The sequence below is a fragment of the Manis pentadactyla genome, chromosome 4, assembly GCF_030020395.1.
Source record: "Manis pentadactyla isolate mManPen7 chromosome 4, mManPen7.hap1, whole genome shotgun sequence".
Classification (NCBI taxonomy): domain Eukaryota; kingdom Metazoa; phylum Chordata; class Mammalia; order Pholidota; family Manidae; genus Manis; species Manis pentadactyla.
In genome coordinates, this window is record NC_080022.1 from 169,608,457 (window position 1) to 169,669,531 (window position 61,075).

The window sequence follows — 61,075 nt, forward strand, 5'->3', positions numbered from 1 at the left end:
AGGCACCACCAGGGACTGCAGCAGCTGGAGACACAGAAGTTGGAACAACCACAGGAGGGGTGGCAGCAACTGGAGATGCAGCAGCTGGAACCATCGCAGTTAGAACAACAGCAGCTGAGGAGGCAGCCGCTGGACACACCGCAGCTGGGGCAGCAGGAGCTCCTAATATTCGTAATGACATGGACGGACCAAGAGGGTATTTGCTGAGTGAAATGAGCCAGGAAGAAAAAGGCAAATACCATACGATTTCACTTACATGTGGTATCAGAGAAAAACACAAAGTGAACAAAACTGCAGTATACTCACAGACACTAAGTGGCTGTTGGTCACCACGGGGGAGAGGTTGTGGTGTGGCGGTGAAATAGGTGAACTGGATAAAGAGGCACAAAACCTCAGTCATAACATAAGTAGCCAGGGGGATGGAAGTACAGCATAGAGAATACAGTTAATAATTGCTTTACAATTTTTTATGTTGATGGATAATAACTACACTAGTTGGGGGAAGCATTTAATAATGCAGATAACTGTTGAATCACTATGTTGTATACTTGAAATGAATATTATATGGTGCATCAACGGTACTTCCATAAATAATAAAGGAAATGAGCACAGAAAATAAAAAACAAAGGAACAAATATAGAAAATGTAGGTGCTTACCTTACATAAATTTTTTAAATAATGGAAGACTAGAGAAAGAGGAGACCAGAAAAGAAGAAAGAGGGATGTATACTAACAGCCACGATGAAATAACCGACTGGGTTTAACCTCCTCCCCAAAGAAATTAAGTGAAATACGCTTTTAGATATTTGGGGTCAGGCCGGGCACACTGCTGATGCCTTAGGGGGGAAATGAGGTGGTCCCTAGGATGGGCTCCGTGTAGTTCTAGAAGGGCATTTCTGTGGTGCAGCTCTGAGGAGGGGAGCCAGGTAGAGTCTGGTCATCGTCCTGCCCTGAGGACATGGAGCTGGACTGCAGTAGGACAACACAGCTGGAGTTCCCAGGACAGACTGTGACAGAGGAGAGAGCTGCACAGGGAACCCCAGAGAGGTGCAGAAGGTCCACCTGAGTCTCAGCTGGGTACTGATAAGTGTGTGTGCGTGACGAAACCACCCCTCCATGCCCATGAACGATAGAAAGAGCCATCCTTAGAGCTGACGCAGGGCCAGGAAGAGTCCATGCTGTTTCATAATGCTTTTACCCCAATTTTTCCTATGTGTAAGTCCCGTGCATTCAGCCAGAGGGAGAACCTTCTGATTCATGGGTCATTGGTGAAAGTACTGTGAAGAGTACCCTGAAAGGATCTAGAGCCCCTTGGAAATGAGGCTGACTAGAAGTCTGAGGGGGCAAATGTACATGAGTCTGGAATGGGTTCTTGTATCAGAAAGCAAGGAAATCCCCAAAGACTTCTAGATGCATGACAAAAGGCAGAGAAAGGAAGCCAACTGGAAGTTGCTTATTTGGGTATCAGTAGATTTGTGAACTGGAATGGATTGATTTTGATTTGATTGAGCTTGAATGCCATCTTACCCCTGCCCCCTTTTAAGGTGCACTGACAGCCAATGTTACCACGCGCTACACCCTTCCCTTGTTCTTCCTACTGAGAAATCAACTAATGAGTCACATCAAGTATACTGAAATACATTTGTTCATATTGATGCAACTTAAAACACTCTGTGGTCATCTTTGGAGGATGCAGACTGGTAAAGAAAGGGAAAGAATCAAGCATTTATATTCCTTTCCTGTCCATATAATATCCTCAGAAATAACCAAATGTGCATGAGGGGAAATTTCTCTTCATTGAATGATCCCAGCTAATGAAGTGCAGAAAATAGAATTGCAATATCACAGTTTTGCTACGATTAATGAAATAGTGGTTGCCGGCGATGATCATCAATAGCTGCTAACATCACAGAAGCAGAGAAAACCAGGCAATGTGTGTCTCCTGATTGCAAAGCATACCGCTACCTGTGAAGCAGTCTCTTGAGTCCAGATCTTTTGGGGGACAGATTCCCATGAGCAGGTTCAGCCATTGTCTAGGTGAGTTGTGCTGTAACTTAACTCTAGTTACTGGTGTGCGACAAATAGAGATGGGACAGGTGGTGAGGGAGCTTGTGTTGTCTTTCAGCACTGAAGTGTGTGCCTCATCTTCAAGACTAGAGGTAGTGCTCAATGTCCACAGAGAAATGGGATCATGTCTGCAAGCCCAGAGGATTCAGGGGAATTTGGGGACTCAAGATCTTCAAGTGCATCATGCAGATGTTCCTGTCTGTTACCTAGCTCAGGGTCCCATTCTCTCCCAGTTAGGGCTGTGACCTTGGCCTGCAGGACTGCCCAGGCTGAGAGAATGTCTGGAGCTCAGCTCCCCATGATTTAGTCCTAGGCTTGGTCCTCAGCTTCCCCTGAACTCCAGCTTCAGATGACGGTCGATTCTGTACTGCCAGTGAAACCTCTGGCTTTTACATGTGTCCTTTCAACTTTGACTTATCACCCTGAGCCTTCCATTATGTTTTTCCAAATTAACAATTTGCTCCCAGCTCTGAGCATCCAGTTCCATTTTCCTCATAATTACTAACTGCTTTCACAGATACAGAATATGGAAACGGTGTTCCATAGAGTATCCATTGTTCAGAAGTTTTCTAAAATGTTTTTCTCTGACTTTCGCCACAAATGCCTGAGAATTTCTGTTTTGTCTAAGAAGAAAAAGACTGTCAATGAAACCTGAGCAGTGACCAAGCCTCAACCTCAGTCGTAAAATTGAAAAAGCTGTGTTGTCAGTCCCACAAGTGTCAGTAAAATACAGTTTTCCCAACCGCATAGGAAGTCTTGAAGAAGAGTACCATCACACTGAATTTTCATACAGGAAAGTGGTGATTTATTTTGGCACAGACTTACACAATGGAAAAACTGGGGTAAAAGCATTATGAAAAAGAATCCATTGGACAATAAAGAAGGAGACTATAAAAATCTATAATGTAAAAATCACTGACAGCAAGCATGAGCTCCTTGAGCTTGATGACCTGATGCCCAATAGTTAAGGAGGAGAATTAGTGAACACAACCATAGATCTGTTAGGAGCAAATTCACACTTTGGTGAAGTAGAAGGAGAGATCTAGGTGTAGAATTTGGACTGAGGCCAGAATGTGCTCACAGAGTTAGTTGGCCTGTGGTGGGCTTGATAAAATCATGAGACCCAACTAATTTGAGCAACATGAGCCCCACACCATGTGTCCTATGTGTCAGCACAAAATGAGGGTCTAATCTGTGAGGACGAAGGTAGATGGAGAGGCAGTCAGAGGGCTGGGGACTCAGCAACAAGAGGAGGCACAGCACGTGGGGCGGGGGCAGGTGGAGATGACACAGGTTGGGCGGTAGCAAGTGGTGTGGCAGGAGACCCGGCCACAGACTGGTCGCAGGCCGCAGCCAGGGCAGCAACAGCTGGGTCCACAGCAGCTGGAACCGCCGCAGCTGGAGCCACAGCAGGAGGGGTGGCAGCAGCTGGAGATGCAGCAGCTGGGCCTGCAGCAGCTGGAGCCACAGCAGCTAGAGCCACTGCAGGAGGGGCGGCAGCAGCTGGAGATGCAGCAGCTGGGCCTGCAGCAGCTGGAGCCACAGCAGCTAGAGCCACTGCAGGAGGGGCGACAGCAGCTGGAGATGCCGCAGGAGGGGCGGCAGCAGCTGGAGATGCAGCAGCTGGGCCTGCAGCAGCTGGAGCCACAGCAGCTAGAGCCACTGCAGGAGGGGCGGCAGCAGGTCTCCTGGCAGAGGCCAATGCCACAGCCCTGGTCAAAGCACGTGGAACCACAACAGGAGCTGACCATGGTGTCAGAGAGTGGAGGATCGTAGTCTTCCAGAAGAGTGAGGTTCTTGAATGTGAAACTTCCTTGCCCTCTGTCGCTTTTATACCCTGCTCAGGGCTCCTATGACCATGTGCGGGACTCTTCTACTGGTTGTTTATCCTAAAGAAAATCAGTTATTTTTAGTAAATTATATAATTATGTTATCTGGCAAATATTCCTATCTGTACAAAAGGCAACGTTTCCTTTTCCTATTGCACTTAGAGCCACTTGAGTCAGCCTCCATATTTCTTCCTCTGTCTGGTGTATCTTGTAAAGTAGACACATTACACGGCATTGTTTCATTGGATTTCACAAGTGTCAATTCTTCATTTATGTATGAACTGCAGGGTAATATGTTGAGAATGGATTTTATGGTGACTAAATCTCCTTTGCTGTGGAAGAGCTTAAGAGCAAGGCATATGAAATGCTGCTAGGAAAATAGGATGAAAGACCCATCTTGAAAGCTGTGTGTGATAAGGAATACCATGATTGCTTTTGATTTCCTGGATGGCCAGTGAGGTGTAAAGATCCCAGTGAAGTTCCTGTCTGTCTTTTCTTATCAGATCTATATGATTTGAAACACTTCCAGTGCAATGCATTGGCAGAATGGGTTCTTTGTAAATTATTAGTTTATGATTGACATGTTCTTCAGAGATAGAGTATGATAAAGGTGTTTTTTGAATGTTCCTTGGTAGACCAGCATACCCAGTAGAATATGTATAATTAAATGTTTTCTTGTATTCTGAGCTACTTTCTCTCAACAAGGTATGTTTTTAGCTATTTTATTGATATAAATGAGATATAAGGGGTTAAACTTTAATCTCTGTCCCCCACGGGACTTGAATAAGACAAACAAGACATATAGGAGTTTGACAACTACTTAAAACATTGTGTGATCAGTAAACAAAATAACAGTTATGTATTTAAATCCATACACTTATGAAAAATGAGATACTACTACTAAGAGTAACTATTTGTGAGCATCTACTGTGTGTCAGGAATTTTCTGACTCTTCTATAATTGTTATCTTGTTTACACTTCACAAGGATTCTATGAGACAGACCTGAATTTTCTTCATTCTTTAGACATGAGGTAACTGAGGCTCAGACAGACTGAAGTCCCACAGTCTTCAGGGAATGTGGTTTTCTCTCCTAGAATGTTCAAAGGAGGCATGAGGAATAATGATCCCCTGTCACCTCTTATGCTTTCTCCCTTTTCACCTCAGGAAACTCTTGCTCATACTTAAATGGTCAGTGCAAATACTAACTCATCTCTAATATCCTTTTTGGTAGCTACCACATTTAAATCAAATCCTTCCTTCCCTTTTGCTCCAAGATAGGCCTGTGATCCAGGGTGTCACACTCTATCATAATTGGTTTATGTATCTTTTCCCAATCCTTCCATGCACCCCATGAGGTCAGAGGTCATAGACTGTTTTATTCATATTTATAAATATAGAGCCTAGCAATTGCACTGAATGGATGTGGAACTTTTTAAAGACATGGGGCACTTACTCACCGGTTAACTAACATACTGTGGATAGTCTAGATGGATGCAGATTAGAAGAAAGAACATTCAGATAATGGGGACATGATATAATGGGTGTATATTTTTGTCTCTTGATGGAGTAAATGACTTATCTGGATGATATGTGTAAAAGAATAGAGAAAACTAATACTGCACTGATAGTATGAGATAGAATATAAGGATGTTCTTGAACTTATGCAGAGAAAGCAGGTATCCTGTCATCACATAGGTGGGAGAGAGGTGTCAGCAAATACGTAGGCCTGTAATACCTGATTAAACCAGTGGTGTGCAGGAGACCTGGCCACCGACTGGATGCAGGCCGCAGCCGGGGCAGTAACAGCTGGTGTCCCAGCAGCTGGAACCACCACAAGAGGGGTGGCAGCAGCTGAACATGCAACATATGGGCCTGCAGCAGCTGGAACCAAAGCAGGAGGGGCGGGAGCAGCTGGATATGCAGCAGCTGGGCCTGCAACAGCTGGAGCCACTGTAGCTAAAGCCACAGCCGGAGGGGCGGCAGCAGCTGGAGATGTAGCAGGAGGGGCGGCAGCAGCTGGGCACACTGCAGCTGGGGAGTCGGCAGCAGCTGGGCACACTGCAGCTGGGGAGTCGGCAGTTGGACACACTGCACCTATGGCGGCAGCAGGTGGACCTGCATCAGGTAGTCTGGCAGCACCTGGGGCGGCAGCAGGGCCCCTGGCAGAGGCTGAGCCCACAGCTGTGGTCAGAGCAGATGGAGCCACAACAGGAGCTGACCATGGTTTCGGAGGATGGAGGCTCTGTTTTGATTTCTGCAAGAGTGAGTTTCTCAAGTTTGGCCTTCTCCTTGTCACATGTTCCCTTTTATATACAGTTGAGAGACTTCTGTTATGAAAAAACTACTTCCTTCTTTTTGTTTATCTGAGTATAAATGTATTTTTCCTGTAAAATAAAATAATTATTCCCATTTTCTCAATTTCTCCAGTGTTCCCACGTGCATTACCTCTTTTTTTTTTTTTTTTCCAGTATCACAAGGCTTCAGTCCCTGCGTGTATCATGCAACACAGGTGGGTGGTCACTGCCTCATGTCTGTTTTTCACCTTGATATGATTTGAGAAGGCATTCTGATGGGATGAGAAGCTCTAGTGGAAAATTCATGTTTCAGTCAGGTGGAATGGTGGTAGGAGAAAAGGAAGTAAGCTCCTCCTTTTGCATGTGAGAAAAGAGGAAACAGATTTATTATGTATATTCTGGTTGGTCATTGAGTAAATGAAATTCCTAGGACATTTCAAGCTGGGTTATTTCTCATCACCCTGATTCACTTTCAAACAGTTCGCTTTGACTCAGTGTTTTTAAGTAGCAAAGTGTCATTAGGGTTGATCAGTGTTAATCTTCAGAAATGTCCTCTGGACTGGGGTCATGTGATTGGACTGATAGTTTTGATCTGGTTCTTGAAATATCAAAATATGTGGCCTGGATATAGTTTATGGTCATGTTATTAAAATCTTTTTCAAATATTCTGAGTTAAATACTGAACAGTTTTTGTGGTATCACTTATGTTTAAGATTTTTTAAGAAGCATTAAGGGGAATATAAATGACATATTTATTATCTTACATGTACTTACCTAGAAATTGCATCCATAATGGGCTTACATTCAAAGTCACATATAATGTGCTTCTATGTAAGGTGTGGACTTTAGTGCCACAGGCATCAGGGAAGAAAATATTCAAGGAAAGAATAAATTACCTTCATGAAATTCCCTCTTCCTACAAAGTCTTTTGTGAGCTCAACATTCTCCCAGTTACCTTTTACCTGTAAATTCAAGTGCCATCTTCCTCCACTATATTCCTGGGTACCATGGTAAGTCAAGCCCTTTCTCCATTGCACTTTCACGTGCTTTGTATATACGGGGACTCTATCATATCATTCTCTAGCAGAAGTGCATGTATGTATACACTGTAGAATACACACTGCATTAGGGCAGGAACTATGCTTTACTAATGTTCTTATCCCCAGGGCCTGAAATAGTTTCAACTGTACAGCTATCTTGAATTGTTTCAATAGTTTTTGATGAAGGAGATGTCTGTTTAATGAGTGAAGATTTCATCAAGGCCATCAAAGACACACTATCCTGGAGAACACGTTACTCACATTGATGGACAGTTGAGATCAGGCATAACCCTGGCTTGTGATGAGGAAAGGGATATGTCTGGAAAGTATCTTTTAAGAAGTAGTGAGAGACTTACAGCACTAAACTATGTTTTCTACCTTTATCTTGCATCTACCTACCACTTCAGCATTTTATTAAACATAATAATAATAATAATAATAATAAGGGAGAAATGTGGGATTCACATATAAATCAAGTATAAAAATCAAACGAATATTCATATTTGACTTGATTGTTCATAGTTCATAATGCGTGATCAAAACCGAAAGTTTCTGTGATGACTGCCCTTGTACTGTTCACCATGTAAGAACTTATTCACTATGTAAGAACGTGTTCACCATGTAAGAACTTGTTCGTTATGCTTCAGAAGATTGGAGACTGACAAGAATTAGGCTTGGGGTTGATTAATGATTGTGCATTGAGTCCCCTATACAGAATTTTATTGTTGTTAACAACCATTTGATCAATAAATATGAGAGATGTCCTCTCAAAAAAAAAGAAGTAGTGAGAGATAAGGTAAGGTCATTAAAATGCAAGGGAGATTGTATAAAGAGATTGTGTATAACCTTAAATTTCAGAAGAAATGGTGGGGCTCTATTAAAGACCTTTAGGCAGGAATGTAATCTAATATATACATGCCATGTACAATTTATTTTAATTTTTGATCTGCCTCTAGAAATACCAAAATACACTTGGATTTCTGGGGAGAGACACTGTTTCAAGACTGAAGGAGGAGGGTTAAGAAGTGTGCACACAGGGTCAGGTAAGCTCATTGAGCATCACAGTTATTTCAAAGAAAGATCAACAGAGATTTCAACCAAACTGAAAATAGAAGTACATGGAGGGTTTTTCATAAAAGTTGTAGAACATATCTTAATCTGTTTTTTATATATTTTGTAACACAGCTTTGCATTGTAACTTTCTATGCATCTAACTTATGGCTCCATCTCTTAAAAGCCAATCATTTAAATTTTTAAAGGATTAATAAATCAGAAAGGATTCATGTGCTAAAAATGAAGAACCGAAGCCATTTAGAGATAAGAAAGATATTTGTATCAGAAGACTAGAATGGGACATTTTGCACAGTTATACACTAAATATATCTGTTCTCCTCAAGAGCCTAAGCAGAATGAAAACAATGGATTAGGGAGTCCTGTTCTTTCCTTCCTTCTCCAAGCTCTGAGTGTTGCATGCTGAACACTTGGCTGGATGCTGGAATAGCCATGCAATCAATGATAAGCCGTTATGCAGTTGTTCTAGTGCTTTACCCATGTTAGCTCATTTACTAATCCCACAACCCTGTATAGTAAATCCCTCTTTATAGGTATGGAAACTGAGGATAGGGAAGATTAAACCCTCCCCAGAATAGGGAAGCTGTGATTGATCCCAGCCAGCCCAGCCCTGGAGTCCACACTACACACACTGCCTGTCTGAAAAGCCATATATGAAAGAAATTATCTCCACTCTCATGTTCCAGGTTATCAGAGCACAGTGTATTATTAACATATAAATATGGTGCATGAACCTTACATGGAGTCATTCAAAACCCCACTGTCAGTAAGTGTCTATGGACATGTAATCTGGGGAACTTCACCCAAATTACCGTTCATGGGCCTAAGAACCCCTTGACATTCTCTATCCATATAGTATTTTCCTGTTTCTTTTTGGAATTAGTTGTGACCATTGTATATTTTCTTAAATAATACAAATTAAAATCTTTAATTGCTTAGAAATGATGTTATTTATATTGCAATAAAGGAAAAGCACATATAATGCTTAAACAATTCCCTTGAAATTTACCTCTATGCCCCAAACATGTTTGCTCGCTATTCAGTGTTTCTCTTAGAAACAGGGAAAGTACGCACCCAATAAGGCTGCCCGAATGAGGTAACTGAATTGTGATTTGATACCACCATAGCCCAATCTCTTTCCGAAGGGGCTGGAAACAATTTTCCCCAGTCCCAAGACTCCCCACTTTTTGAACCAGTCCTCTGGTCATGCCTACCGAGCTAGGCTGTGGGTTGCAGCCAATCCCTCCATGTCCACCCCTGTATTTATATAAACTTCAGCAAGACCAGCATTGCTGAGCAATGAAAAGAAAATAATCCCCTTTGGAAGGAATGCAGGTAAAGTCTGAATGTTGTTTAGCACTGTCTTCGAGAGGAAGTAGAGAGTAGAAATGAAACTAAATACATATTCTCTGGAGAAAAGTTTTGCCTCTTTCATACTTTGAATTTTAATTTAAATATTTTGAATATCACATATTTTTTTCTCCCCACATTCAAAAAGCAAAGGATGAAGTGAAAAGCACCCTCTCACCTTTTCTTCATACACACCCAGGTTCCCTCCTTGAAGGCAGCCAGAGTCTCCACGTTTTTGTGAATCCTTCGGAAGATATTTAACACAGAAGCAGCAAATAGGAATATTTATCCATTTCTTTCCTTTACACAAAGGTGGTATCCCAGCCATGCCCCTCCTGCTTTGCTGTTTTCACTTGAAACATTCAGGTAGCATAGACACAGCTTTGCCATTCTTTTTCTTTTGCAGAGCATAGTATTCCATTTATGAATGCCTCGTAATTGTTTTATGAAGGTTTCACATGAGCAACAGTGTGATTATTACTTTCACCCATTTTATCAAGTTCACCCCACACCCCATTGCAGCCACTGTCCATCAGCATAGTAAGATGCTATAAAGCCACTACTTGTCTTCTCTGTGCTATACTGCCTTCCCCGTGAGCCACCTACATTATGTACGCTAATCATAATGCCCCTTAATTCCCTTCTCCCTCCCTCCCCACCTACCCTCCCCAACCCCTTCCCTTTGGTAAGCACTAGTTCCTTCTTGGAGTCTCTGAGTCTGCTGTTGTTTTGTTTCTTCAGTTTTGCTTCGTTGTATTACTCCACAAATGAGGGAAATTATTTGGTACTTGTCTTTCTCCGCCTGGCTTATTTCACTGAGCATAATACCCTCTAGCTCCATCCATGTTGTTGCAAATGGTAGGATCTGTTTTCTTCTTATGGCTGAATAATATCCCATTGTGTATATGGACCACATCTTCTTTATCCATTCATCTACTGATGGACACTTAGGTTGCTTCCATATCTTGGGTATTGTAAATAGTGCAGTGATAAACATAGAGGGAATACACTGTAATTTATTGAACCAGTCTCCCATTGCTGGACATTTGGTTTGTTTCCAGTCTTTTGATATTATATACAATGCAGCAGTAAGTTTGTTCATACCTAATTTCACACGTATTTTCTGAAAGGCAAATTCCTATAGAAATAGAATTTTTGGATCAAAGAGTATATACATTTATTCACAATATTTGTTAAATAATGCCAACTTCACCTTCCATGGGGAGTATATCAATTTACCAGCAATGTGTGAGTGCTTGTATTTCTCATTTTTATAAACACGATACACATGATACATAGTTACATGCCTAGTGACATATATTTATATATATATATAGACATCTGTCTATTTTGGCTAATATGATAGGTCAAAAAGTTTTTCCATGTGATTTTAATTTGCATTTATCTTACTCTTACTGTGAGATTGAGCAGCTCTTCCGAGGCTTAAGATCCATTGATGTTTCCTTTACTATAAGGAAAATTATAGAAAATTTTCCACATTATCAGTACATATTTACGTTTTTCTACTGAGTTTAGTTTTTATGCATCTATTTTTGCAGGAACTCTTTATATGTTATAAAAATTATCTTTTTCATGTAATGTGAATTTTAAATATTTCTCCTAGTTTGTCTTTCTTCTTTGACTTTGCTTATATAGGTTTTGTCACACGGTTGTCTACTTTTTGATAGTCAAATTTATTGATCTCTTATGGCTTCTGGGGGTGGGGTCTTACTTTGAAAGGCCTTTCCAGTTGTAAATTTGCATAAACATAGTCTCATAGTTTCTTCTGTTAAGCTCAGTTTCATGTTTTTATTTTCAAATATTTAGTACGTTAAGAATTTGTAGTTATAAAATATGAAGTTTAAATATTTTTAAATCAGATATGACCATAACCCAATGCCATTGATTAATACATGTTCCCCTACTGATTTCAAATGTCCCCTTTTCATGTACTAAATTTCCTTATGTGTTTGGGTCTATTTCTGGATCACTTTTTTCAAGCATATTAACGATTTTCATGCACTCATATTACAGTCATCAATGTATAGTATTAACTTGCTTTTTTTTGTTGTTGCTTTTGTTTGTTTTATTTTTAAATAAAGTTAGTTGGCAGTATTAACTTGCTTTTAATGGTTATCAGGTCCAAGCCAACCTGACTAGATTATGGCAATATGCTAGTGAACTCAACTATCTGTGTGGCAGAACAGTAAATGCATACTGGGTTCCCTGCTATAAGGATGTAAACTGTATCTGGCAGAACCCTGAAACTGGCATGGTAAAGAACACATTAGTCAAGTCTTTACGAGCGTACCAGTCTTGCTAGGCCCGTTTTGCTTCCTATAAAGTTCTTGTATATTAGTTAAAACTGGAGCAATCAGAGGAGTCACCTTGTTTAATTGTGGAGAGGCCGCTGTTAAACTCCAGGAACTGTCTTCCCAAATACCGACCTGACAGGACTGTTAAAAGGGAGTTTGTGGGAATCAAAACTCTTAATTCAGCTGTTTCCATGATCAGAACAGTCATCTCTCATTGTCCTTCTGGAATTCTATGTTGTTTAGAATCTACTGCCTCAAAGGGCTTGAGCAGTTCCACAGGTACATACTTAACATGGCCAAATAAAACTAGGTGAAGGGCAGACAGTTAATGAGACATTCACTTAAAATCATCCCAACTGTCTATTCAGGTAAAGTTGATGGTACCACACAAGAATCACACTTACCCATCATAATGGTTTCTACCCTGTTTTTCTCCAACACAGTATCTCCAATATCACTTTCAGGCCTTTTAGAGCATCACAAGACTCTTGGATGAAATTACTGTACATTGAGCACCTGCATGTAATGATCCTAAGAGGTTTTGCATGTCCCCCTTTGGCTATTTCACCTCGTTATTACGAGCCCTGGATGCTGAGCTGTTGCTGGTTGCTTTCCCCAAGCTCTGTCTACACTTTTGTAAATAGTATTTTTATTACCCACATTCAGTATGCCATCTCATTCCCACAGTGACACTGTTCTTGCTCTAAAAACAAGAAATTATAAGCTTCATATACTTGAATACTGAAAAAGACAGTATAAAATCTATATTCTTTGATTTAGCTCTAGCTAATAGAGCATAATGTTAAAACCAGAGCCTGCATTCTGTAAGTAGTAGTTTCCAAAGAAGAACGAACAGATGGGAGGATAAAAGATTTGTTAATTCTAGTGTATGAAAAGACAGGGCTGCACTCTGTAGCACATTTTAGAATAAGTTGAAAGGTAAAGCTGAAAATGCCTCTGAGACATTTCTATGATATACTAAGAATATAGCACACGGTCTATGTTAGATAAAGCCCATATGGCAATTTCTATCCTGTTTGTCTCTTGACACCTTAACACTTTCTTTCTTAATTTTAGAAATAACAATCATCTCTTAGTTACACTTGTTATTTGGAAAGATAACAACTAGTAGATAAAACTCTGATGGATGCAAAATTTGAATTTAAAATGTTTTGGTATACTTCAGATTATGACCCAGAGTTTATAAGCCTTTATATTTACAGAAATGTGATGCAGTTGTATATATGGCGAGACATTTTCACGGCTAATGGCTATCATTCTAACTCGAGTTTTGGTGAAAAGAAAACTGAGTCTCAAAGAAATATCCTGTGCGAGTTCTCTTAAGGAAGACCAAAATGGGAGAGTAGAGCCATCAAGAATATGATAAATTTTAATAACATGAGAGGCAAAAATTATGAAGGAATTTCAGCCTGGAAATACTAAACTTTTGAGCATCTATTAATAAAAAGTTTTTAAAATTTTTATGGAAAAGTTTGCATGGACTCCAAAACTTTCCAGAAATCTGGACTTAGAAGGTACACTTAGTATTCTGAAAGAGAATTTTATGTTTAGAAAGGAAAGAAGGAGAAAGGAAGGAAGGAGGGAAGGGGGGAAGGAGGGAAGGAAGAAAGAGGGAGAGATGAAGTCGTTGAGGTAGGTGGAACACTCCAAATTCATACAACCGATAACAGAACACACTGGAAGTAGAAATATAGTCAGGCGAAATGTAGATGACTTCACGATGTTCAATTACTGGAGTTTTTAAGGGACATTTGAGACATATACCAAACCTTAGTTTTGCATTACAGAAGACAGTGAAACAATTACACAGACTTTCTTTGCTGTTTGTCAAAGAGACCACTATGCTAAGGTAATATTCCAGCCCAGAATAGTGTTTCAAAAACAATAAAATATTTACTGAGAGCCCCACCTGATGGTAAGTGTATTACATGGATTATGTCTTTGAACCTTTGAAGAATATAATGTATTATCCCCATTTCACAGAGAAAGAAAAGCTGAGACTTGAAGAGGTAAAATAATTTTGCCCATGTCCTACAATGAATGTCTGGTGGAGTCTCTATGCCAACATAAGTAATTGCCATTATATGTGCTTGCTGGCATTTGAAGCAGGATGGTGTTTGGTATGAAATGATAGGTAAAAACACATACACATGCACAGGCCAAGTTATTAGCAAATCAGGAGAGTCAATATCAGGGAAAATAGCTATTTATTAAGAACATATGGAAACAACGTCATATGAGATCATTACAATCAATGGGTACTTAGGATGAAGAGATTGCTGTTCTACAAATAGATGCATCTGGGCCTTAGTTAAAATCATTTGACAAATGTGTTTCATCTGTCATTTCCTTGAACTGGATGCCAAATCAGAAGAAGAGCTGGCAGCTAAGGGTCCATCTCCAGTCACTGGCTGGGTCCAACACATTTTAGATGACTTGTGAGAACATCCATAGTGGGACAGAGATTATAGGGAGAGACTCAGCAACAGGAAGAAGCACAGCACGTGGGGTGCGGGCAGGTGGAGATGACACAGGTTGGGCGGTAGCAAGTGGTGTGGCAGGAGACCCGGCCACAGACTGGACGTAGGCCACAGCCAGGGCAGCAACAGCTGGAGCCACAGCAGGAGGGGTGGCAGCAGCTGGAGATGCAGCAGCTGGGCCTGCAGCAGCTGGAGGCACCGCAGCTAGAGCCACAGTAGGAGGGGCGGCAGGAGCTGGAGATGCAGCAGCTGGGCCTGCAGCAGCTGGAGCCGCAGCAGCTGGAGCCCCAGCAGGAGGGGCGGCGGCAGCTGGAGATGCAGCAGCTGGGGCGGCAGCAGGTCCCCTGGCAGAGGCCGAGGCCACAGCCCTGGTCAGAGCAGATGGGGCCACAACAGGAGCTGACCATGGTGTCGGAGGGTGGAGGCTCTGGTTGGGTTTCTGGGAGAGTGAGGTTCTTGAGTTTGGGAGTCTCCTTATGCAGAGGCCTCTTATATACTGCCTGAACAAAATGGGCTATCAACAGGTTTTCCTTGTTTTTGTTTACCTAATATTTAAATACTAATCAGATTACCCAATTACCAGATTACACAGATTAGTGATTTAAACTTGTTGAAAACAAAATTTTCCTTTCTAGATGTGATCAAGTCTATGCCTTCTGCTTTTCCTCCTGATTCATACCAGCTGGCTTCCTCTAGACTACACTCTCCTCATCTTCCACAGAGGGCTGCCCTGTGATGTTAGCATTTGGAACTACATTTCTGACTCTCCCCTCCTACGTCCCCTCCAGGGATTAAGGCAGTCATATTTCTGACTATGCACTTCTTTAATGACCAATAGGAAGAAACGCCATCTGCATAGTATGACATCTGACCTGGGACAGGAGGAAAGGCCCTGTTTTATGGGTCATTTTTGATCAATGAGTAAGGGGAGAGTTTATGTGTGTGTGACACTGATGACCTCTAGTCATTGTAACGGGTTTCTCTGCATGTTTGTTTGGATCATGTTCTATATCCTTAAACCCCAGCAGGCAACTTATCCACATGTTTCCTGTTGCACAACATCCCATAGTTTAAGTTGGTGCTTTGCTCTCGTGTGTTTGTGTCATATCTCTCCAGCTGGTCTCCTAGACTCTGGAAGACAGAGCATTTCTTTTTATTCCTGATCTCATTCTTAATTAAAGACATTTCTCCAATGGAGTGAAAATGTTGAATAATCAGAAGGTGGCTTTCCTCAGAACTTAGCTCCGGAGCTGGGAAATGTATAGCACAACTTTTTTGGATCAATTTGAAATGTGAATGGTTTTAGTCAATTCAACCTTATTTAATTACAATTTCTACTTATTCTTTACTGATATTCCAACTTGAGCATAAGTCATCTGCAAGTCTTGTTAAAAATAGTTAGGATACTCCCAGTTTCTGAAGCTTGAGGTTTTGCATTTCTAACAAGTACCCAGGCAGATGTTGATGTTGAAGGCCCAAGGCTCACACTTAGAGATCTACTACTTTATTCCAAACGCTCATTCAAGCTTTGAAGAATTGCCTGTATCAAGTTCCTGCCTTGTTCACAAGCAGATTTGCTGAGTGGATGATCTGAGATGCATTTGCGGGTCATTAAATGTGATTTAGAGTCTCCTCCCAGGGAATTTACAGTTTTCTGAGAAGACCACACACACCTGTAATATAATGTAGAAACACATCAGAGGAATTCATAGTAGTGAAATTTAACTAAAAAGAATTGTGCTTAAGGCAAATTAACCAATATGACAATTTGATACATACATTTATTTGTAAGTAAATATTTCCAGTCACTGTTTTTAATTTACTTTTTATAATTTATTTTACACTTGAGGTAAAATTTACATACACTAAAATACACAAATCCAAAGTATACCATTTTGTGACTTTTGACAAATGTATACATATCCATATAACCCCACACCTATCAAGACAGAGAACTATTGTACCAGAAAGTTCTCACATCTCACTTCAGTAAACTCCCCACCACCACAGAGGAAAACACTATTTAATAATTTGTTTGTTTGTTTGTTTGCCATAGATTCATTTTGACCCAGAACCCAAAACTTCAAAAAATGATACATGGTATAATTTCTTTCCTGTCTGGCATGTGTTTTTGGAAACCACTGATGTTGGTGCTTCTGTCACTGGTTCATTCAGAGCTGTACTAAGAAGTACCAAGGCATGCTTTTAACTATTACCAATCAATTTCATGGACAAATCATCCCTATTTGTCCAAGACTGAGGGGGTTCCAGCTCAAGACTTTGAGTATTAAAATCAGGAAAGTCCCAGAGAGAAATTATTAGGTTACCCTCTGATGACATCTTTAAATACCTTAATTAGGATCATTTGGAGACCAAACCCTTTGTACTATTTTTATCACAATAACTTGCTTAGTAAACACTTGATTTACATTTTTTTTTAATCTCATAGGCTTGTGTTTGCAGAGCTAGAGATGATGAGGCAATTGTGAGTTAACATGGTATTCTGAGGGGAGAGATTTCACTTGATTTACTCTATATGAGATGCTGAGGAAAAAAACATAAAAAAGATTTTGATTACTAGGGGAGAGTTTTCTATATAAATTCAGGGAGATTAAGAAAAACCCTTTGTAACAGCAGCAAAGGCAGCATACATTCTCATTATAGAGAAGTGTACAGAGAACACAGCCCCTAGACGGGTGCCTCACAAAGTGGGCTGCATATTGGAACCACCTGGGGAGAGATTAAAACTACTGATGCCTGGCTCCTGCCCCCAAAATTCTGAGTTTAATTGATTTGGTGTGTAGCCTGGGCATCTCAATTATTTATAGCCCCTCAGGTAATCTTAATGCACAGCCAAGTTTGAGGCCTCTTTAAACTGTCTATATTACATGTATTAGTATAATATTAAGTTGGGAACAGAAGTAGCTAAAATATTAAAATAGAATTGGTAACTGTGGATAAAGTGAAGGTTCCTGTGGCTGGGATTCTCACCTGGCCCCAGTCAGCTAGCTCACTACACATGTGTGGGCAATACGTTGCTATTGACTCTATATAAAGAGCTCCACCCAGTACTCGAGGCTACATGGTGTCATGGCTGCACGGCTGCAGGAGAGCAGAGACTGGTGTGGTGGCAGCGTCAAGGACAGACTGAGACGGCAGGGAGGGCAGAGAGGCCTAGAGGCAGAGACCGGCTTGCTGCATGTAGACTCGCTCTGAGTGGACAGGATTCTAGTGATTGACCTGCCACCGTGGGAATAAAGTTGGGTTATAAAACCCTTTCACCCCAAGAACATTCCATTGTCATTTTTCGGTCTCATTGAATCCATAGTGAACTTGCAAGTGAACTGAAACCCACTGGCAAGACAATTGGCAATGGTCAGCAGGATTCATTGTTGACAGAGGAATGGAACAGGCTGCCCTCCTGGGAGGAGTGTTTCCACGGGCTGCTCTATGCATGGGGAGACATTCGAGTGTCTGCAGTGGACATGTGGTCTGATGTGGCTTGCCTCCTAGAGGGCTGGGCCCCACCACAAGACTGGGAAGGGGTGGACATGACACCTGAGGCAGTAGGGGTGGCCCTTGGTATAATAAATAAGTCCTTTGAGAAACAGAAAGCCCGTGAGGCAGTGGGAATATTGGGAAGTTTTTTCCTCACAATATTGAGAAAGGCTCTAAGAGAGAAAGACGCCCTCCCGCGGGAAGCACAAGAAGAGGCAGCACAAGAACATGAGTTGCGAGGTGCTGTTGAGGAGGTAAAAAGTTTGTTGGTGACTGAAAATGCCATCACTACAAGGTGCTGTAGAAATGGTAAAAGATGTGGTAGCTGGAGAAGAAGCAGCACGAGAGCGCAGGCTGCCAGGTGACCTGGGGCAGGTGAAGGGTGTATTGGAGCCGTCAGACCCAGAAAGGAAGGGGCGGAGGCCCTGCAGGTGCTGGAGGCATCAGCCTCTCCTCGGTTGAAACCCCACCCGGTTGAAAGCTGGTGGAGAGCCAGAAAGAAAGACTCAGCAACCACGGGTTCCTCCGGGAGAGGTGCAGCCCCCTCCCCAGGTCATGGAGCACTCTGGCTCTGCTTCCATCCTCAGGCTCAAGCAATGAAAGCACAAAAGGAAATACGGTCTGCTACTCAAAGGACCCAGATGATTTGATAAACGCAGGAGCAGACAGGCAGAAATTGGGTGGAAAGTCAAATAATAGACTCTTACTGGAGCTGTGGCAACAATTGAAACCAGAGCAGCGGTTCGGCTGCTGAAGACAAAGCAAAAGCCGGAGACAAAGAAACAAGACCAGCCTGTGTGTCTGCAAGACTTCCTGCTGGGGAGGCTGGAGAAGGTGGGTATTGTAAGGCCCACCCATGGTTCTTCTGATAAACTCATGTGAGCAGAACTGGTTCAAATACAGCCAGGATGACTACTTGGTGGCAGTGGATATCCTCAGGCTTGAGGGTTATTATAATTTGTCATAATTTGTTATTTGTATATTGTATTATGTTATTGTGGAATTTGGTTACAATGTTCCAGCTTCCTCGCACAGGGACCATTGCAGAGGATTGAGGGCGCATAGATTGAGAGGCAAGAATCCTGGAGGGGTGGAGTGTGGATCAAGTGAAGGTTCCTATGGCCAGGATTCTCACCTGGCCCTGGTCGGCTAGCTCACTATACACATGTGGGCAATACGTTGTTATTGACTCTATAAAGAGCTCCGCCCAGTGCTCTGGGCAACACGGTGGCATGGCCACATGGCTGCAGGAGAGCAGAGACTGGAGTGGTGGCAGTGTCAAGGACAGAGCCTGAGACAGCTGTGGGGGCAGAGAGGCCCAGAGGCAGGGACTGGCTTGCTGCCTGCAGACTCGCTCTGAGTGGATGGGATTCTAGTGACTGACCTGCCACCATGGGAATAAAGTTGGGTAAAAACCCTTTCACCCCAAGAATGTTCCATTGTCATTTTTTCGGTCTCACTGAATCCATAGCTAACTTGCCCAGGGATGAAACCCATTGACAAGACAGTAACATCTAAATAAAATAATCCTGAATTAGAAACACTACTTTGAGCAACTTCAGACTGAACCATAGATAATTCTTTTTACTCTTTTAGATCACTTAAATACCAAAACCAAAAGTCCTACGTGGATGAAAATGAAACAATGGGGCCTGGAGCACAATGGGAAATTACTATAGAAAGCACATGAGTTTTTTTCTTTTTTAATGAAAATCAAAACCAGAATAGCTATCAGTCTGTATACTCCTTGCTAAAATTTTTACCCATAGTCTAATAGAATTTATAAATAATATTGAGATCATAAACACAAATTATCTATGATCTACCTTAACTGTATGTCTTTTGTTACATAGAGTAGAGGGAGTATAATTTTTCACTTTGGTGTACTTTTTATTTTTAAACTACATGTTTTGTTGTTGTTTTAGAATTCTGTAATAAAAAGACCTTAATTAGGTAAACATCAAGGAAATTTGGACGACCCAATTGATATTCGCCATCACCGTCACAGAACCTGTGCTGTGTCTCCGAGGGAAACTTGGCACATCATGTTGATGTATCCTTTAAAGAACGGCATGCAAAAAAGGCTTTTCTTATCAGGTATGACATATGTTACTTTAATGCTCATCATTATTTTTATAAATGCCTGGAATGTATTTTATCTGTAGCTAAAACGCACTACCACTAGATAAATTATAGTGATTTACTGTGTAATATCTAAAGAGAGATATCAATAATAGGCATGGATAAGTGATAAGGAAATTAACACATTTTCGTTCAATTAAGGTCCTCCATACTAAAAATTGAATTCTATTAAAATATTTATGAGAACATATTAATATTACCAGTTGATATTAAGTAGTATGTGTAATACAGCAATATTTAAAACAATATAAATGCCCATATACTATTAATTGATTTTCTCTTTGTTCTTTAACTATCTTTAATCACTGCTTAATCTGATCTTTCTTTTTAAATTTTAAATGAAGTAAGCATTTCAGTTCACCATGAATTTATAAAAACATTATGAAAAACACAATTATACTTCAAAGTGTATAAAACATATAGATACAAAATAATAAATTAGGATGCAAACATCTCTATGCCCAAAGCCCACATCAAGAAATAGAACATTGCTATTACCAAGAGGGTCTGTGATAGTCTTTCCTTGACCACATCTCCCTTCTTCAACCCTACAGATAGTTGCTGTCCTAATTTACCACTAGGTGTGCATCCATAAACAATATAGTTCAGTGTTATATGTTTCTGAATTTTATGTAAATGGAATCTTACTATATGTGTTTTGATTCTTTTACTCAATATTACATAAAAGTTAGGGTAGGCGGCCCCTCAGATGGCCCAGTGATTTCTGCCTATTGGTATTCATGGACTTACATAATTCCCTTGCGTCATGTAACTTGCTTCTAACCAACAGCATATGGCAACATCAAGTCGGTAAGTTATAAAAACAGGGGTTTAAGAGCAACCAGTTTATTTGAGAAGTGATCCTAAGAAGCACAGTTAGGGCACCTGGGAAGTGATCCAGGGACAGGATGGGAGCCAAAATATAATGATTTCAACAGCAGATTACTCCCATAGGCAGCTGGGGCTCAATTCCACTAAAGATGTATGGGGGCTGGTACAACATGCCCTGACTTGAGGGGAAAGAAGCCAGGGCATTTATCCACTGGCTCCTGACCATTGGTTGAACACTACCCCCTAGAGACTTTAACTCCTTCCTCTGGCCTGCCCAGAGCTTGCTCCTTCATCCAGAGAAAGTCTTCAGGCAGAGAGTTCCAGATGCTTGCTATAAGAAATCATCTTCCTGTATTAGAATGAGGAGTGCTGAGGGGATAGAGGTGGGAATCCTGAAATCGCCTACTGCAGCCTGCTTTTTCTGCAGAGAAAGCTAACTATTGACAGCTAACAATGACAATTCAAGAAGGAAAAATAATGAGACATGGCACTCTTATATTTGTGTGCATGGAAAATTGAGATTTATTTAAGATATAGGAACATCTCCATATGAGAAAAATCTGGCAGGAAGCAAATATATCAAGTGAGATGACATATTGCTTGACAGATTTCAGAGAAAGTTCAAACTTTGTGTTCATTTGGGAGAGAGTAACATGGTGGGGATGGGCAGGATATTTGGAGGTTAAACTCAGTTTAAGAATCAGTTGGAACTGAGGTTTTACAATTGGCCTGTCATGATTCAGCTCACAGTTGGACTACATCAAGATTGGTTGATGGAAGACGGGTAGGTGCAAGCCAGGGCTTTGAGCTGCAAGAACCACTAGAGCAGACTGCATGGCAGCAGGTGTTCTGGCAATAGCTGGACACACTGCAGCAGCTGGATACCCTGCACTGGGGTGGCAACACTAGGTTCTGCAGCAGGTGGTCTGACAGCAGCTGAGGCAGCAGCAACTAGAAATGCAGCAAAAGGGGCAGCAGCAGGTGGACACCCATCATGTTACAGAGATTATAGGCAGAGATTCAGCAGCAAGAGGAGGCACAGCACGTGGGGCGCGGACAGGTGGAGATGACACAGGTTGGGCGGTAACAAGTGTTGTGGCAGGAGACCCAGTCACAGACTGGACACAAGCTTCAGCAGGGGCAGCAACAGCTGGAGCCACAGCAGCTAGGGCATCAGCAGGATGGGCGGCAGCAGCTGGAGATGCAGCAGCTGGGCCTGCAGCAACTGGAGCCACAGCAGGAGGGGCGGCAGCAGCTGGAGATGCAGCAGGAGGGGCGGCAGCAGCTGGACACACCACAGCTGGGCCTGCAGCAGCTGGAGCCCCAGTAGGAGGGGCGGCAGCAGCTGGAGATGCAGCAGCTGGGCCTGCAGCAACTGGAGCCACAGCAGGAGGGGCGGCAGCAGCTGGAGATGCAGCAGCTGGGCCTGCAGCAGCTAGAGCCACAGCAGGAGGGGCGGCAGCAGCTGGAGCCACAGTAGGAGGGGCGGCAGCAGCTGGAGCCACAGTAGGAGGGGCGGCAGCAGCTGGAGATGCCGCAGCTGGGCCTGCAGCAGCTGGAGCCCCAGCAGGAGGGGCGGCAGCAGCTGGAGATGCCGCAGGAGGGGCGGCAGCAGCTGGACACACCACAGCTGGGACGGCAGCAGGTGGTCCTGCAGCAGGTGGTCTGGCAGCAGCTGGGGTGGCAGCAGGTCTCCTGGCAGAGGCCGAGGCCACAGCCCTGGTCAGAGCAGGTGGAGCCACAAGAGTTGACCATGGTGTTGGTGGGTGGAGGTTCTGGGTGTGTCTTCAGGAAGGTGGGTTTGGAAGGTCTGGAAATCTCCTTTCTCAGTTCCCTTTTTATACCCTGCTAAGGAGCTGTTGTCATCAAATACAGCATTCTTTCCTTGTCATTGTTTGTCCTAATAAATAGGCAATTATCAAATAAGCCAAGTTTGTTTTCCTGGTTAAGCTTTTCAAAACAGATGGAAAACATTGTTTCCTGTCCCGATATGTTAGGGTGCATCCCATCAGCTCTTCCTGAATCGCTTCTCAGGTGCCTCTCTTGCTTTAGCTTCCTCAAAGAAAGCTGCCATAATGATACAAAGATGGTATATGTGTTAGTCTCATTCTGCATGGCATATCATGGCTGCCCGTGCGTGAGAATGATTCTTATATGTTCACATTCCTTTTGGTGATCTGGGAAGATAAAGCTGCATTTTAATGGCTCGTTCATTGTGTGTCAAGTGGGCAGAAAAGTTTTGAATGTGAAATAGGATCACTAGAATGAGAATAAAAAGATTTTGAGGGCACATCCCTCAAATCATAACCCCTTTTCTAGACTTTACAATGGGAAACAAATAACTGTTCTGAGGAAGAAAAGTAAGTCATGAAATTTTGATGTTTCCTTTTTTTCTCTTGGCTTTATTGAGGGATGCATAATATACAAAAAGTTGCACATGGTCAACATTTATAGTTAATGAGTTTGGACATAATACACACAGCTGTAATATCATCACTACAATTAAGGTATTAGGTATATCTATCACCTTCCAAAGTTTTCTGTGTCTCCTTGTGTGTGTGTGTGTGTGTGTGTGTGTGAAGATGTGCATGTTAAGAGGATAGATCTTGTGCTAGGTGTTCTTAAGGTTTAAAGTGCATCATAATGTATTGTTAACTATGGGCACAATGTTGTACAGCAGATCTCTAAAATGTATTCATTTTGTGTAACTATAACTTTATACCTATTGACAGCAACTACTCCTTTCCTCTCCCCATGGGAACCACCATTCATTCTCTGCCTCTATGAGTTTGACGATGTTAGATATCTCATATAGTCAAACTCATAGAGGCCAAGAATAAAAAGTGGAATCATGTAGTATTTATTTGTCCTTCTGTGACTCACTTATTTCCCTTAGCCTAATGTCTTCCTGGTCCACCCATACTGTTGCAAATGGGAAGAGTTCCTTCTTTTTAAAGGCTGAGTAATATTCTATTATGTGTATATACTGCATTTTTTAAATCCACTTGTCTGTCAATAGACCTTTGGGTTATTTCCATATCTTGGGTATTGTGAATAATGCCACAGTAAACATGGGAGTGCAGATATCTCTTCAAGATCCTGATTTCAGTTGTTTTGGATGTATGCCCAAAAGTAGGATTGATGGATTATATGGTAGTTCTATTTTTAATTTTTGAGGAACCTCCATACTGTTTCCCGTAGTGGCTACACTATTTTATATTCCCACTAGCAGTGTACAAGGATTCTAATTTCCTCATGTGCTCACCAACACTTGCTATCCTTTGTTTTTTGATAAGAGCCATCCTAACAAACGTGAGGTGACATTTCCTTTTTCTCCGGAACTCAGCTTTCGGACTTCTTAGGGGAAGGTGGCTGCAGAACGAGCTAGAATTTCTCTATCCGGCTGTATTGTAAGGTTCGGGTCCCTCGTTTCTGTGCGGGGCTGACCTTCCTTCTGACCCTGACTTCTTGTCTTCCTGGCTTTCCCAGGGTATGTTGGTTCTCCCCTCTGTTTCTAAGGTTCACCAACCCACGTCACGTTGCCTCGTGTCCCTGCCTGTGGCTCTAATCCACACCCTACCATCCTGCTCTCTCTGTTGAATCGCTGTGCTCTGAAGATGCTCTATACTCTTCTTCTTTGATCAGATTTTACTGTCTAGGTCTTTATTTTGTAGAAAGGAGACAGAAAATGAATATCCAGATCAAACAACGTCAGCCTATGTATGTTTTCATAGTGGGGATGAAGTAAAAGCTTATAGGGTGCAAAAATGCCGAAGCAAATGACTAGCTAACTAGTTTTCAAATAATGAGTACTGCCAGCTCACTGGGTAGCTTTCAGCACATTTGTACACTTGGGGATTGAGGAAAACCAGGGAGGGAGGAGAATATGTACTGGAAAATCCTGTCTTTGTATTTTGTTCTTCCAAATATGTGTCACTTTCAACTTTAGGATGGTTTTTGGGTAGCCGTTCCTGCCCTGGACTGGTCTTTCTGAGGCCAGAGCCATGGACATCTGAACTTCACTGAGAGTCTTGGTGGTAACAAAATTGGCAATGAAAAAGACACAGGCGTTTCACATGATAGTGATCTCAGTACAAGTCCCCACTCACTGCCATTAACACCAAATTAAACCCTGAATGCAAACACTGATACATTAGTGGAGTGTGGCATTTGAAAAGGAAGAGCAGCTCCTCTCTCAGCATTCAGAACACATCCGGAAAATGCATTTTGTTCCGGGCCACATAAGAAGAATAAATTGAGGTATATTAAAAGTAAAATTGCTACGATGGTGACATCATGCCCAGTGAAAAATAGATGAAAAAAGTTTGGAAATATAGCCTAAAGAAACCTGGGGGGTGGAAAGAAAAAGGAGATGTGTGAGAGACTAGACTTGCCCCAAATGACTCAATGGGCTGATACACATTAAATGGGAGACTCGTGGAGAGAAACAGATTTTGGCTCACCAAGGGGAAGATGCTGTACCAAATGGCCTCCTCTACGCATAGTAGAGGCATCTAAGTGTAAGCTGTGTTGCAGAGGAAAACTCAAGAACCAGATGGAGGCGATTGGATGAAATGACTTTGAGGATCCCTTTCTACCTTAAGGGACTTACAAGCCCTAATTAACCAAACTCCTCATGATGCTTTTTTTTGTTCCTAGCCGGTTTCTCCTCCTGCCCTGGCGCTAATTTCTAGGTTGACACAACCAGGATGACAACAGTGTAGGCTCCCCACTGGACCTCAGCTTGGAGGTTGGAGTGGTGTTCTGAGCCTGAACTGTGTGTAACTGATGAACCCAAATAGAGCATCTTCTTGGAAAGGTCCTCAGCCACTTCTTCTGTCACAGGAAGATGAGGGAACAAGAGCAGTTTCCAAGTTGTTTTGGGAGCAGAGGTCCTAGAGAGCTCCACTATGGCGTAGGAGAAGAACTCTGAGGTTTCCTGAAGACCTGGGATTGGGGAGGAAAGAATGTCCCTGAGGGGCCCTGATGACTCAGGCCTACTGATGACTCTAAAGATATTTTTTATTTATAATAATGGGCTATTTTTTTCCTTTATGGTGTGTGTGTGGGGGTATTAGGATAAGCTGTAGATTCTGTTTGGAAATCCCTCATGATTTCTTCTAGTACTTTAAGTTGCATTCTTTTTTTTCTTTGAGAGCAAGAAGTAAACTTTTATTGTTACGTGAAACCACTGACACTGTGGGATTGATTTGTTACTGCAGGAGAATAAGCTCCTGAACACACAGTGTTGTGTGCACCGAATCCTCAGGGCCCCTGGGTGGGGGCGTCTTCTTCCAGGAGGGCCTCCTGGCCTCTAGGAGCTGCTTGTTCCTCCTTTACAGCAGGCAGAGCTCCAGCCAGGATGACGGGCTGGGAGGGTGTCTGTGTCTCTAAAGTGGACCCTGGCTCCACTGTGGGGGGCCCTGGATGTGGGACCCTGTTCTTCAGAAACCCAGACGGGAACAAGGTCCTGGTGTTCCATAATTTGGCTTGACTTTGATAATGGGCTTCAGGGTACACCAAGAATCAGGATGCAGTCACTCCTTTCCATAGACGGATTGAAGAGAGCTCTGATTCCAGCAAATGCCGCCCAACAGCAGGGGTTTTTTCTCCTTGGAATGGGGATACTTTCCGTTGAATAGTCAAGACCCGCCACGCTCCCTCCCTGTTCACCAGCCCCAGCACCTCTCCTAGGACAAAGCCCCAGAGGAACCAGTGGGGCAGCAGCCAGGGCTTCCCAGACCGTGGCCACCTGCAGGGCTACTTGATGTTCTGACAAACACAGGACCGTGCAATATGCTGGACCAGTGTTTGCTTAGAGAATGTATTTCTACCCAAAGAAAATGCCTGCTTTTCTATCTGATCCAGAGTGTGTGAGGACTTGTGGTTTAAAAGACATTTAAACCATATGGAATCTATAGCTCAGCTTCCTTGCCCATTAAAAGGGCTTGCTAGAACCTAGCCTGGGCATGCCAAAGGGTAGTTAAGAGATAAGGTGAAAGGGTCTTTCTCAGGCATTTTCTCCCTGCAGGTAACAGAAAGCCCTGCTAGAGTTCCTTCAAGTAGAGGGGTTTGTTTCCCCCATTACCAGAAAATGTGAGGTTGATTGTCTCAGGCTCAATGATATTGTAAACAGGGTCAAAGTATCTTTCCCTCTTTCATCTCAGCCATCTTTAAGCATGCTGACATTTGTCTTCATGCTTATTGCCTTATGTTCCCAAGATGGCTGCTGCACCTCACACCTCACATCTGTGTCCAATGCAAGAAAAAGGGATCAGGACAGAGGCTTTCTCTTAGTGGGGCATTGTTTTTTTATTTGGCATGGACAGTCCTCCCTATAGATTATTCCTTGTATCTCATTGGCCAAAACTGAATGAAATGCACCCATGCCCTCACCAATTTATCACTGTCCAAAAGAAGCAAAATTGCTATGACTGGTTTAGACCAATAATAATCAATCCCCGTGGTCTGGGGGAGGAACTTATCCTTCTTAAAAACAGGGGATCTCCACCTACCATCTAAAGAAAGTGGGGATGGGGTAAGAGAGAGAGAGGGAATGGGGGTGCCAACTATAGGGAGGCAGTGGAAAGTGTCTGCTATAGAACCACAGAGTGGGAGTCAAGTTGTAGCCCTTGTTTTCTGCATTGGAGCAGCTTCATTCTTATATAGAGTTTTTCATCCAAATGAAATTTGTTTTTATTTAGTGAATGAAATAGTATCTCTCCTTCCTTTCCTTTCCTTTCCCTCCCCTCTTTCTTTCTCCAAAAGTTGACAAGTTGTCCTGGACTTTAAAAATAATCCTTTCTTCCTTAATGATTTTAAATTGCTGCTTGTATTAATTCCTATAGGCTTTTAGGTCTATTTCTGGACTCTATGCAGTGTCACACCTTACTGTTTGAAAGTCTCTCTAACGTGACTTTCAGTTCTTTGAGTCTGTACATTTATGACTATTTTTTCAAATCTCTTTCACTTGACTATTCATTGTTCTGCATGCTTCCTCCTACCTATGTTCATGTTTTTATTTTAGAATTCATAATAGTTCTCTGATTTAGTCATATGAAATCACTTTTCTGAGTAGTCACTTTTATAGGATATAGTAAATGACCTTTGTGCTCATCCAAAGGATAGAACTCAAATAACCAGGCATACATGCCCAAAAGATAACCTGCCTGAGATAAATTATGAGTTAGGAAAGTGATACAGAACTCTTGGAAGATTATTTTTCCCTACAGCTATATTCCCAGGTTAGTGATAAATCCCACCTATACCCACTATATGTTGAATATAACTAAGTAGGCAACAGAAATAAATACAACCTATATTTCTATACTTCTAGCAACCTATTTTGCCTGCTTCATGCCTGCGTGTCTTTCAAAATCTGAGACATTAACTGATGGTAATCCCAGAAAGTGATATTTAGATTCCCAGAAGAAAAGAGTGATTCTCTTGCAAAAAAAGAAGAGTAAAATATCAGAACGGTTTAATCCAAGAAGAACATAGATTTATGATGAAACTTTTAAAAGCCATAGGAATAAGAAATACAGAAAATAAAGGCAAATTTACCAAATCCAAGAGTATTAGCATTAGACCAGTATGTCTTACAACTTAAAAGTAGCCAGTTGCCCCTCTCCTGGTGAATAAACCAGATGTCCCTCCACAGGTGAATGGCTGAACTACCCAAACTGGGATACATCTATACCTTAAAATACTCCTCAGTAATAAAAAGAAACAAACTATTGATAAACTGAACAACTTGCATGACCTCAAGGGAATGATGCTGAGTATAAAAAGCCAATCACCAAAGGTTACATACTATAAGATTCGATTTGTAGAACATGCTTGAAATAAAAGTGTAGAGATGGAGAACAGAGTAGTGGTTGCCAGGGGTTATGGATCATGAGTGGGAGAGAGTGGGTATGGCTATAAAAGAGTAAGATCGAGGGAGCCTTATGGAGGCAGAACAGTTCTGTATCTTGATTGCAATGGCAGTTACACAAATCTACACACATGACAAAATTGCATACAACCGCACACACAAACATGAATGCATGCAAAACTGGTAAAATCTGGCCAAGTTCTATAGATTGTACTAATGTCAATTTCTGAGTTTTGGTATGTACTATAATTATACAAGAAGTGGCCACTGGGGGAAATTGGGTGGAGGGTACCCAGGATGCTACTATACCCTTTCCAACTCCCTGTGAACCTGTATTAATTTTAAAATGAACTATAAAATGAGACTAATGTGAGGTAAAAGGGAGCATGCCTTTGTCTACTGTGAACTTTTATCCCATTGAATATTTATCTTAAGTTTTCCCCTTCAATTGATCAAATTATTTAAGAAATGAAGAGATTCTTGTAGATATGAGATAAAATGTTGAAAACTCTAGTTTGCTGTCTTAACATCAGACACATACAATTTTCTTTACAGTTTGAAAAAGTTATCTTTACTTTGTTAGGTGTGAGACACATATGATATGCCCTCGAAATATACAAACTGTATTGTTAGTAAGCCCTATGCTATATAGTCGATCTTCAGAATTTATTTATCTTGCGAAACTGATCAATTGTACCCTCTGATTTTAGATCCCACATGTAAGCGAGATTATATAGTATTTGTCTTTCTGTGTCTGGGTTATTTCACTTAGCATGATGTCCTCCAGGCTCATCCATGCTGCTGCAAATGGCACAATTTCCCTCTTTTTTAAGGCTGAATAATATTCCATTGTACATATACACTACATTTTCTTTATCCATTCATCTGTTGATGGACATTTAGGTTGCTCCATATCTTGGCTATTATGAATAATGTTGCCATAGACATGAGAGTGCAGGTATCCCAGATCTGATTTCATTTCCTTTGGATAAATACCCAGAAATGGTATTCTGTTTTTAACTGTTGAGGAACCTCCATGTTGTTTTCCATTATAGCTGTACCAATTTACATGCTCACCGACAGTGTACCAGGGATCCCTTTGCTCCACATCCTCACCAGCACTTGCTGTCTGTTTTTTTAGTAATATAGGCATCCTAATAGGTGTGAGGTGAAGTGTCATTGTGTTTTGATTTGCATTTCCCTGTTGACTAATGATGTATGACAACCTTGATAAGTGGGTATTGTGAACTTTTCTTTAGAGAAAAGCAATCCTAGGTTGAGAGAGTTTTAAGTAACATGTCCAGGAGCACAGCTGGTCTGCAGTACCATCAGAATTCAGATCTAACCCTAATTCCCAATTCCATGGACTATCCTCTATACTGCGCTGCCTCTATTTAAATTGGTTTAAATCAATTCATGGATTACAGTTTACTAAGGACTCTTTTTGGTTTTTTGGTAGCAATTATAATGCATAACTCTCATGTTACACATAGTAGGTTCAAAGATGTTTCCTTTTAAACATTTTCTTATTTCTGCTGTGAGACTGAATTATGGTCTAGATAAAAATCTCATTGGTGAGTGCCAATTTAATACTTCTATTACAGGGTCCCCTGAGAACATGTATTCCTGTCTTGAGCAGAAAAAGAGATAGCAATATGTATTGAACATTTCATTAATAAGAAATAGTGCCTTTCAATGCTTAAAAGTTTTATTGTGGAACCTCAAGCAATTCCACATGAAAATAAATTCCATAGAAAAACATTAGAAAGAAAAAATCTAGAAGGGGAACATTTGAAGATGCCTGTATTTTGCATCAGAATTAGGGAATCTAAAACAACTTAATGCAGAATCTGTAAGTTCTGATTCACTGGTGATGAGATGTTCCTACAAAAGAGAATAAATAATAATATAGAGGCCAAAGGTTTCCGTATCAGTCCATGGGCCTGTTTGAAGGTCAGGCCATCAGGGAGTACCACGTGTTTTGTTGGGTTAGGTGCTCTCTGCCCGGACTGCAGGATGAGGGTAAGGCCGTTCAAGTCCACAGCAGGGCAGGAGCCACTGCAGCAGCAAGAAGCACCAAAGTAGCTGGGATGGCAGCGGGTTGTTCTACGGGAGGTGGTCTGGCAGCAGGATGGGCAACCACAGCTGGGCACACAACAGCTGGGCACACAGCAGGTGGGGCGGCAGCAGGTGGCCCTGCAACAGCTAGGCTGGCAACAGCTGGAGGAGCAGCAGGTTTCCTGGATGAGGCTGTGACCACAGCCCTGATCAGAGCAGATGAAAACGAACCTACACGTGCCACAAATGGGATGTGTCCAAATTAATGAGATTTTGTTGTGTGAATATCATAGCAAAAGATTCGAAGGGTGTAGGAGACATTCAGAATATTGCCCTAATCTTTTTTTGATGATTCAGGTAATATGTTAGCAAACTCATGGGTTAAATAATACCTCACACTCCCAGGAGTGTAATATGCCCTTAGAATAGAATGACTCTCTTGAGCTCAACAGTGAGTCACAGACCTCACAGTATTCAACACTCAGAATGTGTACAGGATTGTATAAGGATTGGGTTGAAGCCCGAAAAGCCACAGGTCTTTTCAGCAAACAGTGGTTGAGAGCTCCCCTATTCTATTCCAGGCACTACGTATGAACCCCCATAATACTTATTCTCCTAGACACAGGTGTCATCAGCTCCTCCAACAGACCCTTCTTCCCACCCAAAGACCCCCTCCATTAGGTAAGCCTTCTCTCATATCCCGGGGGCACTGTCCTATCAGCACTTTTCTTGATCTTTCTAAGAAACCATACTAATGAGTCTTTTTTGTAACCCCCCAGGCCTAGCTCACAGCATGGCCAAACCCAACTCTATATACATGTTTGTTAAATAAATCATATAGTCCCCACCTTTGAGAAGCTCAGTATGAATAGGGAAAGAGGTGAATAATCAAACAGTTACAACAAAAAGAAAATTTCTGTATAGAAAACTGAATGCTATGAATCCCTCATGGTTAGACAGATTAACCAATTATTTAGAACTGCAGAAAAGGGATTTTAGACATGGGCCTGAATGAACAAGAAGGGACAGGTGGACAATGAGCTTGAGCCAGAAATGCTGAGATGTACAAGAGCACAGAGACACAGGAGAACACAGCGTGTTCACGGGGCAGCAAGTGATTCTGAAGAGTTAGAATTTGCATGTTCTCTATCATTTGTGTACAGAAAACAGAGTAAAGAATATTAACAGTCATTTCACTGAAAAGACATATAAATGCCTTTTAAGCTTTTGAAAGAGTTCAGTCTCAGGATTTTTTATTTGAACAAGTTATCCATGCATCCAACTATCTGTCGGACACCTACTGTACGCCAGGTCCTGTGCTATGTTCTGGGGATAAAATAGTGAATAGTATGGAAGGACACATTAAAATATTTAGTTTTTAAAACTTTAATAAATTGGTGAGGTTATAAGGACACAGACATTCCCATACACAGATAGCAGAGGGGTCTAAATGGGGCCAACTTCTTTAAATGGCGATTTAACAGTACCCATAAGATTTTTAAATATGCATGCCCTTTGAGAAATTTCACTTATAGAAACTTATTCAACAGAGACACAATTACATGTGCTTCAAGACATAAATTTAAGGGTGTGTTTTTCAGCATGGTTTATAAAAAACAAAAGATCAGATTTCATTGTGGTTATATAGGAGAATGACCTTGATGTAGGAAGCACACCAGTATATAGGCACGATGGAGTGTCATTTCATCACAAAGAACACTCTGAACTATTCTTGCAATTTTCTATAACTTTAAAGTCATTTCAATAAAAAAAAGAAATGAAGCACACTTTTCAGGCAAACAGGTCATCCCTATTCCATACAGACAGCACATTGCCTTTTAGACTGAATTTTTCAGCAAGGAAGGAAAAAAGTACAAGAACATGTTTGGTTGTGTTGTTTTCTAGTTATTGATGTTTCATTTCATTGCATTTTGCTAAGAGAAAAAGACCTGCACTATTTCTGTTATTAAGATTTTTTTTGTAACCTTTGTATTTTGTGAATGCTCTGGGTGTATAGGAAAATTATGGAAACAATTTTTTAGGCACCAAATTGCATATAAATATCCAATTACACCTAAGTTGATAATGGTTCTACTGAAATTCTCTATATTCTTGTTTATTTTTCTTTTCCAAATGACAAATTTTGAAATAATATCATTGAAGTCTGTGCTCTGATTGTGGTTTTACCATTTTCCTATGTATTTATAACAGGCTTTTTTGCATTTAGTTTGAATGTAAACCAAAGTGCTTATGGCAACAGGGAAGCTAATATTGTGGAGACATGAATAATATATCAGTGAGAAATCATTATCAAAGTGAAGACAAGATTTCATAGGCTTAGGATTCTGATCCAATTGAGCCACAGTGGTGTGGTCATTTGCTTGTTGAGAGATGGTTGGTTCTCTGTCTGAAGGCAGAAAAACAGCTTCGAGACCCCCATCCTCCTCAAAATGACTATAGTGTTTTCTTGATATATTTTTTAATGTAATGATTTCCTTTATAAGAATATAAATACTCTGCTTTCATCTGATTCTCTCCTTCACTTTATCTTGCCTTATGTGTTTGTGACTTGTACACCTTCCCTTGAATTTTCAAACTTGGCACATGTTATTTCTAGGAATCCATCCTTACATACTCTTCTCTGAACAGATTCCTCTTTCTCACCAATATTATTGATGTACTCTTGCCGACAAATATCTTCCTATTCAATTCAAGATTTCATTGTGAGTTACCTAAGGGATGGAAACTGGCTCTCATTCAACTTTGAGCTTCCCAGAGCCCAATAGTGCAAGGATCTTGCTAGTTGGTCAATAATTCAATTATAGTAAAAAGGACATTCTTGTTTTCTCTCAATAAACTTAATGCCAGGTAAGGTGGACAATCTGATTTGTGGAAAAAATTAATTCTTTGGTATTTTCTTTGGTACAGGCATTGATTAATGTGCAAAATCAGTTTCTTTGTTCACATGACAGAAATCTAATCTTATCTCCAGTTCATAATGAACACTAAAAAATAATTCAGGGCAACAAAGTTTTCTGATAGGAAGAGAATAAGTACTTTTTAGATACATGCTCTCCATCACACATAACTCATTGTGAAGGCGAAGCCACAAACAACTCTTGTAGAACTGGGAGCCTGTCCCCATGAAGTGGTATAGACACGTGGTCATCTGACCCAATGCCAAGGTTATAGGCCCAGAACTTGGAGGTTCTGAATGGTATTTAGTCTGAATTGCTGCTTTTTAAACAGTTGCTTGGTGGTATGACTGAAGGGATGAACAAACATAGTGACAGCCCAGGGCAAGGCCCAAGGTGCGGTGGACAAAGGGAATGAGAACAAGGCAGACACACGGGCACGATGCTGGTTGACTCAGGGCTGGTGGAGAGGAGTGAAGTTCAACAAGGGGATCTGCAGCAGGTGGTCTGGCAGCAGCTGGGGCAGCAGCAGGTCTCCTGGCAGAGGCCGTGACCACAGCCCTGGTCAGAGCAGACAGGCCACAACAGAAGCTGACCATGGTGTCAGAGGGTGGAGGTTCTGAGTGGGTTTTCAGAAGAGTGCAGTTCTCAAGTAGAAGTCTCCCAAATCCTGCTGGAGAGCCGTCATCATCTTGTCCAGTATTATTTTCTTGCTAATGTATATCATGTTTACAGAGAAATGATCAGACATTCTGATTGTAGCATTTTGATGCAGTTAGCTTTGGTACTTAAAATGGATATTTATGTAATTTTCATTGCTTCATCTCTAAAAGCATCACTTGCCTTTCTTTTTTGTTTCAGCATCATCTCCTCTTCTCCCTTTTATACTTGCCCAAGTGTCATTAATACTCTGAGCATAGTTCAAGCCAACTCTTTGACCCTCCATTTATCTTCTTGTGTCTGAAAGAGACATGGAGCCACAGTTTCTTCTATTTGGACAGTACTTTAAATAGACACAAACATGGCTATACTAATGCATGAAATATCAGACCTCAGTCCACTATAGCAAAGTGGCTTGGTGCCAGCACAACACATTTGTAACTTATGAAGAAGCGAAGAAGTGAAACTGGTTTAAGACATGTGGCTTCAAATTTACCTTGTCCAAAATAGAATTAGTTATTCTGTTATTTTTCCAAAGCCACACCCCAATTATCCAGTCCTATTACAAATTACTATTGGTCCAAGTTTTCAAGCTAGTAAACTTAAGAGTTCTTTATTCATGTATTGATTCCCACTCTTCAGCCAGAGCCATTCTCAGGACAGAGACACAGAAGTAAATAATAACTTCCCCACCCCATTTCTGCTGTGACTCCATTCTGACTCAATGAGTAGCCACAGATTATTTGACAGGATGATTCAGTAACACTGTTTCCTTATGCTGGATCTGCAAAAGGGGTTTATCCACCTTTGCAGCCAAGATCAGGATGCCTCAGCAGTAGAGTCACCAGCAATCTATGCTCACAGTTAGGTCAGAACAAATGAAGCTGTTATCAGGAGCCACATTGTTGCCATGCAAGAAAGAGGCTTTTTCTTTCAAAAGGTTACAAATGTGGAAATTGCTAAGCATCTAAAATGTTATGCATGTAAAATATAGAGCATCTAAAATCTTACTTTGCTTTGCTCTGCCGATATACAGGATGGAGTCATTGTCCGTTTTGTTCCTGCATTTAATATACTTACTGGTATTTGTATTTTTAAACTGCAATTCAGAGCAAAATATTTAGTTGTCAGTTTAACTGCTTTGAAACCTTTCCTTCTTCACCACTAAATGTAAATATAGTGTCCCCAGGGCAGATTTGTTATCGGGTCTGTCCACAAATTTGGAGCTCAGCCTAGAAAAAGTTATGTCATTACAGTAGATTTCAGTCCCCTAAAGAAGGACACAAGATACCCAAGTGGAGTTGCTTGCAACTAGTAGATGTATCTGTTCTTGAATTTTGTGTAGCCCAAATGAAAACCTTGTTAAAATACATTTTTAATTCAAAATGTGTTAAAAAATGGTTTGAATTCCTCATTTATGTTTCATCTATCTGCAGAGGAATATCTCAATATAAAAGTAGAGGCAAGGGAAAAAAGGTAGGTGATAACAAAAGCTCTGATCTCTTCTCCAAATTACCTTGAACTGTCAGATGACCAGAGGATGTACTCTGTCTTGGAAAATGATTCATAGTTAAATGATGCTATTGATGTTTGACTCTCCCATCACTGGAAATAAATTCTTATGGTTTATCTCTTAACTAGTAGGACAATCCTATCCTTTATTTTCAGAAGATTCATAATATTTAGGGAACTCTTCCTCCTTGGGCAATTCTCCATGGGTCATGAAAAAATGTCATATAATAATAACCAAGGGGAAAGACGGGAAGATGGCGGCGTGAGTAGTTCAGAGGAAATCTCCTCCCAAAAACATATATATTTATGAAAATACAATAAATACAGCTATTCCTAAAAGAGACACCAGTGGATGCAGTACAACAGCCAAGATACATCTACATCTGCGAGAACTCAACATCACACAAAAGGGGTAAGATACAAGCTGAGGCCAGGAGGGACCCGAACGCTCCCCCACCCCAGAACCCAGTGGGAAGAAAGGAGTCGGAACGGGGAGAGAGTGAAAGCCCAGGACTGCTAAACAACCAGCTCTAGAAATCTGTACCCGGAACACAGACACAAGGTGCATGGGGTGCTGGATATTAGAGAAACGGAAAAGCAAAACCTGTGGGCAGGTCCCCGCAACCAGCGCCCCTGAGACTAAAGAGAAGCAAGTGCTTTCTGCAAGTCTTAAAGAGACAGGGACCCCATAGCTGGACGAAGTTGTCCCGGCAAACTTAGCCAGCAGCTGGGAATCCTGGGGAAACTTAGGCACCATAAACCCTGGGGAGGCAGTGCAGCTCTGAAGCCCATCATGGCACTAAGCAGCCTGCCAGTTGTTCCTCCACCTGGCACAGACCCTGACACACCGGCCCAGTAGCGGGAGAGTGGCAATGTGTGCTGGGGACGGTGGCGCCGGAAGGGACCAGGAGCAGATCACATGCGCCAATGGTGCAGGAGGGGACCAGGAGAGGCGTGTGCGAGCCTGCAGTGGTGTGACCGAACAGCCTGGGTACGGCTCGGGCGCACCGGCGGCAGTGGAGCCAGAGGAGCCCGGTAGAGGCCAGCACAGCAGAGCCCCGCGCACACCTGCAGCAGAGCCAGAGAGAGCAGGTGTGCTCCCAGCAGCCAACCGGAATCCCAGCCCAATGCACAGCCGCCTGTGCCCAACCCAAAGGCCGCTTCTGGCACACAGCTGCCTGGCAGGGGCGCCACTATCATGGAGGAGCACACCTGGCATGCCTGCCATACCCCACAGGGCTCCGTGCTGTTCTGACGGAGACCCCACCCACAGCAGCTTAGGGGACTAACCCAGAGGCTGCTCCAGGAGCGCGAGTAAACGACATAGGCAGCGGAGAAGGGCAAGGCATCCAGCAAGCAGGAAAGGACTTTCTTCTCCCAGCTGACACACCTGCAACCTGCCTACAGCCACTGCTATCACCATGAAAAGGCAAAAAAATTTAGTCCAGTCCAAGATAGTTCAGACAACACCTGAGAGAGGATCTGCAGAGGCAGACCTAACCAGTCTCCCTGAAAAAGAATTCAAAATTAAAATAATAAACATGCTGACAGAGCTGCAGAGAAATATGCAAGAGCTAAGGGATGAAGTCCGCAGGGAGATTACAGACATCCAGAGGGAGATTACAGAAGTGAAACAAACTCTGGAAGGATTTATAAGCAGAATGGATAGGATGCAAGAGGCCACTGATGGAATAGAAACCAGAGAACAGGAACGCATAGAAGCTGATGCAGAGAGAGATAAAAGGATCTCCAGGAATGAAACAATGTTAAGAGAACTGTGTGACCAATCCAAAAGGAACAACATCCGCATTATAGGGGTACCAGAAGAAGAAGAGAGAGGAAAAGGGATGGAAAGTGTCTTTGAAGAAGAAGTTGCTGAGAACATCCCCAAACTGGGGGAGGAAATAGTTGCTCAGACTACGGAGGCACACAGAACTCCCGAGAGATGGGACCCAAAGAGGACAACACCAAGACACATAATAATTAAAATGGCAAAGATCAAGGACAAGAACAGAGTATTAAAGGCAGCCAGAGAGAGAAAAAAGGTCACCTACAAAGGAAAACCCATCAGGCTATCGTCAGACTTCTCAACAGAAACCCTACAGGCCAGAAGAGAATGGCATGATATACTTAATGCAATGAAACAGAAGGGCCTTGAACCAAGGATACTGTATCTAGCATGATTATCATTTAAATATGAAGGAGGGATTAAACAATTCCCAGACAAGCAAAAGTTGAGGGAATTTGTCTCCCACAAACCACCTCTACAGGGTACCTTAGAGGGACTGCTCTAGATGGGAGCACTCCTAAAAAGAGCACTGAACAAAACACCCAACATATGAAGAATCGAGGAGGAGGAATAAGAAGGGAGAGAAATAATCATCAGACTGTGTTTATAACAGCTCAATAAGCGAGTTAAGTCAGACAGTAAGGCAGTAAAGAAGCTAACCTTGAACCTTTGGTAACCATGAATCTAAAGCCTGCAATGGCAATAAGTACATATCTTTCAATAATCACCCTAAATGTAAATGGAATGAATGCACCAATCAAAAGGCACAGAATAATAGAATGGATAAAAAAGCAAGACCCATCTCTATGCTGCTTACAAGAGACTCACCTCAAACCCAAAGACATGCACAGACTAAAAGTCAAGGGATGGGAAAAGATATTTCATGCAAACAACTGAGAGGAAAAAGCATGTGTTGCAATACTAGTATCAGACAAAATAGACTTCAAAATAAAGAAAGTAACAAGAGATAAAGAAGGACATTACATAATGACAAAGGGCTCAGTCCAACAAGAGGATATAACCATTATAAACATATATGCACCCAATACAGGAGCACCAATATATGTGAAACAAATACTAACAGAATTAAAGGAGGAAATAGAATGCGATGCATTCATTTTGGGAGACTTCAACACACCACTCACTCCAAAGGACAGATCCACCAGACAGAAAATAAGTAAGGACACAGAGGCACTGAACAACACACTAGAACATATGGACCTTATAGACATCTATAGAACTCTACATCCAAAAGCAACAGGATACACATTCTTCTCAAGTGCACATGGAACATTCTCCAGAATAGACCACATACTAGGCCACAAAAAGAGCCTCAGTAAATTCCAAAAGATTGAAATCCTACCAACCAACTTTTCAGATCACAAAGGTATAAAACTAGAAATTGTACAAAGAAAGCAAAAAGGCTCACAAATACATGGAGGCTTAACAATATGCTCCTAAATAATCAATGGATCAATGACCAAATTAAAATGGAGATCCAGCAATATATGGAAACAAATGACAACAACAACACAAAGCCCCAACCTCTGTGGGACACAGCAAAAGCAGTCTTAAGAGGAAAGCATATAGCAATCCAGGCATATTTAAAGAAGGAAGAACAATCCCAAATGAATAGTCTAATGTCACAATTATCGAAATTGGAAAAAGAAGAACAAATGAGGCCTAAGGTCAGCAGACGGAAGGAAGGACATAATAAAGATCAGAGAAGAAATAAATAAAATTGAGAAGAAGAAAGCAATAGAAAAAATCAATGAAACCAAGAGCTGGTTCTTCGAGAAAATAAACAAAATAGATAAGCCTCTAGCCAGACTTATTAAGAGAAAAAGAGAGTCAACACACATCAACAGAATCAGAAATGAGAAAGGAAAAATCACGACGGACCCCACAGAAATACAAAGAATTATTGGAGAATACTATGAAACCTATATGCTAACAAGCTGGAAAACCTAGGAGAAATGGACAACTTCCTAGAAAAATACAACCTTCCAAGACTGACCCAGAAAGAAACAAAATCTAAACAGACCAATTACCAGCAACGAAACTGAATCAGTAATCAAAAAACTACCAAAGAACAAAACCCCCGGGCCAGATGGATTTACCTTGGAATTTTATCAGATATACAGAGAAGACATAATACCCATTCTCCTTAAAGTTTTCCAAAAAATAGAAGAGGAGGGAATACTCCCAAACTCATTCTATGAAGCCAACATCACCCTAATACCAAAATCAGGCAAAGACCCCACCATAAAAGAAAACTACAGACCAATATCCCTGATGAACATAGATGCAAAAATACTCAACAAAATATTAGCAAACCAAATTCAAAAATACATCAAGAGGATCATACACCATGACCAAGTGGGATTCATCCCAGGGATGCAAGGATGATACAATGTTTGAAAATCCATCAACATCATGCACCACATAAACAAAAAGAAGGACAAAAACCACATGATCATCTCCATACATGCTGAAAAAGCATTTGACAAAATTCAACATCCATTCATGATAAAAACTCTCAACAAAATGGGTATAGAGGGCAAGTACCTCAACATAATAAAGGCCATATATGATAAACCCACAGCTAACATCATACTGAACAGCAAGAGGCTGAGAGCTTTTCCTCTAGGATCGGGAACAAGACAGGGATGCCCACTCTCCCCACTGTTATTAAACGTAGTACTGGAGGTCCCAGCCACAGCAATCAGACAAAACAAAGAAATACAAGGAATCCAGGTTGGTAAATAAGAAGTCAAACTGTCACTATTTGCAGATGACATGATATTGTACATAAAAAAACCCTAAAGACTCCACTGCAAAACTACTAGAACTAATATCGGAATTCAGCAAAGTTGCAGGATACAAAATTAACACAGAGAAATCTGTAGCTTTCCAATACACTAACAATGAACTAATAGAAAGAAATCAGGAAAACAATTCCATTCACAATAGCATCAAAAAGAATAAAATACCTAGGAATAAACCTAACCAAGGAAGTGAAAGACCTATACCCTGAAAACTACAAGACACTCTTAAGAGAAATTAAAGAGGACACTAATAAATGGAAACTCATCCCATGCTCCTGGCTAGGAAGAATTAATATTGTCAAAATGGCCATCCTGCCCAAAGTAATATACAGATTTGATGCAATCCCTATCAAATTACCAACAGCATTCTTCAATGAACTGGAACAAATGGTTCAAAAATTCATATGGAACCACCAAAGACCCCGAATAGCCAAAGCAATTCTGAGAAGGAGGAATAAAGTGGGGGATCCCACTCCCCAATTTCAAGCTCTACTACAAAGCCACAGTAATCAAGACAATTTGGTACTGGCACAAGAACAGAGCCACAGACCAGTGGAACAGAATAAAGACTCCAGATATTAACCCAAACATATATGGCCAATTAATATACGATAAAGGAGCCATGGACATACAATGGGGAAATAAGAGTCTCTTCAACAGCTGGTGCTGGCAAAACTGGACAGCTACATGTAAGAGAATGAAACTGGATCACTGTCTAACCCCATACACAGAAGTAAACTCCAAATGGATCAAAGACCTGAATGTAAGTCATGAAACCATAAAACTCTTACAAAAAAACATAGGCAAAAATCTCATGGACATAAACATGAGTGACCTCTTCATGAACATATCTCCCCGGGCAAGGGAAACAAAGGCAAAAATGAACAAGTGGGACTATATCAAGCTAAAAAGCTTCTGTACAGCAAAGGACACCATCAATAGAACAAAAAGGTATCCTACAGTATGGGAGAATATATTCGTAAATGACAGATCCGATAAAGGATTGACATCCAAAATACATAAAGAGCTCACGCACCTCAACAAACAAAAAGCAAATAATCCAATTAAAAAATGGGCAGAGGAGCTGAATAGACAGTTCTCTAAAGAATAAATCCAGATGGCCAACAGGCACATGAAAAGATGCTCCACAACGTTAATCATCAGAGAAATGCAAATTAAAACCATAACGAAGTATCACCCCACACCAGTTAGGATTGCCAACATCCAAAAGAAAAACAACAAATTTTGGCGAGGTTGTGGAGAAAGCGGAACCCTCCTACACTGCTGGTGGGAATGTAAATTAGTTCAACCATTGTGGAAAGCAGTATGGAGGTTCCTCAAAATAGAAATTCCATTTGACCCAGGAATTCCAGTTGCTGCTGCCAGGCTTGCTGCCGCCCAACTTGCTGTCAGATCACCTGCTGCAGAACCACCTGCTGCCAGCTGACTTGAGTGACCCCCTGCTGCCAACCCACCTGCTGTGGGTCCAGCTGCTGCCAGCCAGTGTGCTCTGGACCCGTGTACTGCCACAGAACCTGCTACCACCCCACCTGCTGCCTGCCTGGCTGCCTGCCACAGAGTTTTGTGCCCAGCTGCTGCCAGCCTTCCTGCTGCTGATCCACTTGCCACCGACTCACCACCCACCCAAGACATATTTCCTAGACCATTTTGCTAAAGTTACTGTTCCTGCAGGAAACCTGCTCCCTAAGCTTTGCCAAGAAAGAACATGCTGACATTGAGTTTTGTTGTCATCTTTTTCTACCATGCTTGTGAGTCTACTGAAGGGATGCAGTTCACATCACCCTACATTTATTTTTCTTCATTTCTTCTTGATCGTTGTACCAGATGCTTCTCAGCTCCATGTAACTTGACCATGGATTTACCATCTCAGCCTTGAAAAAATAATCATCACCTTTTGCCTCTCTGGCACTTAAATTCTTATGACTACACAGTTAGCTCTCCACAGTGATCAATACTAAAATATCTTTTTAGATATTTGCATTATATTTAGCAACTTCTGCCAGGTCACTTTGAATTGTCTTCCTACCTGTTCTTTCCTAATAAAATCTGTGCTATCTTGCATCCAATGGCATGGGTTTGTTTGTTTGTTTACTGCACTTCTTTTGTGAAGCCTTACTTTTGAGTTTCATTTTATATTTATTATTTCATTCCAGGCTCACAGTGGCCCTACAAGTTAGACAGAGCAAAGATTATCATTCCATTATCATTCTCATTTTAGTGATCAGATAATGATTCACCATATAGCTAGTAATTGACAGAAGCAGGTCCTATGCACAGGTGCTTTGATTCCAGATCAAGGGTACTTTTATTTACATATTTCTGCAAGTAAAAATAACACTGGTGATGGCAGAGGGAAGGTGTACATTTTGAGTTGTTTCTCTAACAGTGGAAATAATTTTTATCTTTCATACACTTCTGTCTACAGAGCTCTTCCCAAATATTCTTCCCATCTTTATGATTCAGTGAAGGGAGGCCTTACATATTCTCTGTGTTCTAATCCACCATTGATGCAAACTTTCACCAACAAATAATGTGAGTGTCATTGGTTTTCCTGGCCCTACCCTTGTCTAGAAGAACCTGTTCTTTGATGTCATGGAATTGGCATTCTGGTATTATTTCATTCATCTCAACAGAGATTGGGATAAAGAATCACACTTGCAAAGCACACAAGCTCAGATGGTATTTCCTGGACTCTCAAGCTTTAAGGCAATTTGGTCCTTAACCTGGATATTATTAAGGGAAGATAAATTTGTAGAGTCCTGAAAGTTGAGGAAACTATAAATGGACACATTACCCTTTGATCCAGTCATAATCTTTAGGCCATAAAAGGAAAGAGAATGACTTGGCTGTGTTCTATGAGATTAAGGCACATAAGCTAAAGGAAACAAAAATCAGAGTTTTTGGGAAAAAGAGAAAAAGGAGAAGAAAGGATGCACTATTCAAAGTCAAGCTGGGCATTAGGTTAGTTCCCAAAGGGCCAACCTGGATCTTTGGATGAAAAACTGAATAATAAAAAGAATGGCTGAAGTACCCAGCAGTACAAGACCTAATACAACACTGGGAGAAGAATAGGAAGTTTTATTATGCCCACCTCCTTAAGAGATGTAAAAGTGCTTTGGATTCGTTAACACACTAGATGTAACACAGTGTGAACATCCTAGAGGATTTGTCTGGAATCCTTTGCCACATTACTATACTTTCTAGCATGGAAATGGATGGGAAGAATTCCCAACATTTATTGAGGGTCTCCTGTACACCAAGTATTGAGCTACATGCTTTAATCTATTTATTTCTCATTTTCATACAATCCTGGAGTGGGCAGTATTGCCCCTGCATTAAAGCAAAGGAAATCAGTGTTGAGAGAGGTAAAGTAACTTGAATGAAATACCATAATCAGCAAGTACATTCTGACTTCAAAAACAAAGCTGTGTTTTGGGGTTACTGGGGAAATGATGAAGATACAGATCAATGGAACAAAACTGGGTCCAGAAAGAGATTCCCAAATACATTATGCATTGGTTTTTGAAGAACTTGCCAAATTAGTGTGCAGAGAAAGTATGGTCTTTTTGAACACAAGATACTGGAAGAATTAAACATGAACTCGCAAAACAAGTTGTTCTTCAGCCATACTTAACACCATACACAAAAACCAATTTTGAATGGATTGCAGACCTAAATGTCAAGTTAAAACTACAACACTTCCAGAAGTAAATGTAAGGAAAGCTCTACAGAGCATCTAGTTCCCATATACACCCCATTATAAACCCTTCTTTGGTGTGTGACAATTTTGTAAGATGCTGGTAATGTGCACTATCCATTTCTTTACTAAACTACTTAAAAGATTGTGCAACTATTGATCTCAAATTTTACCTTCAGTAAGTTCATTGTTGGAAGGGAAGACAGGAGAAAAGGTATGGGGGGTGGGTGGAGGTAGGCTTGATGTGTGGGTTCAACTTGTCTGTCTTCAGTGAGGGACACTATGTCCTCATCCACTGTCAGTCCTCCAGGAAATTCTGTATGTGAAGCTTAACACAATGGATTGATTGATCCTGTTCCTCTCCAAGATACTCGTTAGGTGACCCGAAAGCACTGGGAATATATCAACTAAGACTGCTTGCCGTGCCTTAAGATAGGTAGTTGGCTGACTACCAGAGAACATCTTAGGAATCTCACCTCCTAACTCCCTGGTTTTTAAAATGGAATCTTAGCCTACGATGGCGCCCCTCCTGTTCCTCCTGCCCTGTTTATCTCAGCATTTCTCATCACAGGCAGGGAAAGGTAATATTGATGCTTGTCTCATGTCTCAGCTCTATCTCAGCTGCATTAGCTAGAGCGAGTCTCAAGGTCAGCCCGGATCCAGAGCACGTGGCATGAACTCACATTGCCACGGGACGTTATCTCTGTGAGTCCTTTCTGGCTCTCTGGCTTTATCTGATTAACCCCCTGAGTTCTTGTTGAGCGCGCCCCTCTTTGCATCGCACTTATATCTGTCTTCATGACTAACACCTTCGTCTCCAAAAGGGGAACCTTTAGACCTGCTTTGCACATGTCTCCAAGCACTAAAGGTAATGTGTGTGAAGCATCCAGTGGCAATACCAGCAGCAGTAGGCAGCCCAGGACACGTGAGTTCCTCCTCGCGTCCACCCAGACCCCCAGCAGGAAGCAGCAGCCGGCAAGCTCGGTGTGGGCACTCTCTTCAGAACATGCCACGCACACAGTGTCACCAGCTGACACGTGTCCTGGGCACTGACCTTGTTAACTCAGCAGAGTTAGCTCTACTGCTCCCAAGGAGGTGATCCAAGTCCCAAAGTCTTCTATTCCTTTCAGAGCCCGAATCACGCCCTACCTCCCTGAATCTCAGGCAGCATCATTAGTTCAGGGCCCAAAGCGCCAGCCTCCTCTGCTGGCTCCTGTGAATGCACAGGTTCCTCGCTTTCCTTCTTTCCCACGTCGTTCAGATTCCGCTGGATTATTAACTTCATTTCCCTCCAGTGCCTCAGATTTCCCTCACAAAACACAGGAAGCCGTTTTGTCCCCTCAGCTGGTTCAGAGGTTACGGATTACTCAGTGTCATCCACGCCCATCGCCTAGCTTCTCAGTGCCCAACTTTGCCCGTACTGAATTTCCTTCCTAACATTTTGGTCAGGTGGAAGAATGGCCTTAAAGTTGGGGAGCTTAATATGCTTGGCAGAAAATTACTTAATTCCTCATTTGGTGTCTATAGGTTCTCAGGCCAAGGAGGTCATTCGAGAATACGGTTTGCATGATGCCCAAGAACGCATGTCCTTAGATGGCCTCCTTGTCATGAGGAACCTGGATTCTAACAAATGTTTGGTGCAGATGAATTTCAGGGACTGGCTGGACAGCAGCTGAGGCCAGGAAAGGCTCCCTGCATTCAGAAGAGCTCCCAGATGCAGAAGAGCTCCTACTGGCCCAACATTAGTTGCTGTTCCTGAGGTGTAAGACACCGATTGGGCAGGAACTTTGGACACAGGTATCATCTGCGTATACAAGAGAATAGGACTTCTGTTGTTCAAGAAGGGACTCGTGTTAACATTTTGCTCGTGCTCAGTCCCAGGGTTCGTTCTGACTTGTCTTGACCAATAAACTTTAAGTACCCTTGAACAGAGGACAGCCTTGGTTGTCCATCTGTCCATTTCAGCTATATAACATGACACTGTGAAATTTTCTCCTATGGAAAAGGGAGAGAGTAATTTTATGGGGACTGTATGAGGCTCAGAATGCCCAATGCATATGCTGTTCCGCATGTATGTAAGTTCATATGTCTGGAATGCTGTACAATAAGACAAAAAACAATGTGGCATGTATGACGGTACAGGATTTATTAAGCCTAATGGGGGAGACACCCTACATCTAGGGAGATAACTCCAAGAGATCATAAAAGGCAGAAAGCAGGATACAAGAACTGGGAGTACATGGAAAAACAAAGCATGACTGAGAGATTTTCAACAGTGGCAGAAACGTGTGTAAAAGCTCTAAGGATATGTTTTCCCAAGTCACTTAGAAGGAGAGGAAGAAGATCTTGAGTGCAGAGTCAGAGCAGCGACCAACACTCCATGTGGAGGATGCATGAAGCTGCCACACGATTCACAAGGTCTAAGGACCAAGAGAATCGGGGTGAAGCAAGCCGCACTCCATCAAGCTGGTTCACAAGCTGAACAGGCAGATGAGTAAAGCAACTTTGGCGAGAGCGTGCTGCCTTTCAGTACGTTTCTAAGTGGATTTGTTGGCAAATGGCACGTCAACGTTGTGGACAGATGACTGTTCTTGGCCGGGCAATCAGCAGCAGGAAGGCTGGCAGCAGCTGGATCCACAGCTCTGTGGCGGGCAGCCAGGCAGGCAGCAGCAGGTGGGCTGGTAGCAGGTTCTGTGGCAGTACACGGGTCCAGAGCACACTGGCTGGCTGCAGCTGGATCCACAGCAGGACTGTCCACAGCCACTAGACCCACAGCAGGTGGGCTGGCAGCAGGAGGCCACACAAGCCGGCCGGCAGCACGTGGTCCTGCAGCAGCTGGTTTGACAGCAGGTTGGGCGGCGGCAAGGCTGGCAGCAGCTGGACCCCCAGCAGGTCTGTCCACAGCCAATGGACCCACAGCAGGAGGGCTGGCAGCAGGGAGCGCGGCAGCAGGTGGGCTGGCAGCAGGTGGCCACACAAGTTGGCCGGCAGTAGGTGGTCCTGCAGCAGGTGGTTTGACAGCAAGTTGGGCGGCTGCAAGACCCACAGCAGGTGGGCTGGCAGCAGGGGAAGCAGCACGACTGGCACATCGTGTTACGATAGAGGGGTCTCTTGCTCGCAGGTGAGTTGTTCAGATTCTGATGACTCCTTGTGTTCTGGAGCTTTTTATAGTCCAGAACCCCCAAAATTTGGACCAATGACAAGGACTTTGCTTGTTGTTGTTTATATTGTTTTCCATAGCCACTAGGGAATTGTAAAAGAGGAAGACTTTGTTCCCTCTTATGAATTTTTAGCAAGTAAGTGTTTGATGTGTTTCTTAATTGAGAATAACTCACAGCAACTCTTTCCAGGAAAAAGGAAGGTGGTCACCTCATCAGCATCGTTCCTGTAATGATCACAATCTGATTATGTGATGCAGTTCCCAAGTTCCCACTGGCCGACGGAGGGTCAGAGCACTTGTCCCTCGAGCTTTGTCCCTTGGTTGTACTTAGATTGGGATGTGTTCCTGCAGAGGGGCACCATGCTGATATGTTCACAGTCACAAACTGCATGCACGCCCGAGTCCAAGTCTGTTTCCCCACAGAAGCCTGATTCAGGACCACTGCACATATCTATCCATAGCATCCACCCCACCTGCGTACCCTGTTCAACCAGAGGCACTTGGGTAGAGGGTGTTTGGCACAACGTCTTTCATATGGCAAGGCAGAACCGAAGCAGTTGGATAGAGGCAGTGGGACAGTGGCACTAAGAAAGCGTCTTGTTCAATCCTGGGTGAACAACAGTCCTAATGGGTCCAGTACTAAGGGGTTTCCCAGGAAGTGGGACTTGCAACTGCAGTTTGGGCAGACCAGGGTGAGTTGGAGACTCTAGCCCAAACATGGAGAGAAAGCACCCTCAACTGACCTCATGTCACTGACAGTACGTTCATTGTGCCATTGTGCTGTCTTCTTTCTTCTCTCCCTCTCGCTCTCTCTCTCCCTCTCTCTTTTTTCCTTTCCTTCTCTTTTTATGTCTCTTGTTCTTTCTATGTTTCTTTATCTATCTCCCTTTCTGTCTGTCTCCCTCCCTTCCTTCCTCCTTCCCTAAGTTTTGTCTCCCTCCTCCTTCTCCTCCTTCAATTCTTCCTCCACGTCCTTCTTTGAAAAGTTGTGGCTGTCCACCACACTGAAGTTGCAAATATTCGATCCGAGTGCGGAAACTCTTAGATTACAGATGGTGTTTTTAATACGCTATGCATATGTCTTGGATCTCAGTATGTTCAGGTTAATTTCTGTCTGTCAGATCCACTTCTCTATACCTGAGGGCTCTTTTCATCCAACAGCACAAAGTCGTGCTCTGTGTGTGTGCCCCGCTGAGAAAAACACTCATCCAGTGCTTCTGGAGAGTTGGCCTATAGAGGCTCCAGCTTCCTTGTTCCACAATTAGGATCATCCCCAAATGAGTGTCTCCCATCATTTCTGATAGTGTCCCTCCAGGGTGAGCTTCAGCCACCCACTGTGATGCTGGCTCATGACCGCCCTTCCCGCTATCACTTCCCCACTGCACTACCGCTATGGACCACACTCCCCAGACAACGACATGCACTTGAACCTTTCCTCCAGAGTAACTTCTGGGAGGAAGCAAACTATGACATTAGCTTCTTCCGTTTTAATACCTTTTTTGGGCTGTTGAGTTGTTCTCCTCTGTTCTTCTCCCCGCCGCTACAAACGATTGAAGGGCAGAGACCCAGTAGTGAAGTGGTGTGCAAGTTTTCTTTGAATACCCTCTAAGTGAGGAACGGGCCAGGGACGAGGTTGATGAAGGCTAGTTTACTTGACTACAGTCGAGATTAAGGAAAAAAGAGGAGGAAAAGGAAGCTCATTGAACTGCTGCTTGGCCCAGGGCATAATCCCTTGCCAACTTCTAAAGCCACACTCACCTGCCGTCCAGTGCCCGCTTGAGTGTGCATGGCAAGGGAACTAAGTCTCCACCACCCAGGACTTGGGGGAGCCTGAGAGCCCTGCAATCAATGAGATTGTGTCCTCAGAACTTCCTAAACATCAAGAGAAGAGATTTTCGGGCAGGCTACTAAGGAGTATGATCGTATTGCTGCCGTTGCGTCTGGGCCACCCAGGCGATGGGAAGTTGCAAGCCCAAATCACAGCTCTCAGTAGCCCCTCCCTGCTTACTTGGAGTAGGACAGAGAGAGGGACACACTGGAAGAAAGGCGAGTGCGGGCAACCTCAGAGAGGCGGCACTCTTAAGGGCTTCGGATTCTGTCTCTCAAGGCTTTCAAGAACGGGATAAAGGTAAACGGATGGGGTGTTGGGTGGAGGTAGGCTTGATGTGTGGGTTCAACTTGTCTGTCTTCAGTGAGGGACACTATGTCCTCATCCACTGTCAGTCCTCCAGGAAATTCTGTATGTGAAGCTTAACACAATGGATTGATTGATCCTGTTCCTCTCCAAGATACTCGTTAGGTGACCCGAAAGCACTGGGAATATATCAACTAAGACTGCTTACCGTGCCTTAAGATAGGTAGTTGGCTGACTACCAGAGAACATCTTAGGAATCTCACCTCCTAACTCCCTGGTTTTTAAAATGGAATCTTAGCCTATGATGGCGCCCTTCCTGTTCCTCCTGCCCTGTTTATCTCAGCATTTCTCATCACAGGCAGGAAAAGGTAATGATGATGCTTGTCTCATGTCTCAGCTCTATCTCAGCTGCATTAGCTAGAGCGAGTCTCAAGGTCAGCCCGGATCCAGAGCACGTGGCATGAACTCACATTGCCACGGGACGTTATCTCTGTGAGTCCTTTCTGGCTCTCTGGCTTTATCTGATTAACCCCCTGAGTTCTTGTTGAGCGCGCCCCTCTTTGCATCGCACTTATATCTGTCTTCATGACTAACACCTTCGTCTCCAAAAGGGGAACCTTTAGACCTGCTTTGCACATGTCTCCAAGCACTAAAGGTAATGTGTGTGAAGCATCCAGTGGCAATACCAGCAGCAGTAGGCAGCCCACGACACGTGAGTTCCTCATCGCGTCCACCCAGACCCCCAGCAGGAAGCAGCAGCCGGCAAGCTCGGTGTGGGCAGTCTCTTCAGAACATGCCACGCACACAGTGTCACCAGCTGACACGTGTCCTGGGCACTGACCTTGTTAACTCAGCAGAGTTAGCTCTACTGCTCCCAAGGAGGTGATCCAAGTCCCAAAGTCTTCTATTCCTTTCAGAGCCCGAATCACGCCCTACCTCCCTGAATCTCAGGCAGCATCATTAGTTCAGGGCCCAAAGCGCCAGCCTCCTCTGCTGGCTCCTGTGAATGCACAGGTTCCTCGCTTTCCTTCTTTCCCACGTCGTTCAGATTCCGCTGGATTATTAACTTCATTTCCCTCCAGTGCCTCAGATTTCCCTCACAAAACACAGGAAGCCGTTTTGTCCCCTCAGCTGGTTCAGAGGTTACGGATTACTCAGTGTCATCCACGCCCATCGCCTAGCTTCTCAGTGCCCAACTTTGCCCGTACTGAATTTCCTTCCTAACATTTTGGTCAGGTGGAAGAATGGCCTTAAAGTTGGGGAGCTTAATATGCTTGGCAGAAAATTACTTAATTCCTCATTTGGTGTCTATAGGTTCTCAGGCCAAGGAGGTCATTCGAGAATACGGTTTGCATGATGCCCAAGAACGCATGTCCTTAGATGGCCTCCTTGTCATGAGGAACCTGGATTCTAACAAATGTTTGGTGCAGATGAATTTCAGGGAGTGGCTGAACAGCACCTGAAGCCAGGAAAGGCTCCCTGCATTCAGAAGAGCTCCCAGATGCAGAAGAGCTCCTACTGGCCCAACATTAGTTGCTGTTCCTGAGGTGTAAGACACCGATTGGGCAGGAACTTTGGACACAGGTATCATCTGCGTATACAAGAGAATAGGACTTCTGTTGTTCAAGAAGGAACTCATGTTAACATTTTGCTCATGCTCAGTCCCAGGGTTCGTTCTGACTTGTCTTGACCAATAAACTTTAAGTACCCTTGAACAGAGGACAGCCTTGGTTGTCCATCTGTCCATTTCAGCTATATAACATGACACTGTGAAATTTTCTCCTATGGAAAAGGGAGAGAGTAATTTTATGGGGACTGTATGAGGCTCAGAATGCCCAATGCATATGCTGTTCCGCATGTATGTAAGTTCATATGTCTGGAATGCTGTACAATAAGACAAAAAACAATGTGGCATGTATGACGGTACAGGATTTATTAAGCCTAATGGGGGAGACACCCTACATCTAGGGAGATAACTCCAAGAGATCATAAAAGGCAGAAAGCAGGATACAAGAACTGGGAGTACATGGAAAAACAAAGCATGACTGAGAGATTTTCAACAGTGGCAGAAACGTGTGTAAAAGCTCTAAGGATATGTTTTCCCAAGTCACTTAGAAGGAGAGGAAGAAGATCTTGAGTGCAGAGTCAGAGCAGCGACCAACACTCCATGTGGAGGATGCATGAAGCTGCCACACGATTCACAAGGTCTAAGGACCAAGAGAATCGGGGTGAAGCAAGCCGCACTCCATCAAGCTGGTTCACAAGCTGAACAGGCAGATGAGTAAAGCAACTTTGGCGAGAGCGTGCTGCCTTTCAGTACGTTTCTAAGTGGATTTGTTGGCAAATGGCACGTCAACGTTGTGTGCAGATGACTGTTCTTGGTCAGGCAATCAGCAGCAGGAAGGCTGGCAGCAGCTGGATCCACAGCTCTGTGGCAGGCAGCCAGGCAGGCAGCAGCAGGTGGGCTGGTAGCAGGTTCTGTGGCAGTACACGGGTCCAGAGCACACTGGCTGGCTGCAGCTGGATCCACAGCAGGACTGTCCACAGCCACTAGACCCACAGCAGGTGGGCTGGCAGCAGGAGGCCACACAAGCCGGCCGGCAGCACGTGGTCCTGCAGCAGCTGGTTTGACAGCAGGTTGGGCGGCGGCAAGGCTGGCAGCAGCTGGACCCCCAGCAGGTCTGTCCACAGCCAATGGACCCACAGCAGGAGGGCTGGCAGCAGGGAGCGCGGCAGCAGGTGGGCTGGCAGCAGGTGGCCACACAAGTTGGCCGGCAGTAGGTGGTCCTGCAGCAGGTGGTTTGACAGCAAGTTGGGCGGCTGCAAGACCCACAGCAGGTGGGCTGGCAGCAGGGGGAGCAGCACGACTGGCACATCGTGTTACGATAGAGGGGTCTCTTGCTCGCAGGTGAGTTGTTCAGATTCTGATGACTCCTTCTGTTCTGGAGCTTTTTATAGTCCAGAACCCCCAAAATTTGGACCAATGACAAGGACTTTGCTTGTTGTTGTTTATATTGTTTTCCATAGCCACTAGGGAATTGTAAAAGAGGAAGACTTTGTTCCCTCTTATGAATTTTTAGCAAGTAAGTGTTTGATGTGTTTCTTAATTGAGAATAACTCACAGCAACTCTTTCCAGGAAAAAGGAAGGTGGTCACCTCATCAGCATCGTTCCTGTAATGATCACAATCTGATCATGTGATGCAGTTCCCACTGGCCGACGGAGGGTCAGAGCACTTGTCCCTCGAGCTTTGTCCCTTGGTTGTACTTAGATTGGGATGTGTTCCTGCAGAGGGGCACCATGCTGATATGTTCACAGTCACAAACTGCATGCACGCCCGAGTCCAAGTCTGTTTCCCCACAGAAGCCTGATTCAGGACCACTGCACATATCTATCCATAGCATCCACCCCACCTGCGTACCCTGTTCAACCAGAGGCACTTGGGTAGAGGGTGTTTGGCACAACGTCTTTCATATGGCAAGGCAGAACCGAAGCAGTTGGATAGAGGCAGTGGGACAGTGGCACTAAGAAAGCGTCTTGTTCAATCCTGGGTGAACAACAGTCCTAATGGGTCCAGTACTAAGGGGTTTCCCAGGAAGTGGGACTTGCAACTGCAGTTTGGGCAGACCAGGGTGAGTTGGAGACTCTATCCCAAACATGGAGAGAAAGCACCCTCAACTGACCTCATGTCACTGACAGTACGTTCATTGTGCCATTGTGCTGTCTTCTTTCTTCTCTCCCTCTCTCTCTCTCTCTCCCTCTCTCTTTTTTCCTTTCCTTCTCTTTTTATGTCTCTTGTTCTTTCTATGTTTCTTTATCTATCTCCCTTTCTGTCTGTCTCCCTCCCTTCCTTCCTCCTTCCCTATGTTTTGTCTCCCTCCTCCTTCTCCTCCTTCAATTCCTCCTCCACGTCCTTCTTTGAAAAGTTGTGGCTGTCCACCACACTGAAGATGCAAATATTCGATCCGAGTGGAGAAACTCTTAGATTACAGATGGTGTTTTTAATACGCTATGCATATGTCTTGGATCTCAGTATGTTCAGGTTAATTTCTGTCTGTCAGATCCACTTCTCTATACCTGAGGGCTCTTTTCATCCAACAGCACAAAGTCGTGCTCTGTGTGTGTGCCCCGCTGAGAAAAACACTCATCCAGTGCTTCTGGAGAGTTGGCCTATAGAGACTCCAGCTTCCTTGTTCCTCAATTAAGATCATCCCCAAATGAGTGTCTCCCATCATTTCTGATAGTGTCCCTCCAGGGTGAGCTTCAGCTGCCCACTGTGATGCTGGCTCATGACCGCCCTTCCCGCTATCACTTCCCCACTGCACTACCGCTATGGACCACACTCCCCAGACAACGACATGCACTTGAACCTTTCCTCCAGAGTAACTTCTGGGAGGAAGCAAACTATGACATTAGCTTCTTCCGTTTTAATACCTTTTTTGGGCTGTTGAGTTGTTCTCCTCTGTTCTTGTCCCCGCCGCTACAAACGATTGAAGGGTAGAGACCCAGTAGTGAAGCGGCATGCAAGTTTTCTTTAAATACCCTCTAAGTGAGGAATGGGCCAGGGTCGAGGTTAATGAAGGCTAGTTTACTTGACTACAGTCGAGATTAAGGAAAAAAGAGGAGGAAAAGGAAGCTCATTGAACTGCTGCTTGGCCCAGGGCATAATCCCTTGCCAACTTCTAAAGCCACACTCACCTGCCGTCCAGTGCCCGCTTGAGTGTGCATGGCAAGGGAACTAAGTCTCCACCACCCAGGACTTGGGGGAGCCTGAGAGCCCTGCAATCAATGAGATTGTGTCCTCAGAACTTCCTAAACATCAAGAGAAGAGATTTTCGGGCAGGCTACTAAGGAGTATGATCGTATTGCTGCCGTTGCGTCTGGGCCACCCAGGCGATGGGAAGTTGCAAGCCCAAATCACAGCTCTCAGTAGCCCCTCCCTGCTTACTTGGAGTAGGACAGAGAGAGGGACACACTGGAAGAAAGGCGAGTGCGGGCAACCTCAGAGAGGCGGCACTCTTAAGGGCTTCGGATTCTGTCTCTCAAGGCTTTCAAGAACGGGATAAAGGTAAACGGATGGGGGGTTGGGTGGAGGTAGGCTTGATGTGTGGGTTCAACTTGTCTATCTTCAGTGAGGGACACTATATCCTCATCCACTGTCAGTCCTCCAGGAAATTCTGTATGCGAAGCTTAACACAATGGATTGATTGATCCTGTTCCTCTCCAAGATACTCGTTAGGTGACCCGAAAGCACTGGGAATATATCAACTAAGACTGCTTACCGTGCCTTAAGATAGGTAGTTGGCTGACTACCAGAGAACATCTTAGGAATCTCACCTCCTAACTCCCTGGTTTTTAAAATGGAATCTTAGCCTATGATGGCGCCCCTCCTGTTCCTCCTGCCCTGTTTATCTCAGCATTTCTCATCACAGGCAGGAAAAGGTAATGATGATGCTTGTCTCATGTCTCAGCTCTATCTCAGCTGCATTAGCTAGAGCGAGTCTCAAGGTCAGCCCGGATCCAGAGCACGTGGCATGAACTCACATTGCCACGGGACGTTATCTCTGTGAGTCCTTTCTGGCTCTCTGGCTTTATCTGATTAACCCCCTGTGTTCTTGTTGAGCGCGCCCCTCTTTGCATTGCACTTATATCTGTCTTCATGACTAACACCTTCGTCTCCAAAAGGGGAACCTTTAGACCTGCTTTGCACATGTCTCCAAGCACTAAAGGTAATGTGTGTGAAGCATCCAGTGGCAATACCAGTAGCAGTAGGCAGCCCAGGACACGTGAGTTCCTCCTCGCGTCCACCCAGAACCCCAGCAGGAAGGAGCAGCCGGCAAGCTCAGTGTGGGCAGTCTCTTCAGAACATGCCACGCACACAGTGTCACCAGCTGACACGTGTCCTGGGCACTAACCTTGTTAACTCAGCAGAGTTAGCTCTACTGCTCCCAAGGAGATGATCCAAGTCCCAAAGTCTTCTATTCCTTTCAGAGCCCGAATCACGCCCTACCTCCCTGAATCTCAGGCAGCATCATTAGTTCAGGGCCCAAAGCGCCAGCCTCCTCTGCTGGCTCCTGTGAATGCACAGGTTCCTCGCTTTCCTTCTTTCCCACGTCGTTCAGATTCCGCTGGATTATTAACATCATTTCCCTCCAGTGCCTCAGATTTCCCTCACAAAACACAGGAAGCCGTTTTGTCCCCTCCGCTGCTTCAGAGTTTACGGATTACTCAGTGTCATCCACGCCCATCGCCTAGCTTCTCAGTGCCAAACTTTGCCCATACTGAATTTCCTTCCTAACATTTTGATCAGGTGGAAGAATGGCCTTAAAGTTGGGGAGCGTAATATGCTTGGCAGAAAATTACTTAATTCCTCATTTGGTGTCTATAGGTTCTCAGGCCAAGGAGGTCATTCGAGAATACGGTTTTCATGATGCCCAAGAACGCATGTCCTTAGATGGCCTCCTTGTCATGAGGAACCTGGATTCTAACAAATGTTTGGTACAGATGAATTTCAGGGAGTGGCTGGACAGCACCTGAGGCCAGGAAAGGCTCCCTGCATTCAGAAGAGCTCCCAGATGCAGAAGAGCTCCTACTGGCCCAACATTAGTTGCTGTTCCTGAGGTGTAAGACACCGATTGGGCAGGAACTTTGGACACAGGTATCATCTGCGTATACAAGAGAATAGGACTTCTGTTGTTCAAGAAGGAACTCATGTTAACATTTTGCTCATGCTCAGTCCCAGGGTTCGTTCTGACTTGTCTTGACCAATAAACTTTAAGTACCCTTGAACAGAGGACAGCCTTGGTTGTCCATCTGTCCATTTCAGCTATATAACATGACACTGTGAAATTTTCTCCTATGGAAAAGGGAGAGGGTAATTTTATGGGGACTGTATGAGGCTCAGAATGCCCAATGCATATGCTGTTCCGCATGTATGTAAGTTCATATGTCTGGAATGCTGTACAATAAGACAAAATGTGGCATGTATGACGGTACAGGATTTATTAAGCCTAATGGGGGAGACACCCTACATCTAGGGAGATAACTCCAAGAGATCATAAAAGGCAGAAAGCAGGATACAAGAACTGGGAGTACATGGAAAAACAAAGCATGACTGAGAGATTTTCAACAGTGGCAGAAACGTGTGTAAAAGCTCTAAGGATATGTTTTCCCAAGTCACTTAGAAGGAGAGGAAGAAGATCTTGAGTGCAGAGTCAGAGCAGCGACCAACACTCCATGTGGAGGATGCATGAAGCTGCCACACGATTCACAAGGTCTAAGGACCAAGAGAATCGGGGTGAAGCACGCCGCACTCCATCAAGCTGGTTCACACGCTGAACAGGCAGATGAGTAAAGCAACTTTGGCGAGAGCGTGCTGCCTTTCAGTACGTTTCTAAGTGGATTTGTTGGCAAATGGCACGTCAACGTTGTGGACAGATGACTGTTCTTGGCCGGGCAATCAGCAGCAGGAAGGCTGGCAGCAGCTGGATCCACAGCTCTGTGGCAGGCAGCCAGGCAGGCAGCAGCAGGTGGGCTGGTAGCAGGTTCTGTGGCAGTACACGGGTCCAGAGCACACTGGCTGGCTGCAGCTGGATCCACAGCAGGACTGTCCACAGCCACTAGACCCACAGCAGGAGGGCTGGCAGCAGGGGGTCACACAAGTCGGCCGGCAGCAGGTGGTCCTGCAGCAGTTGGTTTGACAGCAGGCTGGGAGGCAGCAAGGCTGGCAGCAGCTGGACCCCCAGCCACTAGACCCACAGCAGGTGGGCTGGCAGCAGGAGGCCACACAAGTCGGCCGGCAGCACGTGGTCCTGCAGCAGCTGGTTTGACAGCAGGTTGGGCGGTGGCAAGGCTGGCAGCAGCTGGACCCCCAGCAGGTCTGTCCACAGCCAATGGACCCACAGCAGGAGGGCTGGCAGCAGGGAGCGCGGCAGCAGGTGGGCTGGCAGCAGGTGGCCACACAGGTTGGCCGGCAGAAGGTGGTCCTGCAGCAGGTGGTTTGACAGCAAGTTGGGCGGCTGCAAGACCCACAGCAGGTGGGCTGGCAGCAGGGGGAGCAGCATGACTGGCACATCGTGTTACGATAGAGGGGGGCTCTTGCTCGCAGGTGAGTTGTTCAGATTCTGATGTCTCCTTGTGTTCTGGAGCTTTTTATAGTCCAGAACCCCCAAAATTTGGACCAATGACAAGGACTTTGCTTGTTGTTGTTTATATTGTTTTCCATAGCCACTAGGGAATTGTAAAAGAGGAAGACTTTGTTCCCTCTTATGAATTTTTAGCAAGTAAGTGTTTGATGTGTTTCTTAATTGAGAATAACTCACAGCAACTCTTTCCAGGAAAAAGGAATGTGGTCACCTCATCAGCATCGTTCCTGTAATGATCACAATCTGATCATGTGATGCAGTTCCCACTGGCCGACGGAGGGTCAGAGCACTTGTCCCTCGAGCTTTGTCCCTTGGTTGTACTTAGATTGGGATGTGTTCCTGCAGAGGGGCACCATGCTGATATGTTCACAGTCACAAACTGCATGCACACCCGAGTCCAAGTCTGTTTCCCCACAGAAGCCTGATTCAGGACTACTGCACATATCTATCCATAGCATCCACCCCACCTGCGTACCCTGTTCAACCAGAGGCACTTGGGTAGAGGGTGTTTGGCACAACGTCTTTCATATGGCAAGGCAGAACCGAAGCAGTTGGATAGAGGCAGTGGGACAGTGGCACTAAGAAAGCGTCTTGTTCAATCCTGGGTGAACAACAGTCCTAATGGGTCCAGTACTAAGGGGTTTCCCAGGAAGTGGGACTTGCAACTGCAGTTTGGGCAGACCAGGGTGAGTTGGAGACTCTATCCCAAACATGGAGAGAAAGCACCCTCAACTGACCTCATGTCACTGACAGTACGTTCATTGTGCCATTGTGCTGTCTTCTTTCTTCTCTCCCTCTCTCTCTCTCTCTCCCTCTCTCTTTTTTCCTTTCCTTCTCTTTTTATGTCTCTTGTTCTTTCTATGTTTCTTTATCTATCTCCCTTTCTGTCTGTCTCCCTCCCTTCCTTCCTCCTTCCCTATGTTTTGTCTCCCTCCTCCTTCTCCTCCTTCAATTCCTCCTCCACGTCCTTCTTTGAAAAGTTGTGGCTGTCCACCACACTGAAGATGCAAATATTCGATCCGAGTGGAGAAACTCTTAGATTACAGATGGTGTTTTTAATACGCTATGCATATGTCTTGGATCTCAGTATGTTCAGGTTAATTTCTGTCTGTCAGATCCACTTCTCTATACCTGAGGGCTCTTTTCATCCAACAGCACAAAGTCGTGCTCTGTGTGTGTGCCCCGCTGAGAAAAACACTCATCCAGTGCTTCTGGAGAGTTGGCCTATAGAGACTCCAGCTTCCTTGTTCCTCAATTAAGATCATCCCCAAATGAGTGTCTCCCATCATTTCTGATAGTGTCCCTCCAGGGTGAGCTTCAGCTGCCCACTGTGATGCTGGCTCATGACCGCCCTTCCCGCTATCACTTCCCCACTGCACTACCGCTATGGACCACACTCCCCAGACAACGACATGCACTTGAACCTTTCCTCCAGAGTAACTTCTGGGAGGAAGCAAACTATGACATTAGCTTCTTCCGTTTTAATACCTTTTTTGGGCTGTTGAGTTGTTCTCCTCTGTTCTTGTCTCCGCCGCTACAAACAATTGAAGGGCAGAGACCCAGTAGTGAAGGGGCGTGCAAGTTTTCTTTAAATACCCTCTAAGTGAGGAATGGGCCAGGGTCGAGGTTAATGAAGGCTAGTTTACTTGACTACAGTCGAGATTAAGGAAAAAAGAGGAGGAAAAGGAAGCTCATTGAACTGCTGCTTGGCCCAGGGCATAATCCCTTGCCAACTTCTAAAGCCACACTCACCTGCCGTCCAGTGCCCGCTTGAGTGTGCATGGCAAGGGATCTAAGTCTCCACCACCCAGGACTTGGGGGAGCCTGAGAGCCCTGCAATCAATGAGATTGTGTCCTCAGAACTTCCTAAACATCAAGAGAAGAGATTTTCGGGCAGGCTACTAAGGAGTATGATCGTATTGCTGCCGTTGCGTCTGGGCCACCCAGGCGATGGGAAGTTGCAAGCCCAAATCACAGCTCTCAGTAGCCCCTCCCTGCTTACTTGGAGTAGGACAGAGAGAGGGACACACTGGAAGAAAGGCGAGTGTGGGCAACCTCAGAGAGGCGGCACTCTTAAGGGCTTCGGATTCTGTCTCTCAAGGCTTTCAAGAACGGGATAAAGGTAAACGGATGGGGGGTTGGGTGGAGGTAGGCTTGATGTGTGGGTTCAACTTGTCTATCTTCAGTGAAGGACACTATGTCCTCATCCACTGTCAGTCCTCCAGGAAATTCTGTATGTGAAGCTTAACACAATGGATTGATTGATCCTGTTCCTCTCCAAGATACTCGTTAGGTGACCCGAAAGCACTGGGAATATATCAACTAAGACTGCTTACCGTGCCTTAAGATAGGTAGTTGGCTGACTACCAGAGAACATCTTAGGAATCTCACCTCCTAACTCCCTGGTTTTTAAAATGGAATCTTAGCCTATGATGGCGCCCCTCCTGTTCCTCCTGCCCTGTTTATCTCAGCATTTCTCATCACAGGCAGGAAAAGGTAATGATGATGCTTGTCTCATGTCTCAGCTCTATCTCAGCTGCATTAGCTAGAGCGAGTCTCAAGGTCAGCCCGGATCCAGAGCACGTGGCATGAACTCACATTGCCACGGGACGTTATCTCTGTGAGTCCTTTCTGGCTCTCTGGCTTTATCTGATTAACCCCCTGTGTTCTTGTTGAGCGCGCCCCTCTTTGCATTGCACTTATATCTGTCTTCATGACTAACACCTTCGTCTCCAAAAGGGGAACCTTTAGACCTGCTTTGCACATGTCTCCAAGCACTAAAGGTAATGTGTGTGAAGCATCCAGTGGCAATACCAGCAGCAGTAGGCAGCCCAGGACACGTGAGTTCCTCCTTGCGTCCACCCAGACCCCCAGCAGGAAGGAGCAGCCAGCAAGCTCGGTGTGGGCAGTCTCTTCAGAACATGCCACGCACACAGTGTCACCAGCTGACACGTGTCCTGGGCACTGACCTTGTTAACTCAGCAGAGTTAGCTCTACTGCTCCCAAGGAGGTGATCCAAGTCCCAAAGTCTTCTATTCCTTTCAGAGCCCGAATCACGCCTTACCTCCCTGAATCTCAGGCAGCATCATTAGTTCAGGGCCCAAAGCACCAGCCTCCTCTGCTGGCTCCTGTGAATGCACAGGTTCCTCGCTTTCCTTCTTTCCCACGTCGTTCAGATTCCGCTGGATTATTAACTTCATGTCCCTCCAGTGCCTCAGATTTCCCTCACAAAACACAGGAAGCCGTTTTGTCCCCTCCGCTGGTTCAGAGGTTACGGATTACTCAGTGTCATCCACACCCATCGCCTAGCTTCTCAGTGCCCAACTTTGCCCGTACTGAATTT

General features: G+C 43.7%; 4 protein-coding genes and 1 pseudogene across 4 annotated transcripts; all 5 read right to left on the minus strand.

Annotated features, from left to right (window-relative positions):
- Positions 1–2,865: 2,865 nt before the first annotated feature.
- LOC130683579 (keratin-associated protein 4-11-like) lies at positions 2,866–4,290 on the minus strand. Its single transcript, XM_057501472.1, has one exon. It carries the CDS (start codon positions 3,816–3,818, stop codon positions 3,306–3,308), a length of 513 nt encoding a protein of 170 aa, XP_057357455.1. The 5' UTR covers positions 3,819–4,290; the 3' UTR covers positions 2,866–3,305.
- A 9,888-nt stretch (positions 4,291–14,178) lies between these two features.
- Positions 14,179–14,970, minus strand: LOC118911138 (keratin-associated protein 4-8-like). The gene has a single exon (XM_036882840.2). The coding sequence runs from the start codon at positions 14,873–14,875 to the stop codon at positions 14,468–14,470; it is 408 nt and encodes a 135-aa protein (XP_036738735.2). The 5' UTR covers positions 14,876–14,970; the 3' UTR covers positions 14,179–14,467.
- Positions 14,971–18,375: 3,405 nt separating this feature from the next.
- Positions 18,376–24,962, minus strand: LOC118911135 (keratin-associated protein 4-3-like). The gene has a single exon (XM_036882834.2). The coding sequence runs from the start codon at positions 22,692–22,694 to the stop codon at positions 22,113–22,115; it is 582 nt and encodes a 193-aa protein (XP_036738729.2). The 5' UTR covers positions 22,695–24,962; the 3' UTR covers positions 18,376–22,112.
- A 5,297-nt stretch (positions 24,963–30,259) lies between these two features.
- Positions 30,260–34,387, minus strand: LOC130683262 (keratin-associated protein 4-8-like; annotated as a pseudogene).
- A 22,660-nt stretch (positions 34,388–57,047) lies between these two features.
- Positions 57,048–57,596, minus strand: LOC130683694 (keratin-associated protein 9-2-like; the record flags this gene model as incomplete). Its single annotated transcript, XM_057501954.1, has 2 exons — positions 57,048–57,270; positions 57,343–57,596. Coding segments are annotated over 2 exons (477 nt in total), but the record flags the coding sequence as incomplete, so codon positions are not given.
- Between the last annotated feature and the right edge of the window lie 3,479 nt (positions 57,597–61,075).

Coding starts and splice junctions, on each gene's coding strand:
- LOC118911135 (XM_036882834.2), bottom strand. CDS start 22,694: ATGGTCAACTCTTGTGGCTCCACCTGCTCTGACCAGGGCTGTGGCCTC.
- LOC118911138 (XM_036882840.2), bottom strand. CDS start 14,875: ATGGTCAGCTCCTGTTGTGGCCCCATCTGCTCTGACCAGGGCTGTGGC.
- LOC130683579 (XM_057501472.1), bottom strand. CDS start 3,818: ATGGTCAGCTCCTGTTGTGGTTCCACGTGCTTTGACCAGGGCTGTGGC.